Source organism: Triturus cristatus, chromosome 4_1, assembly GCF_964204655.1.
Source record: "Triturus cristatus chromosome 4_1, aTriCri1.1, whole genome shotgun sequence".
Lineage (NCBI taxonomy): Eukaryota > Metazoa > Chordata > Amphibia > Caudata > Salamandridae > Triturus > Triturus cristatus.
The window spans coordinates 180635015-180707103 of NC_140585.1; the positions used below are offsets into that span (position 1 = coordinate 180635015).

At 46.9% G+C, this 72089-nt stretch overlaps 1 protein-coding gene across 1 annotated transcript; it reads left to right on the top strand.

Moving 5' to 3' along the window:
* Positions 1-6540: 6540 nt before the first annotated feature.
* On the top strand, positions 6541-16846 carry LOC146853872 (olfactory receptor 5J3-like). Its single transcript, XM_085650949.1, has 3 exons — positions 6541-6569; positions 14894-15779; positions 16784-16846. The coding sequence occupies exons 1-3, from the start codon at positions 6541-6543 to the stop codon at positions 16844-16846; spliced, it is 978 nt and encodes a 325-aa protein (XP_085507075.1).
* The last annotated feature ends 55243 nt before the right edge of the window (positions 16847-72089 follow it).

The following is a 72089-nucleotide window of genomic DNA, read 5'->3' on the forward strand; positions in this document are numbered from 1 at the left end:
TTCACAATATTGGGTGGAAAATTCATAATTTATATAGTTCAGAGGTAGTTGTTTTAATATTTGTCCAACTTCTTGTTCCTCATTCACAACAACTATCACCTTTGAAAATGTTTCCATGCTAAAGAACGACCCAGTGAGCTTTGCCTGTAGGGAGGCTCAAATGAATAAGTGTGCTTTAATTAGGAATAACAAGTTTGGTGTTAGCAGTTAAAGATAGTACAGAAAGGGCCAAAGATTATGGTTGCCTTTTACATGGTTATGCCAAGAAGAGACTCATGTTCACAACCCATTCAGAATCCTCTTGTTAGTGAAAGGCTTTCAAAAGAATTCCCAAAAGTTTGAAAAGCCCTGTTCTCAGAATAAGAAGAGGGAGTGATTCCTCATTTCTATAGAATGTAATATAGGAGAAAAGAAGGAGCTCTGAACTTTACACCTATCATTTTACGTAGCTTCTTCTTGGATAGTTTGCAGGTAAGTGTAAAAAGTCAAGGTGGTAATTCTCATGTGGGGATTGTCCAAGCATTAGGCTATTCACTGTCACCACTCCACCAGCTCATCAGAACAGTCCTTTCCCTTGGGAGAGCCCAGGAGAGAAGAAGAGGAAGTCTGCATTCTATCTAGTATCTGTCAGTGAAAGGACTGAGGTATGACCAGCTAACCACCCAATTACTGGAAGGATGGTACTGATGCTGCTGTCCTGTATTCTTTAAGAACACCAATTATGAGAAGGTGCTCCATCCCGGGTGGGGCAACCACCTCCCCAACTAATGCAAACTGCACGGTACCTTGATGGAATCATGGCTATAAGAGATCAAGGTCCTAGGAACCGTCTCAGAAGGCCAGGACTTGTGAGAAAGGCCAGGAGTGGAGTAACATTTCCAGCACCTTTGAGAATTTGGAACATTTGGATTTGGCAGACATTTGAGAATGAGAGGCCAGCCCAACCTTGGAGTTGTAATTGGAAGGTTAAAGAGAGTGCCAGGAAGATTTACAGCACTGGAGCTGCCCAATCACCAAAGTAACTACCTCTTACCTCCTGGCCTTGATGAGGCAGAAGAGTTTGTTGAAAACGTTTTTTAAAGTAAGTGCTAACTCTGGTGGCCTTTTGTCAATGCACATAAATTGCACTTTTACAACTCAAGTTTACCTAATAGTATATTTAGACATTGAACCAGTTGTACAGAAATTGGAATAGCGATGATCTAATTGCTATTTCTTTCTGAACCGCAATTAGGGAAATGCTAATCATAATATATGTAGCTCTTTTGAGATTCATTAGCGATTCGTAGTGGGTAGCAAATAGAGCTAACTATTGAAAATTAATGAGGTAGGTCGCAATTTGCGACCCACTGGGATTTGCTGCCATCACAGGCATCATGGCCTACTCTGGTCAGCAGACCACCATGTCTGTGATGGCTTTTGAATATAGCAATTTCTTTTTGTTTAAACGCAGCCCACTTTCTATCAAGATTTGCACTGCCTGCTCTACAAAAAGATGTTTCCAACTATTCTCAAAGGAGAAGGGGTTCCTTGGGGATCCCTTTCCATTTGCGCTAAGTTGATGGTAAATAAAAATGTTTTGCAAACGTATTTCAGTCGCAAAACATTTGTAGATAGCACTGCAATTCAGTATTATAAAGGGGTGCCTTCAGCAAGCCCCTTCCAAATCCTGAATAGCAAAACACAAACTGTGATTAGGTAACAAGTTACCAATTCATATTTTGGGCTTTGTACATCAGAGAAAGCATTTTTGCATATTGGGACATTTGCAAATGCAGAAACACTCCATATAACTTACCCATAGTCATCCAAAACGTATTACTATTGTCTCCTGTTACCCTATTCTGTTTTATTCCATTTTGTGTGTTTTTGCTCACTGAATTATTCCTGAATTTCTAAGTTGATTTCGGAATTTTCATCATTTCCATGATGGTTGTTGCTAGTGCTACTTGAACCTGGTATGCATTTCTGTAGGGAAAAGCCAGGCGATTGTGCCTATTCCTCCTGGAATGAGCAATACTCTAAAAATTAACTGTTTTGTACCTTAGCAAGAGTTTCTTACAGCTGTCAAATCATACGTGTGGGGGTATCCATAGTGGAATCAGGATAGGCTTCAAAAATATTATTTCATTTGTTTAGGAACAACAAAACCAAGGGGCCTATTTGTGAGCCAGTTTGCATTGCTCTCGCACCATGCAACATGGTTCAAGAGAAACGTAAACCTTACATGTGATTTATGAAGCCAGACAAGGTAACATTGCATGGCCCTGAGTGGCTCCATTAATCTGGAGAAGGGCAACGCAGCGCAAATTACTGCATTGCCTTACTCTGCCCTGGGAAGGCGTATGATTATGTGTTTTGCGTTGGTGTTCCTACGCAACTCCCATGTTTTTTTATGCATTACCAGATTTACCAGAACTGGTAGACCGGAGAATGCCACAAAAAGATATGACTTCACAGGTGAGGCATACGGGGAGAACTATTTTTATTTTTCCTCTGTACTTCCTTTTTCTATGTGTGTTGCATTTTGCAGCACACATACAAAGAGGAGTATGCCTCTCAGTATTGTTTGCTTGCAGGAAGGTGTCCCTTCCTGCACAAAAACAATCCTGCATGCAATGCAGGCACCCTTGCCACATGGTGCAAGGGTGCCTGCATTGTCGCTAGGCTGCCAAAAGGGCGCAAGCACTGGTGAAAAAGCAGGAATGCATCATATTGTATAATTTAAATATAAAAATAAATTATATATGTTAAAACTTTAAAATAAATATATATTTTTAAATAGCATTTTACAATATAACAATACTGAAAACGTTGCATAGCGTAGGGGATAAAATTACTATTCCCACTCCAGCGAGTGGCACAGTAGGGAAAATGTTGGATAGCAGGTGGATACAAATTACAATTCCCACTCCAGCTTTGTGGAACAGTAAAGCGAATGTTGAATAGTAGGTGGGTAACAATTACTATTCCCACTCCAGCGAGTGCAACAGTAGGGAACGTGTTGGATAGTGGGTGGGTAAAAATTACTATTCTCACTCCAGTGAGTGCAACAGCAGGGAAAGTGTTGGATAGCGGGAGGGTTAAAATGACTATTCCCACTCCAGCGAATGCAACAGTAGGGAGAGTGTTGGATAGATGGTGGGAATAATTTAATATTTCCACTCCACCAAGTGCAACAGTAGGGAAAGTGTTGGATAGTGTAGAGGAATAAATTAGTATACCCACTTCTGCAATGTAATTAACGTTAAATAACAATTAATTATTTTTTCAAAATTAATTTACCTCCCACCATTTTCCCCTATAAACCTACAATATTGTAAAATATTGATAAATTAACATAATTAATTAACAATTAATTAGAAAACAATAATTAACAATAAAATTAATAACCATCAAATCTTAATTAATTCACACAATTAACACCATAAAATAATTTTTAATAAATATTATATGAAAAATATTAAAAATTACATTACAACTAAATTACTTCCTACCCTACTCCCCTATCAACCCTCAACCCACTCCTAAAAAAAGTACACAATTAACATATTTACAAATTAATTATTAAAAATTATTATCTAATTGATTACTAATTAACACAAAAAGGTACACAATTAACATAGTAATTAATTAATAATTGTTATTAATCAATTTATTAATACATTAATTAACTTAATTAGGAATATACATTATTGAATAATAAATTATTAATTATTAAAATAATTGGTTAATTAATTGTAATTAAATTGCTTCCCACCCTATTCCCTTATAAACCCACAACCCGCTACAGAATTAAATTACGCAAAAATTTGCATATAATTCATCAATTTTAAATAATTCTTGAAAAATATATGATAATGAAATTACTTCCCACCCTATTCCCCTTTAAAGCCACAACCCGCTATGGAATTAATTTACCAAAAAATTAATTAACATAAAATTCATTACTTTAAAAAAATTCAAACATACATTACAAAAAAAATACATACTTTTAACACATATACTAACATTACAAACACTAAAAAAATCGATATTCTTAACAACGATATTTTTCCAAACGATATTACTTACTTTGATATTATTAAAAACAATGTTTTTATACACAATATTACTAACTTCGATATTTTTAAAAACGATATTTCTTACCTGCATGTGGATATTCTTAACCACTATATTTCTGCAGGTCGATATCCTGTTCACTCGATATTCAAAACTCGATATTTTGTCCAATCGATATTTTAACTTCGATATTATGACTAGTTACCCAAATTAAGTTGTGACTGATAAAGAATGTGCCACCTGATTGGAGGTTTGAGTCACTTTCTCCACCACCACTGCAAAGGATAAGGTAGGGCTGGGGCAGGAGCATCTTCTCTACAGTTTGACTGTGGGGGTTGGGGAGTTCCCGCAGGTGATAGACTTTATGCTATCATTAAACAAAAATTCAAGACTATCACTGAGCAATATCCTTCACCCACTGCATTAGATGTATAATCATGAATGATAAACTTCAATGCATACATTGGATTTTGATCATCTACATTGACCTTTGGCCCCTGACACAGTCTTTCTCCCTGATATGTACGTTATATTCAGTCGGATTTAGAAAGCTTTTACTAAGCATATGTGTGTCTTTTTCCCGGGTAGCTGTGATTTACCCCTAAACTCCCTTGTTTATGTTTGATGTATGACCCTAAGTGGCAAAGGCATGCCCAGACATGGGTCCCATGCTAACTATGCCACTGGGACGAAGCTATACCTGACTGAGTAGCCCTAATAACAGGGGAAACTGCTCTTGGGTTGCTTGTGTTCTGGTTCAGGGAGGACCTGTTTTCCAATGACTCAATCAATCAACCAATCAGCACTTGTATTGCGCAGCACTGTCACCCATTGGGGTATCTGGGTGCTGAGGGTGCTGTGTCTCTGTCAAGAAGTCAGGTTTTGAGTTTCTTTCTGAAGTCTGACATGGAGGGTGCTGTTCAGAGGTAGAGGGAAAGGGAGTTCAATGCCCTGGCAGATAAGTACGAGAAGGAGCGGCCACTGATGTGGCTGTGAAGGATGCAGGTGTGTATGCAAGGGCGGGAGAGGTGGAGCCCAGGTGTCTTGCAGGTAAGTGGAAGTTCAGTCGGTGGTTGATGTAGGATGGTCCTAGATTATGTTGAGCCTTGCATGCATACATTAGGATCTTAAACTGGCATCTATTCTGGAAGGGTATCGAGTGGAGGTTTCTGAGGAGAGGAGTGATGCGGGACCATCTGGGGAGGTCCAGGATGAGTCGGTCTGTGGTTTTCTGGTTGGTCTGGAATTTTTTAAGGAGCTGAGTGGATATTCAGCGTAGAGAGCATTGCTATAGTTGAGACAGCTGGTGACGAGGACCTGTGTGACTGTGTTTCTGGTGTTGATTGCGATCCATCCGAACATTCTGCGGGGCATGCAGAGGGTGTGGAAGCAGAAGGAGGTGACTGCCTTTACTTGTCGTGTTATGGTCAATTAGCTATTGAAGATGATTCCGAGGTTACGTGTATGGTATGCCGGTTTGGGTGTTGGTCTAAGTTCAACTGGCCACCATTTATGGTTCCATGAAGAGATGTTCTTCCCAAAGACCACTACTTCTGTATTGTCAGAGTTGAGTTTGAGGCAGCTGTCTCATCCATTTGGCTATGTCCGTCATGACTTTGCAGAAGTTGGGTTTGTCATTGGAGTGGTGGAATGCAACCACTAGCGATTACCAATGGTTAGACAATTTGCAAGCATTTTCTCCTATCACCTTTCTTGTGTTTGAAATTCCAAAGAGTGCTGTGACTGAATGGCCTTGGTGTAAGAAGCATTCCATCAACCAGTAGAAGATTTTCTCAAATAGATGTTAAGTCCCCTACCTCATTTGATTTCATCACCAAAGAGTCAACACATTAAGTGGACATGTCATCTGCATCCATAAATCCATCCTTTTTGTAATTGTAATTGTAACTTGTATTTATATGGTGCTTACAACCGCATTACTGCTCATGCTGAGGCACTATTGTGCCATGCAGGATTAGAGTTTTATAGTTAGTAGATTAGTAATAAGTATTCGTGTTGCCTTGTGCATTAGTTGTGCTTATTTCTTGTGTATTTTGTTGAGATTAGAGTAGGGCTAGGAGGAAGGGAATAGTTTTGGATAGGATTTGAAAAGGGAAGTAGTAGGTGTAAGTTGTAATTAATGGTTGTATGTGCCTTTTTGTTGGATGACATGGCTAAATAAGGAGGTGGAAATTTGAGGGGGTAGTTTGGGAGTTCATGGTAGTAAAAGAGCTGGAGGAGTCAGATAGAGCAGCAATGTGATAGAAGTTGAATGTAGTATTTTTGCTTATATCAAAACCAAAATTGACTTACACATACACATGAAAATTTCAATGGTTGGAGAAAACCCATAAAAAAAACCCATATGTACTTAGAAGCAGCAATATTTACATGGTGTAATTTAAATGTTTTCCCTTATATAAAGGTATATAAATGTAATGATTATAACAGGAAGCAGAGTTCAATGTACAATGATTCATGAATAACGACAACCTCATCTCCATAACATGAGAAGCATAGCTTTGTCATGTCTGAGTATACTGTTGTGGTACACTGCTGTTTTGTGAGTATAGTCATCATGCAGGGAATAGCTAGCTTTTGACTAATCTTCTGAAGCTTCGATGGGTATCAGTGGATCTTGTGTTTGTGGGCACTGAATTCCATAGTTTGGCTACTTGAGTAGAAAACGTTTTTTCTTGTGTGTATACATTTTGCGGTGGGGATCCATCCTCGAGAGTAGGCTCCTTTGTAGTCTGCATATATGTATGTATTGTTGATTTCAGCTTCTTTGGAGAAGTTGTTCATGTTTCACAAAAGTCGCTAAGTCTGAGTATATTTTTTTCTTTTATTGAGGAAGTTGTTCTTCTTTTCTCTATTACGGTTGCAGTAAACTCTCACTTTCACAGCATTGCATTGTATTCTAATTTTCAGGTTACATTACACATACCGCAATCTCAGTACATTGACATTTCTACATGCATGTCTGCAATCTACCTAGCACATAGAAAGAGGAAACAAGTTTTAGTTAGTTAACATAGATGGCATCTCTGGATTACTGCTGCCCAGACACCTGACCCTCATAATGAGGAAAGCTCTGAGGCAGGTTCTGATACTGATACTGCATCTGAGGCAGAGTGTCATGAATCAAATTCTGGAAGTGAATTTTCAGTCAGTGGAGTTTCATCTAATGACAGTGGTCCTCCAGTGATTCTGAAGAACATTGCACTGTCTCTTTGCAAGTATATCTTTACAGCTCAGAGACTGTGGCAGAGTAGTCAAATCCTGAGTGCCGGAAGCTATCGCATGGACCACAGACAGAGTGGTCACTTGAAAGCCCCCTAATAGATTTAAGATGAAAATTTTCCAATGATGTTGGCGGTGAAGTCAATAGTGAAATATTTAGCTTATTGTCTTCTTCCATCTTTTTGTGGATGATGTGTTCCTTGATTAAATTGTGCATCTACGAGCTTTGCATACAAAATAGTTTGAGTGAGGATGGAGCCACTGTGGAATCAGATTCTAGGACAAACCTGTAGACTCCCTCTTCACCTGTAGAGTTGCAAAAGTGTGTGGCTTTTACATTCCTCATGAGAATATTGAACAAACCCACAGTAAAGTCCTACTGACTGATACATACGGTTTGGCAAATGCCCAGCTTTAAAGAGCTTTTGCCTCAGTGAAGCAAGTGACAATCACACATTTGCTGGTCTGGTTCTTTGTGTAGGCAGAGACGCTGCATTTCCTGCAGAGGGGGGAAACCTGTTGCAGAACCAGGTTTCCAACAGGAGTGGCTCATTATGCTAGGACAGGGGTCTCCAACGTTTTCTGTAATAAGAGCAACTTATGTTCAGAACTGAAGGAAGACAGCCCTGATCCTCACTGAACCCAGCAAAGAGAAGCAACATGGTCTGTAGCTGCTGGACCCAAGGGACTCACAAAGAGGACTGTCCCTGTAGAATCCACTTGTGGAAAAAGGAACCACTAGTGCCAAGACAAAAGAAGTGTTCAACAGCAGGAACCCAAAAACTGAATACTGTCTGCACTTGTAAGAGTCCAGCTACCTGGGATTACCTGCCCACAACCAAATGCCAAAATGCCTGCCGGGAGGCCACGTTTTGACATGCCCAACATGTCTCCAAGTCCATGGGACTCGTGTCCATCCTTGAAGTTGACTGTGATCCTCCTGCAAGAAAGAGACAGTCACCTGTGGACCATTCCAGAAGACCACTGTAACTGGAAACCAGTTGACTGGTGGCAACTGGACCTGTTTTGGACTTCAATGGGGCATCATAGAAGATCCAGTACTGAAATCGGAGACTACTCCTGAAGTTTGTGGATCCCAGGGTGGCCCCAGGAACATTCACCAAATTTTGTCCACAGCTCCAGCAGCTTCAACATTCTTAGCATTTTCTAAGCATCCTGTATCCCCAGCATCAGGAACACTTCTTGGCTAGAACTGCAATTCTGGTGGAACCGTCTGTGACGACTATGAATTGGCTGGGCCTTCCAGATACATGTCTCCCTTGAACTAAGTGGTCAATGCCACTGGCTCTCAGCCCATTGTTGCCAGTCCAAGAGAGGACACGTCAAGAAAGCAAGTTGGTTCACCCTTGTGCTTCAAGAGTCCAGATGGCTCGCGAAGACATGGAGGAACAAAGAAACCCCGGAAGCCCACACCACCTTCAAAGCAGCCACCACCACAAACCACCACCTCATCAAAACCACAAGGAAGAAGGCCCTCCAAGACAGAATCACCAACAATGCACACAAAAGCAAACAACTCTTAAGCATCAGCAAGGTGTTTGCCAAACCCAACAGCGAGACCACAGACGTCCAACCCTCCCAAGACTTCTGCAACAGACTTACTGAAACCAACCACATCCTGGGCATCTTTCAATCTAGATTTCAAGCAATCATAGCACCGAGACCACCAACGACATCCACTACCTTCACCACCAGGGCAAAACTGCGGCCCTCATCCTACTTGACCTCTTGGCAGCCTTTGGCCCTGTCTCCAACCACACTCTACCACAAGAATCCATGACGCTGATATGTGAAAGAAGGCCCTCAACTGGACCCAACCCTTCTTCAACAGCAGAACACAATGGGTTAGACTCCCACATACCTCTCGAAACTGGCAGATTAGCTGTATAGTACCCCAGAGCTCCTCTCCAAGCCCCACCCTCTTCAAGTTCTACATGACCCACCTCGAAGTCATCATCAGGCACTGTGGGCTCAACACCGTCTCCTACGCTGACAATACCTAGCTGATCCTCTCCCTCACCAAAGAACCCTCCGTCAATAGGAGCAACTTCCACAAAGGAATGCAAGCCGTTGCCGCCTGGGGGAAAGAGACCTGCCTGAAGTTCAAATCGGACATGACAGAAGACGTTATCCTGGCAGCCTGTCCCTCTGCTTGGAATGACTCCTGGTGGTCCTCTGCTCTCAGAAGTCCCCCTACCCCTAGGAACCACACACAAAACCTCTGCATCGCACAGAATACCTCACTCGCAGCCAGATAAACACCATATCCTCTGCCTGCTTCAACACTCTCCGCTGGTTTTGAAAGACCTTCAGATGGATCCCCACTGAATCCTGGAAGACAGTCACCCATGCCCTCATCAGCAGCAATGCACTCTACGCCGGCATCACCCATAAGCTCCTCCACAGACTCCAGAATGCTGCAGCAAGACTAATCCTTAGCATTCCCCGCAGCAGCCACATACGCAACACCTCCACGACCTCCACTGGCTCCCAGTCGACAGAGGAATAACCTTCAAACTCCTCACCCGCGCTAACAAGGCCATTCACAACGGGAAACAACCATTACAACGCAGTCATTACAAAGCACTACCTTTACAACACAGTCATTACAATGCTACATCCTTTAAATCGCATGCCATTATAGTGCAGCCATTACAACGCATGTCACTACAACGCATGCCACTACAACGCATGTCTTTACAATGCATTATAAGGTAAGTATTGGGAAATAGCATTTTTTACCCATACACTATGCAACACTTACCCTACTGTTGCACTCACTGGAGTGGGAATATTAATTTCTTCCTCGCCTCCTAGACATGGAACACTGCCCATCCACCTCAGGATATACCCCTGGCTGACTAAATTCAGGAAGGACCTCAAGACCTGGCTATTTGTATGAACTCAGCACATAGACTGATCCTCTGTGTGCTCCAGCACCTTAAGACCCTCACGGGTGAGGAGCCATGCTGTACAAACCCTGATTTATTGATTGTTGTTAACCCTTTGCATTGGGAACCATGATGCTGATTACAAAGATTTATTGAAACTTTACTTACCTTTTAAAAATCATGCCTCCGGGTCTCCCTCGATACATTTTTCAATCAATCAATCAATCAATCAATCAATCAATCAATCAATCAATCAATCAATCAATCAATCAATCAATCAATCAATCAATCAGGGGTTTATAGAGCTCAGCTAATCCTCTGTGAGGGTCTAAAGGCACTTATGTTACTTTGGTATTTAATTTAAGATTAAAATAAACTCTATTTTTACATTAGGTGTTGGATTTTAATTTTGTCGTGTTTCTTTGTGTTGGTACTTCTAAATGCCTTCCACTTGTTGGCTAAGTCTGACTACTCTATGCTTCAGCTATCCAGGACAAGGATAACGTTTTTTTTAAAGAAACCCAACTGGATCTTATGTGACATTATTATATGGGGAGGTCTCACAACCATACCACATAATAATTTACTGTCATACAACTAGACACTGCTCTAAGTGCTAACTCTCCATTTGAGGCACCTAAAGCTATTACTTCAAGGTGTCAAACGGATAATTATATTAAACCTGACTCATTACTGAGATTGGATTTAAAGTAACTTTTAATTAAAATGTGACTTTCAAAGTTAGCACTGTTTTGCCCAAACCTCTGATAACCATTTCAGTGTATCTGCAGCAGTTGTCACCCAAGACAACATGTTACCCTTATGCTAGGAAGAGTGTAAATGTGGCTTCCCCCAGCAGGACAATCACTGGGCAGGATCCACAGATGATCAGCCCTGAAAGAGGCCATTGCCGCAGCAAAGCAAACACATACCCCTACCTCGACAGGCTCGTTCCTCTGTGCCGTCAGACATGCCAGCAACAAATCTGTCTCCCCAGGAGAAACTGCCCATCACACTGAGCACACCCCAGGGACATACCTAGGGCACACCACAAGGAAAGAAGGCAAGTGCCATACCAGAATCAGGCAGAGAAGGGCATGCCAGCAGCACCCAGAGGTCACATTCCCAGGAAGTGATGCAAAGCACAAAGGTCCATCCTGTAGGAACCACCCAACAGTAAGTTCATCCCAAAACAAATGTGAACATGCCACAAACATGGCATACCAGTCCCCACACCTGCACTGGACCATAAAGAAGACATAAGGACTTTCTTGCTGCTTTCTGTACCCAGCAAAGAATGGCTGCACCAAATAGAAGACTGCATCCCCCAAACACAGAGGACCCACAAAGAGGAGCTCTCCAGCAGAAAAGAGGTTCAACTGTAATGAGACAAAAAAGCAATCCCAAGAGCCAGCCACCCAGCCCCCTGCAAAGCTCCATGACCACCAAAAGCTAATGAACAACACACTCCTTGAGAACCCGGATGCCCTGGACCTCCCACTCGCCAATGTGTCTACCAGGAGACCGAGCCCTGACCCATCTGAGGTGACTCCAAGCCCAGAGGACCTGTGCTCCATGCCAAAGGCACACCAAAGGCAAACCTGTAAGCAAACGTCTGCGTCTGTACCACACCCAGACACCAGGAACCCTGGCCATCCAGACTCCCAAAGGTCACCGCCACAGATGTCCATGCCCTCGACCACGGACACAACTAAAGCTGCTGCCTTGCATATTCCCACTCCACAGCAGCACCCGTCACCTGTCTCTGCTTCTGTTTCACCTCTGACTGCACTTGCAGGATCCCGCAGTAAGCCATCCCTGCCAGCCAAGACCCCACCGGATCAATTGTGATGCCTCCTGATCCATGTCAGATCGCTGTGCAAACATGCCACCAAACCTGGCACACCATCTCTACCCTTGTCCCCAATGTCAACTTCATCACAGAGACCTTACTCACCCCATCATCCCCAGATATCACCACCGCAACACCCAGTGGCTACAACATGAAATACTGCGACCGCACTAACAGATACGGAGATGTCATCACCATCATACACAAGCATGCAATCCTCTATATGACCACCAATGCTGAAACCACGCCATTTATGGAGCACCTGAATTTCCAGCCCCATACTGGCAGCAAAACCACCATCAGAGGCATTTTCGCATACAGACCCCCATGACCACGAACCCGCCTTAGCGATGCCAGAACTGCATTCATCACCCCACTCGCCATTGACTCCAAACACTTCATCTTCCTAGAAGACCTCAAATTCCATCTAGGTGACCCCAAAGACAGCAAATCCACCCACATCCTGGAAAAAATGGACAACATCAGCCTCACACAGCTGGTCTCAGGCCCTTCACACAGAGCTGGACACACACTGGACCCCATCTTAATTTCCAATAACAGAATTAGATACAGCCACACCATGGGACTCACCTGATTTGATCATTCCATTGTGTATTTACCATCACTGGATCCCCCCACACCACCCCCACAACCACCACAGTGCCATTTTCCCCAGCTGGACCAAGGTCACTCAGCACCAATAGACCAACGCCCTCAGTCGCTCTCAGCCTGATGCCTCCACCAACCTTGAACAGGCAGTAGAGACCCCCAATGTCCGTCAGAACTATCACCTCATCTCACTGCTCCTGTTTCCCACACAAGCCATGGAGAAGGCCATCAAGGATGGAGAGCCAACCACAACACTGAGACAGCCCTAATCACCTAAAAAGATGACATCCACACCCTAGTTGATGGAGGGGAATCCGCCACCCTGATCCTTTTCCACCTCTACGCTGCCTTTGACCCCATTTCCCACCACACACACATCAAACAACTGCACCAGATCGGAATCAAACATGATGCTTTTAGATGGTTTTCATTCTTCCTCTTGGGATGGACACAGGGGATTTCTCTTCCCTCCCTTCACTGCACAGCCCAAGCACACCATCTGCGATGTCCTGCAAGGCTCATCCATCAGTCCCACCCTCTTCAACTTCTACATGATGCCACTAGCAGACATTGTCAGAGCTCACGACATCAACATAATTTCTTACGCTGACAATACCCAGCTTGTCCTCTCACTCTCAGCAGTCCCAAAGAAAATGAAAAACAACTTCCACACCTGCACAAAGAGTGTCTGACTGGGACTCAACATAGACAAAACAGATGTCCTTATTTTCGACAGCCACACCTGCCTTTGGAATTATTCCTGGTGTCCATTGGACCCACTCGCACTCCAAAAGATCACGCCCGCAACCTTGTCATTATCCAAGACAGCAAACTCTCTATTAAAAGCGACAGGTCAATGCCATCTCCTCAGTTGGCCTCCACATGCTCCGCATGCTCCACATGTTCCACAGAATGTTCAAATTGCTACCCATCAATGCCAGGAAAACAGTGACGCAGGCCCTCATCGCCAGCTGTTTGGACTACTATACATGCACCACCAGTGAATTCATGAGAAGACTTCAGACTATCCAGAAGGCAGCAGCCAGATTGATCCTTAACCTGCCCTAAAGGACCCACATCTTCCAGTACCTGACAGACCTCAACTGGTTCCCCTACCAGAACAGATGCCACTCCAAGCTCCTGACCCATGCCTACAAAGCCCTACATAACCAAGGACACACATACATGAACCACTGCCTGAATTTCCAGTATCTACCCTGAAACCCATGCTCTTCTCACTTCGCCCTCACACAGTACCCGCTGCGGCCTCACCGAAGGAAGATCATTCTTCTACCTTGCTGCCAAATCTTGGAACACCCATCCCCTCCACCTTGGAACAGCTCCCTCTTTGGTAAACTTCAGGAACGGACTCAAGACCTATTTCTTTGGCTTAGACCCACAACCCAGCACTTGGATACCCTCACCAGTGATAACTCTCACAATATAAATACAGTTTGGTTGCTTGATTGATTGAAGCGCACACTGGTTGCCCACCATCACTTTTTTACATGCTTCACTGCTTTCTATCCACATGTTTGTTCTGTGAGTTGTATGTTTTCTCATATTTTTTTTTGTCTGTGTGTGTCATCCTCTTTGGGTTCATTTCTGAATGTGGGTACCAGGCTCTCCCTGCCTCGCTCTGGTATAGCTCTAACAGTTTTCCATCAATTGCCTTCTTTCAAGCCTCAATCTTTTATTTAACCAATGTGACTACCCTAGATCCATACCTCGTACCATCTCAAGCTCACTCAATCTCTCTCTTCCTCACAATTTCCCTCTTCAGTTTCTCACATCCCAGACAGAATCCTAGCATTGATTATTACTCCTTTGTGGGAAAGTAATTCTATTTACAAGGCTCCTTGGTCGTTTCACTCTGCCGTTATAAGAATCTCTTTCACAGTACCTTATAGACGTGTACAGTTTTAGACAGGTACTCCAAAAATAATTCAAATGGTCAGCGCTTATGGTTGACTGTCCACAACAGAGAAGCTGCCATTGAATGTGCAGTCTGCATTGTTTCACAGTGTCTGCATTTTAGTGAGTAATGTATGTTATGAATGATATTCACTTTAAATTTCCATTGGGGTAGTGTGTATGCATAAAATAAATACAGCCTGATAATTACACACACAAATATAAGATCTACATCATATGAAAATATATTTCTCTCCTGGCAGGTCCCTTCCTCTGGAAAGATGAAAGGTGGCAACCAGACCTCGGTGACAGAATTCATCCTCCTTGGTCTCACTGAAGACCCAGAGCTGCAGTTCCCATTGTTTGTCTTATTCCTTCTGATCTACATCATCACAGTGATGTGTAATGTCAGTATAATGGCACTGATCAGGATCTCTCCTCGCCTTCACACGCCTATGTACTTTCTGCTCACTAACTTGTCCTTTGTAGACCTCTGTTACTCCACCGTTATCACACCCAAAATGATGGACACTTTTCTGGTCAAGGAAACAATTTCTCTTTCAGAATGTGTAACACAGTTTTTTTTCTTTGCGTGGATGGTAACTGCAGATACTTTTCTCTTGACAGTGATGTCCTATGATCGATATGTGGCTATATGTAAACCACTGCTTTACACTACAATTATGACCAAGCAAGTTTGCATATACAGTGTAGTTATTGTTAGTTTAGGATCCTTTGTGCAATCTCTGATTCAAAGCATGTGTATCATAAGGTTGTCTTTTTGTGGCTCTAATGAAATCACCCATTTCTTCTGTGATGTGATTCCACTGTTAAAACTTGCATGCTCTGACACAACACTTAATGTGGCCCTGCTGCTTTATGAGGGTGGCTGCATTATAGCATTCTCGGTGGTGCTTATTATTATCTCGTATACATGCATCATTTTCACCATCTTGAGGATCAGTTCATCCGAAGGTAGATGGAGGACATTCTCTACCTGTTCATCCCACTTTGCCTCTGTCACTCTATTTTATGGAACTCTCACATTTATGTACATCAGACCCAGCTCAAAATATTTCATAGGGCAAGAACATGTGGCCTCCGTGTTCTATACAGTAGTAATTCCAATGGTAAACCCTCTGATATACAGTCTGAGGAACAAGGATGTCAAAGATTCCCTGAGAAAAGTAATGAACAGAATAACTTTGCATGGAGAAATGCACTAAAAAATAATACTTGTTGACTTAAATGCAAACCCACATGAAAACAGAAAATGCCATATATCTCAGAGAATTTAAGCTTAAAAAATTAACAAGGATGCAATGCTGTGTATGTCAAGCAGATACAAACTTAGAAGAAAAAGTCCAAATCCACACTACCATAAGAACGCATGAGAATATGGGCTTGAATAAACATATGCCTGTGTGAATGTGTTTGTATTTGCCTTTGGTGTGTTGCTGTGCATGTAAACACTGTGGAACTGATTCAACAAGGTAAATTTACGCTTTTTTTGAAGTTTACAATTGCTTGGTGTTGGATATTTTGCCCAATAGGACAGAATGGGGAATATTTTGTAACATTTTACAATCATTTCTTGCCATAGGGATAAGATCGAAAAATAAAGTTTAGGCTCTCTGAACTCAGAATTTAATAACACATCTTTTACTGAAGATGGTTTTTAAATTGTGTGTTTGAAAATGCCACTTTTAGAAAGCAGTCATTTTCTTGTTTTACCATTCTGTGTGCCTCTTCCTGTTTGTGTATTGACTGTCTGGTTTTGGAGTGACAGGGGCTGGGAAGGTGCATTCTCTCACACAGCCACCGGGGGTTGTTGTGTGTCCTGACTTTCCTGAATGAGTCAGGGCTGCAAGAATAGATGCATCGAAGGATTGCGGCTGAAGAAAGCGACGCAGCTCTGCTCAACGCTGCCGCATTGTTCACCAGCCCATCCCGGATTTCCACGCATCGTCCCTGTGCAGCAAGTTTTCCCCGAAGCATCACAAGTGGATGGAGTTGTCTCAGAATCAATGCATCGCTTCCCCCTACTGACCGGACCCGATGCACCACTCCCCTGTGCCCAGCGTAACTGTTGCATTGTATCCACGAAGATCTTAGGAATTGACGCATCTCTTTGTTTTTCAACGCTTCCCATCGGTGCAGCTGTTTAGCTTGAATTTTGTCGCTACGACAGGTACTTTGCAAGAAATCACGCATCCATAGTTTTCTATGGACTCAGTTGCTAAAAACCTTTTAAAAGTGCTTTTTCTTAATACTTGTATGTTGGATTTTTGTTGTTTTGGTCTTTTTAAGGTTTAGATAAAGATACTTATTTTTCTAAACCAGTGTGGTGTTCATTTGTGGTGTTATCACTGTGTTACTGTGAGTGTTGGTACAAATACTTTACACATTGACTTTGGGATAAGCCCGTCTGCTCGTGCCAAGCTACCAAAGGGGTGAGCAGGGGTTATTTTAAGTATTTATCACCTTGCCCTGACTAGAAGCAGGGGTTCCTATTTGGACAAATGTACCTACCTCTGCCAACTAAAGACCACCATTTCTAACACTTGGTATTCACAGAGGGACTTACAAGTGGGGACTCTCCACACATAAGAAGATAAAAGAGTCTGCGTATATATACTACTAGTGAAACCCTTTGTGGATACCAAACAATGTTAAACTTATACAACAGAGTGAGTTTAGCTTTGTAAATCAGTCCCTGTGTATATGAATAATTTACCTTTTGCAATATATGTTAATACAGGCACGGCTGCAAATTATTTAATTCTCCTATGCAATAACATTGCAAGCACTCTGCTTTGTTATTTGGCAAAAACTTGTCAATTAATTGCTTAACCCAGAGAAAGCCATCCCTAATATATATATTACAGAGAAACGCAAGACAGTGAAAGTTGCTGCCTTGCTTTACTCTGCCACAGGGAGGCATTTCATGGGTGGAGAGTGGGTGTTCCCTTGCATCCACACATGGGTTTTGGTGCATTCCCTGATTTGCCATCAGTTGTAGACCTGGGAATCTGTCAAAATACTATGCATTCCCAGGGTAGGTGCAAAAAGGTGAAATATCTATATTCCTCCTTGTTTTTGCATCTTGGACATGTACTGTATTCTGCAGCCCTCATAGAAAGAGGAAAAAAGCCTCAGAGGATTGTTTTTGTTCAGTATGGTCTCCCTTCCTGCACAAAAACAATGCTGCCTGCAACGCAAGTATTCTTGCACTATGACTCACTGGTGCCTCCATTTGGCGCTAGGCAGCCAAAAGTGTGTCAGCACAAGGAGAGGACAGGAATGCACCATATAATATTAAGTATGGCGCATTCCTGCCCTCTCCCTTTCACACATTGCATTCATATTTTGTTCACTGTACTTCAAAATGATTAACTTGAAATATGTTTATCACGTAAGACAGACTACAAAGAGGCATTTAAATATTATTTTAGATGAAGCAGAATTGCATCTTGATTATTCCAAATTTCTCACATTGGCTTTGGAAAAGAAGAAAAACAGTTGCTATCAAGAGATCCATCTACCATCGTATCACTGTCCCTACCACAGTCACTGCAGAAATTGCAACCCTTCAGTGCCATTTACACACCAATTCAGGAAGCCTCCACCACTACTGTGGCCTTCCTTGACACTTAGAAGCACTCAACTGACTTTTCATCATCTGAAGAAACATCCTGTGGACTCTTTAATGCTTGGCCAGTACAGACTGATCCCCAAGCTATCATTCCCGGACAATGTCTCCGGGATCATCAGCAAGCACCTAGCCAAATACCTCAACAACCAACAATGCCTCAAAACCATTTTGTTTGGTTTCAGACCCAACCACAGCACAGAAACTGCTCCTATATGTGTCACAGATGAAATCTGCATGACTCTGGATGTATGAGACATGGCGGCCGTCATTCTCTTAGAACTCTCCGCAGAATTTGACATGGTCTCTCATCTCATCTCAATATCTACACAACATTGTAATCCAAGGACACATACTTCAATGGATCTCCTCCTTTGTGACTGGAAGGACTCAGTCAGCTAGGTAGCCCATACATGACAGATGCCCATGACCTTATTTCTGGAGCTCCGCAAGGATCTTCTATGAGACAAACCCTCTTAAATGCATACCTGATTCCTCTAACCAGCCTTATCTGCTCTCAGATCAACCTCCTCTCCTATGCTGATGACTTGCAACTCAAAATGTTAAGTGTAATTGATGTTTTCCAAGCTGCTTTGCTTATTTATTCACCCTGAGAAGAATTGTGGTTGCGGCTTGCGAAGGACCTCTCCCCCCCAGCCAGTAGCAGAATTTCTTACAATGGTCAAATCAGTGGGATGTGGACTTGTTTTTGTGCAGTGTCATACAGTAATTTTGTGTTACACTACCACTCCACATAAATAAATTAAGACCAAGTTGTGTTTAAAGTCTCCTTGATTGGATACTTCTACCATCATTCCTACTACTGGACTGTCTTAAACCATACCAGCAGCAATGGCGATTGAGCTGGCCAACCTGGAAAGCTGCACTGTGGCTGAGCTTAAACACTTATATAAGGAAATGGCACTACAAATGAAGAAGGGCACCACAAAGGTGCAGCTGCAGAAGGTTCCAAGGGCCTGTCCAGAGGTCTAACAGTTTAAGACAGCCACAGAGGAGCAGGATGATGAGGATCAAATGGATGTGAGCAACAACCCTGAAATGCTGTCTCCAGGGGAAGGGGAGGACCCACCCCCTGTTACGAAACTTCCTGCCAGAGCAGGAAACATTTTATCCCTGCATGGACCGTTCCCAGAGGAGCTGGTGGACAGGAGGGCAGAGAGAGTGTTTCAGTTGCAGATGTTCAAACTTTAGGATGGAAGAGAAACTTGCTTTGGAGGGTTTGGCTCTTAAAAGGGGCCCTAAACAGTTGGAAATGAAGGCAAAACAGGCAGATTCCAGCAGCATTGGTGAAAGCAGAACCTTAGTGTCTAAAGGAAAGAAGAAGGTTCAAGCCCTAAAGACCTGGTACCGAGGTATGTGGTGAGGAACGACATTGATAAATGGTTTTCAGTTGATGAGGTAACCCTGGGGGTACAAAAGATACCAGAGGAGCACTGGCGGTGATTTCTGGAAGTGCATGCCTCCAATTGGGAGGGACACTCTTCTGACCAAAACAGGTACACCCCTTATGAAATCCATCCGTCTAACCAAATTTGTGTTGAGCCTTGAAAAGTATTGCCACAAACTCTCTCTAATTAGCCGTGGGTGGTTTTCCTGGACTATTCTAAAAAGCCACTGAATGGGTGGGTGAGGGACAGCAAAGCAAATGAATATAATGGGCTGTACAACTTGATTTTTAGGGAGGACATGCCCCATCCGAGCTGCACCAGCACCTAGTAGAGAACAAGCTGAATGATTCTGGAAAGTTTGCTGAGGAGACAGACCTCTCAGTTAGCACCAGAGTGCACAAAAAAGCATCTGGAGGGGACTCCCAAAATGGTGGTCAGGGGTTACACCAGAAGAAGTAGAGGGAGAACAACGTAAAATAAATGAGTTCTCCAAAAGCCTACAAAATAATTCCCAGGGGAATAGTGGTACCCAGTCCCAGTCCGAACCCAAGAAGATGGGATTCTTTGAAAAACTGACAGGTAGGTTTGACTCCCAATGCACCTCTGTGCAAAGGTATGGGCACTGCAAGGGCAATGGAGACTCCAAATGTCTCTAGAGGTCACAACTCCCTGCTGGTATGCAGATACTAGGGGTGGTGAGTGTAGCACTCAGGGAGTAGATAGTTCCAGGTAGCTATACGGAACAGATAGAGGTAACCCCAGCATCCCTGAGGGATAAGTAGATGGTGCCAAAATCCCATACTTCCAAGTACAGGCAGGGGATCGCCATCAATAAGCAACGGGTGGGTCTCTATGAGACGTGAGCCAGCATGACTACTGCAAAGTGTAAGCTGGTGCACTCACAGCAGATTCTCTTGAACACATTATGCCAAGTCATAGCCACCAACACTCATGAGAGCCATCTACCAATGGCTCTGGTTCCCTTTGAGTGGTGGGCGTTCTCAGGTTCTTTTGAAGTAGTAGCAAGCCCGGCCATGCCTTTATATTGTCTGTTAGGTAACGGCCTGGATCACACTAACTGGCTGTTGTTGGGATTGCCTGAATGTGTCTGTCTGATCACAAGGCTACCTGGAAGGGAGTCAAGGGTACCTGGAGCCAGGGAAAATGTCCCAGGCAGCTATCAAGAGTGTGAGGGCAAGAGGTGTGGGAAACCAGTCCCTGAAACCCCATCAGTCCAAATTGATGGGTCACCTGAGGAGGATGCTCCTGAGCCAATAGGGAGGGTATTGCCACCCTGGGTGACCTCCCTGTGCTTACTGGTTGACAGGTTTAGGGTGGCCACACCAGGGACCAATTCTGAAAAGCGCAGAGAGAGTACCTCAATCTAGAGCTCTTGAAGTGGCAAGCTGAGGCCCAGGCAGCAGGTGACACTTCTGGAAATCACCTTATCTTTTGGGAGAATGAACTCCTATATAGTGAGTCTAATGTTCCTGGGGCAGCCCATGTGCTGGTGGGCCCCCAGTGTTGCAGAGCCTTCCTACTGGGTCGGCTGATGACATTTCCCTGACAGGACATCTGAGGCAAGACAAGACATTGCCAGGCTTGCTATTGGCCCCAGATGAAGACATTCTAAGATGCCTTCTTTAGGTCTTGTCCCACCTGCCAGGTCAGTCGGCAGTAAGGGAAAAATGGCTCTCCTGAACGCACTCCCTGTCTTTGGCACTCCCTTTGAGAGCATAGGAATCACCATTATTGGACCCTTGGACCCCAAGACAGCTTTAGGAAACAAGTTCATCCTGGTCTTGGTGAACTGGACCACGCCACTCACTACCGTGAGGCCATCTCTCTGAGATTGGTGACTACACCGTTGGAGGTCAGGGCCTGATGGTACGGTCCCCCAGAGAGTTAGTGCCTGATATGGGTACTAACTTCATGTCAGTGTACGGGAAGTCCATATGGGCCTGAGTGTCGAGTATCTTATAAGTTTTCCACACCCTATCACCCCCAAACAAATGGTCTTGTGGAAACATTCAACAAGCCCCTAAAATGCATAATTATGAACTTACCTGAGCACACAAGGTATAAGGGGGATGCCCTCCGGTCATGCCCTCTCTTTGCTATTGGGGGACGCCATAGAAGGGGGTTGGGTTTAGTTCCTTTGAACTTCTGACCACCCTGTTCGGAAACCCCCCCTCCCCAGGATGTGGTCAGCTATGTGGTGGCCCTCTGCAACCAGATGCATCTCTTCTGGAAGAAGGGGAAAAGAAATCTGGAAGCTAGTCTGGAGATTATGAATCTGTGGTACGGCCAGAAGGCTACTCTGGTAAAGTATCAACCTGGCCTGAAGGTGTGGGTTATCAACCCTATAGAGCTCAGAGCTCTCCAGGACAGCTCTACAGGCCCATATGAGGTAAAGGAGTGGAGGAGGGAGTCCACCTACCTGCTGGATCTCAAGACCCCTAGAAACCCCTTAAGGATGTTCTATGTGAACTACCTCAAATTACACTTTGAAAGGTCCAAAGTAAGCATACTCCTGGTAACAGATGAAGGAGTGGAAGAGGAGAGTGAGCCTCTCCCAGACCTCCTGTCTGTCCAAGAGCACAATGGGCCAGTAGAGGATGTCAACCTCTCTCCTACTCTGACTCCAGAACAGCAGAGTAAATGTAGCCAGCTCCTGGGGCAGTTTTCCTCTCTGTTCTCCATCATGCCTTGACTTACAGACCTGTACAACCAGGACTTTTACACTGGAGAATTTGCACCTGTTAAAAACAACATTTCCTGGCTGTCAGACACAGTGAGGGTCAGTATCAAGGGGGAGTTCTCCAAGTTGGTGACATTAGCAGTGATTGAGCCCTCCATTGGACCCTAGTTTAGCAACGTGGTTCTGCTCCCAAGACAGCCTCACACGGTACCACTACAGAACAGGGCACCTAATTCTGTCACAAAGACTGATGCCCAACCCAATCCCTGTGCTGATGAGCTCATTGACAAGCTGGGTGATACCAGTTTCTTGAGTACCTTTGTTCTTACTGCAGGATACTGGCAGATCATTCTGACTAAGGTAACAAAAGAAAGGTGTGTATTCTCGACCCCGGAGGGTGACTTCCAAATTAGGGTGATACTTTTTGGTTTAAAGAATGCACTTGCCACCTGATTCCTAGCCAACAGATTCCTAGCTGGGAAGGCAGCCTTCTGTGATATCTATCTGGACAAAATAGCTGCCCACAACTCCAGCTGTGAGGAACACCTGTACTACCTCCAGGAGGTGCTTCAGGCCTTGCAGCAGGCAGGCCTTACTATCAAAGCCAGTAAGTACCATATAGGGCTGTGATCCATGGTAGATCTGGGCAATATGGTGGGCAGGGTTAAGGCACAACTCCTTTATTCCAAGATTGAGACTATCCTGGCCTGGTTGCGCCCTAAAACACAGACGGAGGACTTTCCTGGGCCAGACCGTAAACCATTGGAGGTTTGTTAAGGAATGTGGCACTAATGTTGCCTCCTTATCATAGCTGACTTTAAAAATGCAGCCCAGTAAGTTGATCTGCATAGAGGCCTGCCAGAAAGCCTTTGACAACCGCAAGGAGGTGATATGTCTAGCACCCAAACTCAAGGCTCCTGAATTCTCTAAGATCTTTATAGTACAGAGCCTGGCATGTGGGCTGTCTTAGTGAGTCTTAAGTGAAGGAGGGCTTAGACCAACCAGAAGACTTCATTAGTAGTAGCTTAAGTGTGATTGAAGGGGAAGCCTTTGCTGTAGTCTAGGCACTGAGTAAGCTGAGACCATACCTGGTAGTGACTCACTTCTGGGTTTCGACAGACCACAGGCTCCTCAGGTGGCTCATGAGTATGAGAGGAGAAATCCCAAACCGTTTAAGTGGTCCATCTCCCTGAAGGAAAATAACTTTTTGATGGAAAACCATCCAGGGTAACACCATGCCGATTCTGATGGTCTATCTGGGTTCTTCAGCCTTAGTGATGAGAACTCCCAAGAGTTTGGGTAGTTCTCTGCACTTTTAGCTGTGGGGGCAGATGTTAGACCTGTTAGCCATAGGGTGATACCCCCTCAAATGTTTTCCATATCTTGTTTCTGCTGGCATTAGGACTCTGCAGACTTTACCACTGCTAACCAGTGCTAAAGTGCACATGCATATTCCTTAAAACATAGCAACACTGACTGATCCCCAATCGGCATATTTACTTACCTAGTAAAGAGGCACTACATATGCCCAGAGACAGTAAATTAAATACTACTAGTGGCCCTGCAGCACTGATTGTGCCAACCCAAAAAATGTCTCAGGCCTACCAATTCAGCCTGTTCAGTTTTTAACTGTCATGTCGACCGGGCATAATACACTTTTTGCCATGCCCAAACCTTCCTTTTTGATGTAAAAATAACACCCCGAGTGTAGGCCCTGCACAGCCAGAGGACAAGGTGTAACATATTTAGAAGGTAGGTCATGTAATTTTACTTTTTATATGTCCTGGTAGTTAAAACTCTTACATTCTTTATCAATACTGCAAGCCCTACCTCTCCCATAGGTTAACATTGGGATTAACATATTACAATTAATATGCGGTCTACTCTAAATGGGACCAGGTTAACAGCTTCGCTGAGGCGGGAATTATCCCGCTGTGCAGGAGAATTCCATGCGTGCTGAAAACGGACAGCCCCCAGCCGTCTTCCGCACACGCCCACCGTGACGTCAGATGGCCGGGGGCTGTCCGACGCACCGAAGAGGTTAACAGTTTATAAGGTGTTTAGTATTGGAATGAAAAACCCTAACTTAGGGTGAATTTGGATTTAAAATTACTATTTTGAAAATGCCACTCTTAGAAATTACAAAGGTTTGAGGGGCCGGGCCCTTGAAAATAACCACCATGGGCCTCTAGCAAGCTGCAAACAAACTATAAAGAAGGTGGTTGACACCAGAACCATTATTGGGAGTAACCCACCCCCCTCCTTTTCTGGTAACATTCACCCTAGTGCTGCCCGTATGCAGCTTTATTGAGAGAGGTTAGAGATGACAGCTAACAGAGTGTTTTTCACACTTTTTACGATACACACAAGCAATTATCAGCCCATAGTCCTGAAGAGAAACCCCAACCATCTGGGACTCCACTAACTCTAGCATCAGTATGGAGAGTAAAAAACAGATCATATGAACAATAATCTATCCATATTTGATAACACTGGAACCAGGATGTCAGTACCAAAAGGGTTAGACTTCCCAAGTGCAGCCACAATGTTATCCTTTTAGTTCAGACATTTTTGGACTGGTTAAAAAAATAACGAATTTCTCTTAGTGTATTCGCAGTTAGGGCATAGCATAGTTTTCCATGTATTAATGTCACCATTTGTGTTTGAAAATAATGTCATTGTTTCTTGTTCTTCTGTTTTATTAATGTGGTACAATTGTTCTATGTAAAAGAAGAGTATCCATTCTTTTTGATGTTTTTTAAAAGCATGTAATGAGCATAATCAATGAATTACGAAATTAAGATTGTCCTACAGTGAAAAGCATTCAAATAAATCAACCACCTTGCAGTTGAGAAAGGTGGCATTTTCCTGACTTGGCCTTTTTTGCGCCTATAGCCTGTGCCTGAGTCACGTGACTGGAGATAGCTGACAACTGAATTTTGTGTTTTCCCCTTAGACAGCCACACACAATATGAAGCTTAGGTGTGCCTGAATAGGCCCTCAGTGGCAGGAGAGGAGGGCGAAGCTGAATAGGCTGTGTTCTGTCTCCACACAAAGGAATGCATACCCCCTCTAGTTAGTCTGGACTGGGAAAGTAGGATGCCTGGGGACTTAAAAGGAAAATCTCTACAAGTTGAGTATTATTATGGTACCTGAGACATCAACTGTTCAGTACACTTCTAGACATGTGGATACCCTTCCAGGAAGAAGGACTATTGTGCTGCACCACTCTGCTGGACTGCTGCTTTGACCTGCTGCTTGCTGCTCTCTCACCTAGGAGAGAATGGATGGACCTGCATCACCTGACCCAGAACCCAGAGTGACTCCCAGGACTAGTTGTCTGGCCTCCTGATCTGAACACTCAATGACACAACAGGATTCCAACAACCTCTCTGTACCTGGGCTCTTCCATCTGTCACCCCAGTCCTAGACCCTTAGAAGTGGGCCTAAAGTGATCCGTTTAGTGATATTTTCACTGTATTCTTTAACATCTGGGGGCATATTATCAAGACAGGCGATAAAATGATCGCCGCTTTAGCGGCAGAAAACTGCTGCTAAAATGGAGATAATGGGCTTGATAATATGCTCTATGGAATTCCAATTGAAGCCCATGTTAGATGTGAAGGACATCTAACCTGAGCTTCAATTGGAATTTCATAGGGCATATTATCAAGCCCATTATCACCGTTTTAGCTGCAGTTTTCTGCCGCTAAAGCGGCGATAATTTTATCGCCTGTCTTGATAATATGCCCCTTAATATCTCCAGTTCTACTTATTGGATTTTTGTCATTTCAGTCTTGTTTAATGTATTCAAAATTACTCTATGTTTCTGAACGTTTGTGTCATCCTTTTGTTGGGTGTTCACTGTGCTACAGTTTGAAGTGTTGCACAAATACTTTACACATGACCTCTGAGTTAAGCCTGACTGCTCGTGCAAAGCTATCCGAGTGTTGAGCACAGGTTACTATAAGGTTTGCTTGTGATTTCACCCTAAGAAGAATAGTGGTTGCTTCTTGAAAAGGGTTTCACAACCCCTCAACCAGTAACCCAATTCCTTACACCCTCTATGCAGGCTTAAACAAAAAGCTCCCCAGAATGATAGAGAACTTTCAGAGCTTAGCAACCAGGATCACTCTCAACCTGCCATGCAGCACTCATATCACACCACACCTAAAATGTCCCTTGGTGCCCCATACTCAAAAGAACACAACTTTTCCCCCACAGGTTTTATGTACTACATAACACTGGCCCAGCATACCTACACTATTGCATCTGCTTTCATAATCTTGTCTTGACACATCCCACACATACAGAAACCAGAAATGGCAGGCAAGACTTCTCCTTCATCGCACCAAAAGAATTGAATTACCTGCCACTATACGTATGAGCTTCCTCCTCAATTCTTAAATTCCTCAAGAATCTGAAATCCTGTTTTTTTGAGTAGTGCCACTAGATCATAGATTTTCCTAGACTCACACCTGCACAGTGCCAAGATACCTTCCTGTGTGAGAGTGTGCGCTACCAATCTGCATAAAATGAATGATATTAAGGAAGGAGATTTGGAGGAACTAAACTGTGTGAAGTGTGTATTGTACACACAAAGCCAACAAGTCAAGTGTATCTCTTTATCTCTTTATTCAGTCTCTAGCTATTTCTATCTTTATGAAAGTGTTTATGTCTATGCGTCACGCTGGGACACTGAATAATTTGTGTTTTTTTCTTACGCTGACATTGTAGCAGAAGTACTATTAATAGATTCTGACAACATGCAATAGTTGTGATGCTTCGAGCTTAACCTATGCATGTTATATGCAAGACATTGTAACACATTTTGTGCACAATTGAGCCTGTTCCAAGAGTTGAATGTGACCATTGTACCACCAGTTTCAAGAGACATCTAATTGATTCATCAGATCACATCCATTTTCGATTGCTCCCTCTTCAAATACCCTTCCACTTATTCTACCTGAGAGTTTGAGCTATGGGTCTCAGCTACAAATGGCAACCACTATGGCTATTTCAGTGTTTGGCCCTGGGTGGGCTGTGGTCTATATTCCCATTCCCACTACTTCACAAAGTAGGTACTCCAACATGTATTTTAAAGTAGGTAACATCATCTTTCCTAATCCCGCATTCTACCCATTACATAAACTGCCCATATAAATATTGTAATAAATTGGGTAATTGGTTGAGTTTCACTCAGTTAACAACCACAATTCTTGTCAGGATGACTCACAGAAGTCCTTACATTCTCCTGTGGTTAACCATCTGGTAGTTTGGCACAATAGTAGTCAGGCCTAGCTTGGAGGCAATGTGTAAAGTATTTATGCAGCACACAAAGGTGCCAATTACGATCCGGTAAAAAAATTCCCCGTGCGACTCGTATCCGGTCTTTTTACCGTACGAATCGTACAAGTGCCGTACGAACTGGCAATCACGATTTGCATGGTAAAAAGTCCATACGAACCGCATCGGGAATGATTTCCCACACGTCCTCGGGTCGGAAAATGTGTCCGACACGTCCTCGGACGATGTACCGTACAAATGTGAAAGGTGAAGTCCGACCGAGGAATCACGATCCATCCTGTGCGTCCGATGTTACAACCGTATGGAAAAAACACCGTCCGCACCGAACTCCCATAGCAACCATGGAGACATGTGCCCGCATACGCGCCCAACACTCCCCCCCGCCCCCGTACGTCCGAGACGTACCCCCCGTGTATGTACACCCCCACCCGTGTATGTACACCCCTGTACGTCCGAGTCGTACCCCCAGCCCTGTACGTGTCGTACCACCGTCAATGTACACCCCAGTACGTTCGAGTCCTACCCCCACACCTGTACATGTCGTACCACCGTCTATGTACACTCCAGTACGTTCGAGTCGTACCCCCACCCCTGTATGTGTCCGACCCCCATGTATGTACACCCCAGTACGTTCGAGTCGTACCCCCACCCCTGTACGTGTCGTACCACCGTCAATGTACACCCCAGTACGTTCGAGTCCTACCCCCACCCCTGTACGTGTCCGACCCCCATGTATGTACACCCCAGTACGTTTGAGTCGTACCCCCACCCCTGTACGTGTCGTACCACTGTCAATGTACACCCCAGTACGTTCGAGTCCTACCCCCACCCCTGTACGTTTCGTACCATCGTCAATGTACACCCCAGTACGTTCAAGTCATACCCCCACCCCTGTACATGTCCGACCCCCATGTATGTACACCCCAGTACGTTCGAGTCGTACCCCCACCCCTGTACGTGTCCGACCCCCATGTATGTACACCCCAGTACGTTTGAGTCGTAACCCCACCCCTGTACGTGTCCGACCCCCATGTATGTACACCCCAGTACGTTTGAGTCGTACACCCACCCCTGTACGTGTCGTACCACCGTCAATGTACACCCCAGTACGTTCGAGTCGTACCCCCACCCCTGTACGTGTCGTACCACCGTCTATGTACACCCCAGTACATTCGAGTCGTACCCCCAACCCTGTACGTGTCGTACCACCGTCAATGTACACCCCAGTACGTTCCAGTCGCACCCCCGACACAACCTCCTAAGTACGGAGCGCACCCCAGGCCCCAACATCACAACCGCATGTACGAGTCGTACCAAGCCACACACAAGGACAGCACCGTACAACCAAATGGCCCATGTACACACCGTACACACGCTCAAAACGCACGTACACAACCAGGACAAAACAAAACACCACAAGAATACACTATTCGAATGGCACAAAGCCACTAAACATGGCCAACAAACACTAAAAAAACACATTCACTGACCTGCAACTGCCAAAAACAAACAGAGGCCCAAAACACCACCACTCCTTATAACACACCCACCCAAACTTCAAACACAGCCACACCCACCAATGGACCAATGAAAAGGGCCCACACACACAAACCATGAGCCTTTGCAACAGACTCACTGCTGCCAGACACCACAGAACCATACTACAAGCTTCACCACACCTTACACTTGCACACCTTCACACAACCACCTTCACAAACACCCCCTCATCACATTCACACACACACACCTGCACAACCACACCCACACACCCACAACCATCCACACAACCCCCCCACCATCCACACCCACACCCCTCACCATGCCCACTAACAAGAATCCAAAGTTCAGTAACCGAGAGTTGGAGGTCCTTGTTGATGAAATCCTCAGAGTCGAGCCACAGCTCTTTGGAACATTGGTCAGACAGACCAGCATGGCAGCAAAAACAGCCATGTGGCAGACCATCGTCGATGCTGTGAATGCTGTTGCGGACACCAGAAGGACTAGGCAGGAATGCCAAGCCAGGTGGTACGATCTGCGGAGGAGGGTCCGAGCCAAGATGCTGGAGGAACACAACCAGGCCAACGCCACTGGAGGAGGGCCCTCCCACAGACCCGTACACTACCAGCCCTGGGAGGAGAGGGTGATGGCCATACAGCCGGTGGAGGCAGTCGAAGGATTAGGAGGACTCCGAGACCCGGGTGAGTACACGAACAACGCACCTCACATGGGGGGGACCTCATCCACAACCAAAATCACTAACAGGCACGCAACCACCCCAACCTATCGCATGACTCAACCACACTCCATGAACACGCACATGCCACTGCCGCCACCATGCCCCATGCACCCAGCTGGACAATGTCAAGTCACAGGCCACAGAAGACACCAACACATGACACGGTAACCCGGATGGCGTGAGGGTGGGCCCCAAAAATCACATAGTGCAACTCAGAAGCAGACAACAACACCCTCTGCCCATATGGCCCAGGTCACATCCAGACAAACAGTGTGTCCCCACACAGGGAAGACTCGCCAGCAAATGGCGGACGCCTTGCATCAACACATGGGGGTGAAGGCACTGTTTTGCACATGACAGCAGCTAATGAACAGCCAACACTGTGAAAGAGTGGCAGCACACACAACCACAGCAGCAGCGCACACACAGACACTACACCCAATGGGTGCCTGGAGATCAGAAACAAACTCACATCAACAAGCCAAGGGCCATTCAAAGGACTGGAAAAAGTGTGTGTCTAGGAAGCTGGTCTGAGGTGACAGAGGGTGACACACAGAGGGAGGGAGAGGGGGACAGAGAGGGAGGGAGAGGGGGACAGAGAGGGAGGGAGACACAGGGACACGGACAGAGGGAGGAGGCTGACACACGGAGGGAGGGAGAGGGGGCCAGAGAGGGAGGGAGACACAGGAAGACGGACAGAGGGAGGAGGCTGACACACAGAGGGAGGGAGAGGGGGACAGAGAGGGAGGGAGAGGGGGACAGAGAGGGAGGGAGACACAGGGACACGGACAGAGAGAGGAGGCTGACACACGGAGGGAGGGAGAGGGGGACAGAGAGGGAGGGAGACACAGGGACACGGACAGAGGCAGGAGGCTGACACACAGAGGGAGGGAGAGGGGGACAGAGAGGGAGGGAGACACAGGAAGACGGACAGAGGGAGGAGGCTGACACACAGAGGGAGGGAGAGGGGGACAGAGAGGGAGGGAGAGGGGGACAGAGAGGGAGGGAGACACAGGGACACGGACAGAGGGAGGAGGCTGACACACGGAGGGAGGGAGAGGGGGACAGAGAGGGAGGGAGACACAGGGACACAGACAGAGGGAGGAGGCTGACACACAGAGGGAGGGAGAGGGGGACAGAGAGGGAGGGAGACACAGGAAGATGGACAGGGGGATGGAGGCTGACACACAGAGGGAGGGAGAGGGGGACAGAGAGGGAGGGAGAGGGGGACAGAGAGGGAGGGAGAGGGGGACAGAGAGGGAGGGAGACACAGGGAGAGCAAATCAGCCGTGTGGTGTGTGGGAATGTCTGCTCGTCAGCAGGTAGACTGCGTGCATGTAGCCAAGGGTGGCCAGTGCCAGAACCCCCCCTCTTCACCATGGCAAAACACAGGGCCATGTCACAACCTGTTCACGAGCACAACGTCAGCTACCTGCATTATATAAGTGTGTGGATCCACTCCATGTGCACATGTACAGTGCTACACAGAAGGCGCCAATGCATGGCTCGCCACACCTGCCCACTCCACTGCTGACTGCAGTCACACTTGACGCAGCAAGTAAGACTGTGCCACACATAGTTAAAGGGGCCAAAGTGCTGCACAAGGGACACACCCATGCACAAGTGCACTGTGAGTGGAATGCAAGACAGATCCTAATTCCAAGAGGAAAATTGCCAACTTTGAAACTGATGAAACATGGATGTTGCATGGACCGAAATTAACATTGTCTCTCTCACACACAGGTCAACGTCGTGGTTCACCCCCCAACACTGGGGGGGAAGACTCACAGGACCCGGATCTGCGGGAGCCCGATCCCACCGGCAGCGACGACTCTCACCCCTCTGTGGACGACCCCGACCGACCTGGCCCCTCTGGTGTCCAACCACCTGCAGCACCTGCGTCAGGTACAACTGTGCCAACCACCACCCCCACTCCTGCCACATCCCAGGAGACACCCAGGATCCCTGCCCCACCACCACAATGCAGCCAGGCTGGCCAGGAGGGACACGGTGTCCCGGGCACATAGGAGGAGGCAGGCGACAACGCCAATGCCACCCCTCAGGGGTCCCGGAGACCCGATGTACCCACAAGGGCAGGCCAGGTGCAAGTGGGCAGGGGTGGTGGGAGTGGAGGACGGCGGAGGCGCGAGCCTGACCAGTTGGCTGGGGAACCGGTATTTTCCCATGTCCGTAACATCATGGACACATACCGGCAGGACACCACGGGCATGGCCCAGGTTGTGTCCACCCTCAATGAGATCAAGGGGACCCTCGATGAGATGAAGACCCAGCAGGCCCAGCAACATGCGGAGCAACATGCCTGTCTACTGCAACACCAACGGAGGATGGAGGACAGACAGGCTGAGCAAGTGACGGTGTTCCAGGGGATTCACAATACACTCCGTCGGATGGCCGACAACATGGGCAACCCTCCCTGTGCCAGACGGCGTAGAACATCACCACCCACAGGGAGGGATCAGGAGGAGGAGGAGACATCCGACGGAGCATCCCAAACATCGTCACGGCCTGCTTCTGAGGGTCCCCGCAGGAGGCCGGGTCGTCCACGGAAAGGACCGTGAGGGTCGGCGCTACATCACCATCTCCCAGGACACCTGGCCTGGCACCTGGCCCACTGGAGCAACAGCATCACAGCATCAAGAGACATTCTCTGCCACATGGCCCTGCTGGTCACTGTCTGACCAATGTTGACAAAGACTGTGGCATGGACTATGAGGATTTCCAATGGCAAGGACACCAACTCCCCTACTGAACTTTGGATTCCAAACTCCCGGAAAGCCCCTCACTTTATCCCCCCCCCCAAAAATAAAAAAATCACACCATGAAGAGAAGATGCCTGCTGGTTGCATTATTACCTTACATGTGTGTTGTAAAGTCTAAACATGCCTGAGTTCTCTTTTGACTTCAACCATCCACACCCTGGGGCCTGAGTCTGGCACAGGACACACAGGACACAGTGTATTAGGCAAGACAGACATGGAGCACCATACACACCCGTGATGGGCCCAACCAGCTGAGGGGGTGGCCGCACAACCGTGCTGACAGACACATTGAGTACAGCAACAGTCATGCGCAGAGGTCAGGGATCATGTGGAGTGTCCTGGGGGGCACCCAGGTATGTGTAGACAGGTGGCAGAACCATGTCCTGCAAGCCTGAGTCCGGTGGATGCAGAGAATGGGGGCCTGGCCAACGTTGGATGCATGGGGATGGCACATGTCACAATACCCACACAGTCATGGACATCATGCCCAATACACAGTCTCAGCCCACACAGACAGCTTGCATCTTGCTACTCGACACATCGACACATAGCCACTATCCGGGAAAACCATGCCAGACATGCTGGATGCACCGTGGCAACACACCAGCATTGACTGAGAAGAGGCACCTTGGAGGCATAGGGACACCTTTATTAGTCATGTTTTCGGGATTGCAGAGGCAACTTGAAGTACACATGAACACTTCTTGCGGAGTAACATGCGGGTCCAACACTGGCACCCCCCTTCTGCAGCACAAATGCGTGTTAACCATGGAACTGGCACACACTTGTCGGCTAACAGCTAAACACCCACAGCTGCTCACGGAGAGACTGCCATACACCATTGATCCGCTGATGTGGAAGTCCCACACCATGTCAAGCCAATGCTAACCGTATGTGTCCGAGGGCAGTGTCACACACATTGATGCCATCATCACAATCCACTATCCCATCACTGATGACTGTCAACCAGTCAGACCATCTATTCAGGTGTACACAGCTGCATGTCGTGTCCCATGGTGATGCTACATGGCTGCAGAGGAACCAAACATCGACAGGGGCAGTGTGCATACATCGTGAACAACTGCCACACCCAATACACCCCTGATGCATCCCTTACCCTATGGAGACTTCCAAACGTGTCCATGCCTGTAATGCTGAGTCAGCCCACGATGACGTGTCCATGAGGAATAGCAGTGCCACAACAATGCAACCAGCAGACGGCATGCGCAAGTACCTGGGGAAGAGAGACACACAAGAAGTCAGCCACAAAAAGCACAGCCACTTGCATGTGCATTTACTCGACACATGTATGGATGACAACATGCTAGGTCACAATTATGACTGGGGAAATACAACCATCACTGCCACCATCACTCCAGTGACACACCCACACACACCTCTGACTCACGTGCCATACATGCAGGTGGAGACACACATCACAACACATGCCACACGGGGACCAATGCGTGCACACTCAGACACTGGTACTCACCACTAAGCAAAGAAGTCACGTATGAGCCGAGTCCGGATGTCCTCTTGCGGCTCCACATCCTCCACATCACTAGCCCCATTGCCAAGCCCTTCGTCCTCCACGGGTGGATGGTCCTCGTCATGTTGATCCAGGATGAGTGGCACAGCTTTCTCAACTGCCATGTTGTGCAGCATGCAGCAGACCATGAAGATTTTGCAGACCTTCGCAGGGGCATATGGGAGCGCGCAGCCGGTCTTGTGGAGGCACCGAAATCGGCTCTTCAGCAGGCCAAACGTCCTCTCTATCACTCGCCTTGTCCGGCCATGGGCGGTGTTGTAGCGGAGCTGGGCCGGCGTGATGGGGTTGCGGAGAGGTGTGAGCAGCCATGGCATGTTGGGATAGCCAGCGTCCCCTACATGGGAAGCACATGGACATCGTTAGAAGTGGTGAAGCGGTCGTGCTGGTAGGCTATGCAAAATACAGGACAGACAGACTGTACCCACAAACACATGCTCTTTCGTTGCGCAGCTGCATCATCATTTCAGGCATCCTGCTACGCCTCATGCCACTTAACCTTGACTTTACACTTAATATGTCAGACCATGCACCTCTATACTCAGATGAATATATAAAGAAGATCTGCGAAGGTCCCTCCCTCTGGAACGCTCTCCCTTTGAAACTCCGGACCTTTGGTGACCTGCTCTCCTTTCGCAAGGCCGCTAAAACTCATTTATTTTCTGAGCTTGGTTAAATCCTTCACTCCCCAATTTCTTAATAATTATTTCTGTCCCCCAGCTGTGTTGTGTTCGCCACCTTGTCGGTGCGCCGGGACGCTCCTTCGCTGGAGCAGCCGTGCGCAATACAAATAGCACTAACATAACATAACATAACATATTTACTGATGCCATTGACAACACTGCTAGCCCAAATATTTCCCTGTCAGAACAACTAGAAAAATGTAAGAAAAAGCAGATCCGTCTCCAACTTATGGTTCGTATGTTAACTGAATACCTTAAAGCCGATATCATTCCTGTGGGGCTCCAAGTGAGAAATATTCCCGGTATATTCACGGATAACCCTAAATACATTAACAACTTCAGTTATATTGGCACAACGTGTTCTAGACATTGGTTAGTCTTGGGTATCGATATTGCAACTGAAACATTAACGACACTCAATGAGGAATTGACTGAGATTGAGAAACAGATAAAAGACTCTAGTTCAGTTACTGAGGCCAAGAAATTGATTGAATCTGTCCAAAAATCCTTTGATGAATTCCAGAGAATTGAACAAAACAAGAAGTCTCTCAAAGTCAAGAAGGATATCAAAGCATACTCAGTTGAACGTACATACCCCTACCTTCAAAAAGACTTTTACACCAACAGGTCCTACTCAAATCCGCAGAACAACAGACCTTGGGGACGTTTTAACAAACGGAATACCCTTGTTGGCTTCTCAGACACCTCAGCAGAATCCTCCGATAACTCTGACCCAGGTGAGGGCCCCAGCACTTCCTCCCGGAACCAGAATTTTTTAGGCAGAGGCCAGACAGAACCATCGAGACGGGGGCGAGTCAAACGGGCACAGAGATGGTACAACCAACCCGGCGAACGTCAGACCAGACAGAAGTTTTACCAATGGTAAACTCCGCTACGACCGCCACCCCACAATTGGCAACTATTCCCATTTTTAATCTGTCATCACACAACCTACTCGACACTGAATTATCTCTGCTTAGTAAAGGGCTCTCTTTTGTCCCCACCACGCATCCCAACTATCTTGACCTTCATGCTGAGCTACTTAGATTTTTCAGACGCCTTCGTCTGTATGCCTATTTTTTGAATAATGCCACACCTCAACCGACTGCATTTACACCATTCCGCCCCCCTTCAACCTTTTTTCCAACGTCAAACATGGTACCGGTGGAAATCGTCACCTTTGAAAAAATGGTACTCAAAGACCTCAACGTTTTGAAAGACACAAAAAAGTTTATTCCATTCAACATAACCCTTCAGGAAAAGAAAGCTATTGAATCCTTAAAAAGTAACAACTCCCTTATCATTAAATCCGCAGATAAGGGTGGTGGCATTGTTTTACAAGAACTGACTGATTACAAAGCAGAGGTATTCCGCCAACTACACAACACTGAACACTACTGTAGACTGCCTAGAGACCCCACAATTGAATTACAGGCTCTTATACTTCAAATTACCACTGAAGGAAGAGATGAAGGTTTTCTTAGCTCTAAAGAATTCCAATTTCTCAATGCCAAATCACCCAGAACACCGGTAATTTACACTCTTCCAAAAATACACAAACACCTTACCTCTCCCCCTGGCCGCCCTATAGTCTCGGGTTGCGGCTCTATTTTAGAACCGCTAGGCCAGTATGTCAACTATTTTATAAAAGACTTCGTACCCCAGACTCAATGCTACATTCGAGATAGCATGGACATGATCAATTTGATCGAACACCTTCCATTTGATCCTTCTGAGCACCTCCTCTGTACCCTTGACGTGGAATCACTTTATACCAATATTCCACAGCCTTTTGCCCCCAGAGTTATCCAGCAAACTCTTGACTCTAGACCGAGACCACATGTAGTCCCCACGTTATTTATTCTGAAATTACTTGAAATTTGCCTCACTAGGAATTTCTACTGCTTTGATGACGTATTTTTCCAGCAGGTTAAAGGCACGTCGATGGGCGCTATTTTTGCCCCGAACTTGGCCATTCTGTGCATGGATTTTCTTGAAACTACCACCATTTTGTCACCCACTAACCCCTTTATATCTGGCGTCAAAATATGGCGTCGATATATTGACGATGTTTTTCTAATCTGGCACAATAGTACTGACTCACTGACCAATTTCCAGCACTGGCTCAACAACAACTGCTTAGGTCTCCAGTTCACACTCTCCAGCAACTCCTCATCCATTCCCTTCCTTGATTTGACCATATACCACTCTGACGGTGAGCTCCTCACCAAACTCTACAGGAAGCCCACCGAACGGAACACACTGCTTAGATATGAGAGTAATCACCCTAGGGCCTTGAGGGACTCTTTACCATACTCTCAATTTTTGCGCATTCGGCGCAACTGTTTTTCAAAAGAAAACTACTTTACCGAGGCCTCAGTCCTGTCTGAAAAGCTTAAAGCTCGAGGTTACCCCAAGCGACTTGTTCGCAACGCCCAGAAACGGGCCTGGTATTGCCCTAGGGAAACACTGCTCACACCCAACCCCAAAAAAGAAACCAAAAGAATTGTATGTGTCACCACCTTCTCTGTCATCTCCAACCAGGTGCGTAAATCTGTTCTGAAACACTGGCCCATATTGAATGCGGGCAGCCTCAATCTGGAAAGACCATTATTTGCCTTCCGCAAAAACCGCAATTTAAAAGACCACCTAGTGCGCGCTGCAATCCCCAAAAAAACATCTCCCACAACTCTTAATTCATATTGGGGTCTCACGCCACTGGTGGGGCACGCGAAATGTGGCAACTGTAATTTATGTGATCTGACGTTAGAAGGCAAAACTTTTTCGTTTGGTGACATTGTCATTAATTCTAATGGTTTTTCAAATTGCAACACATGTAATGTGATTTATTTGATTCAGTGCCCATGCAAGAAAAACTATATTGGGCAGACTACCCAGAAGATTAAAACAAGGATCGGTCAACACCGCAGCAGGATTCGCTGTAATGTCCCCAACGCACCACTGGTCGAACATTTCAAACAGGCTAATCACCAGGACAATGAGATTAAATAGACTGTTCTACGAATCATCAAGCTGCCACCAAGAGGTGGCGATCTGGCACAAATCCTGAATAAAGAAGAGTTGAAACTTATTATTCAACTTGACACAATTCGCAATAGTCTAAACAGGAATGAGGATTGGCTTTCTCTCATTTAGACCCTTCTGTAATTTTTCAGAAAATTCTTTGACTTGTTCCTTGCCTGTAACAATTGTAGAAATTTCAGTATTGTTTTAACTCAACCTCGTATTGTTTTAACTCAACCTCGTTCTGTTTTTCCATTCACCTTAATCACTTAACACTGACCCAACATGTCCGCCGTCCATTCACTCGCGTAATCACATCCCAGCACAGCCGGTACTTCCTGTCACATGACTAAGGTCCGGGTGTCACGTGTCTCCTGGGGCTTTCTTATACCAACCAGCCGAGCCAGTCACTACCAACTAGCGATCGTGCAGTTCCCCTTGATGCTGGTAAGTGCTTTAGCGGCGCGTATGTGTTCTCTCTCCACGACCCTGCTCCCTTCACCCCTAACTCCCGTGCTATGGTTTTCCACAGGCGGACTTTGGATTCTCAGGCCGCCTTGCTGGGTAGTTGGTCGTTCCCTTAATTCCCTCAACAAGCTGCAGCGAACAATTGGTGAGTCCCCCTTCCCTCATTCCGCCCTTCCCTTCCTGGGTTGTTCCGTTTGTAATTTTTCCCGTCCTTAGTTTTCAGCTGAACCTCCATGGTATTGTCCTGGTCGGTTGATCCGCGCACCCATTCCCTACCTGGAACTGTGTGCAATTACTCAGGGAGTGATTCGTCTCCGAAATGGGTTAGTTTCCCTCCTTCCTTGCGTTCCTAGTCACGACGTTACCGGCTCACCTTTAGTCCTCACGTCTTCTTGACTGTTCGCTAGCTCGATCATGCACTAGTTCACCGAACAACGATACTACCTGGCGGTTCACCACACGCTCCACTACGGACCATTGTTAGTCCCTTGCACATGTTCACGCGTACTTTGTCAACTCACAGTCTGAGCGTGCGTGTTTGCCTCGATCATTCGGGTTAATTCACCGGTCACTCTCACAAATACAATTTCCTTCGCTTCAACAACCAGCCGTCTGGTGTGTTTCTCACGTATGGCATGCCGTGCATGGTAACTGGCACCATTGTTTCTTCTCAGTATTGTTAGGTTTTAATGTACCTCTCCCTTCTCTCTTATTTTCTCCCATTTCCATTCTTACAGGAATTGTAAATTCAGGCTTTTATTCTCTCTAGTCCTGATGATGATCTATGTATTGGTTGAATAGATCGAAACGTCGTCGACCCCATGTACAAACATGCATTTTAAACGCATTTGTTAAAAATTGTGCATGACATTGTACCTTTAAGAAAGCTTGCCCTTGTATCTCGTACTGGCTATAAGCTTCATTCTTCAGCCTGATGTATGTTTCTTGTGTTTGACTGTCTGTACTTTTTGTTCAGTTGGTAAGGACACAGGACTGTGTCCCACTCTACATTCTATTGTATGTCAGAAATTAATTCTATTGATCATTAAAACTTCAATGTCCGGCTGGGCATTGTACAAGTGATATAGAGCCGATTCTGGTCTATATTTATCGCATGCTGCATTGTTTTTGAAGGACCTCTTGTTTTTCAAATTAGTAAGTACCCTGGGTCCTTCCTACCTTACGGGTTTCCCCTTGTCAAGCATTAATATACGCCTCATGATGTAGGCATCGTGTGCTGATCCTGGAAAACGAGCACAGACATGTGAAATCACCATGTTGGACTGACACACCACAAGGGCATTGATGGAGTGGTAGTGCTTCCGATTGCGGTACGCTACCTCCCGTGCGTGTGGTGGTACCAAAGCTACATGTGTCCCATCTATGGACCCAATGACATGGGTCATCCCTCCCAGGGCATAGAATCCACGCTTGACCGCAGTCAACTGTTCAGGGGTTGGGAACTTGATGAAGTCATCCAGGTGAATCAACATGGCCTCTAAGAAATCATGCAGCACACGGCAGAACATGCTCTGGGACATGCCACCAACATGAGCTATGGTATATTGAAAGGTACCCGTGGCAAGAAAATGTAGGGCAGCCATTACCTTCAGCTGGGGTGTCAGTGCCGTAGGATACCTGTGCTGCGGTTGCAGGTGTGGTGCCAGTCTCGCCGTCAACTCCAGAATCAACGGTTGGGGGAAGCGGTAGCACCGGATACTGTCATTCTCCCGCATGGCAGCCAAGTCCGGAATTGGTCGGGCAAGAGGCGGCGCTCTGCAGTAATTTGGAAGTGACAAGGAAGAGTGAGTGCACTACGACAACAATTCATATGTACTGAGCACATGTTAATCTGTCAATACACATATGCTACATAGGGAGTCATGTATGTGCTACATGCCCTGGACACGTATGGCTGCCAGGTGACACTCCTACCAAGACCCAGCTACACACAGAGATTGAGAACCTCCCCATGCCATGCAATGGGAATAGCTGTGTCCCAGTGCAAGTGAACAGCCAGACGCAAGACAGGAGTGACATACGCCCACACATCAGCAGAAGTAGGATGCCGATTGCAGAGACTGGTAGCGGAACACTAGAGCCACAGGTCACATGACATTACACTAGGACAGCCAACACACCTTGCCATGAAGGTGCACATGTCATGACTCACCACACATTCATTGTGAGGATGCAGACATGTCCTTGTCACGCTACTCCGTGTCCCATGCATACATGTGCACCTCACATCCGATACCACATGTGACATGGTGTGCGGAACAGTGTGCAATGTCATCTACACACAGACACATGTTGGTTGCTGCAACAGCTGCAGCTTTTGAGGGTGCTCCAACATCAACCTGATGGGAAGCCCCCACACATACATGACATAGTCATATTGTGCACCGTGGGTAGTGACAAGTCAGGTGTGGTAACCCCTGTACCGGGCATCAGGGGACACTTCCGTGTGTTGGTGTCCATGCCATGCCAGTGACGCTCACCCCAAGTGTGCAGTACGACATGCACACATGGCAAAGGAGTCAAGGGCATGCCTGGCACACATTGCACCGTCACACAGTACATCTGTACACATCTCATCATACATCTGGTGCCTTCTCGACTCAGGAGTAATGTTCCACATCACAGCCTGTCACACCTGTGCCCCACACATGTAGTAATGCACAGACGATGCCTTGATGTCCATTCATGGACAAGTATGTCCATCCATGGACAAGTATGTCCGCCCTATTCCTACCTGTGTGCCGCCTGTCACCACTGTGATGTGTGAAAACCGCCGTACTGCTGCTAAGAGGGCCTGTGTACGTTCCCATATCACTATGGGAGTGCTGCCGTATGTGTAACCATCGTGATGGTGAGCGTACAGGCATGTGTACGGCCCGTACCACTACGAGTACGCATACGCAACAACACCCATAGTGGTAGGGCCGTACGCACGCCTGTACGCTCCCTATCACTATGGGTGTCCTCGCGTATGCGTACTCGTAGTGGTACGGGCCGTACACACGCCTGTACGCTCCCTATCACTATGGGTGTCCTCGCGTATGCGTACTCATAGTGGTACGGGCCGTACACACGCCTGTACGCTCCCTATCACTATGGGTGTCCTCGCGTATGCGTACTCGTAGTGGTACGGGCCGTACACACGCCTGTACGCTCCCTATCACTATGGGTGTCCTCGCGTATGCGTACTCGTAGTGGTACGGGCTGTACACACGCCTGTACGCTCACTATCACTACGTGTACGCATACGCGAGGACACCCATAGTGATAGGGAGCGTACAGGCGTGTGTACGGCCCGTACCACTACGAGTACGCATACGTGAGGACACCCATAGTGATAGGGAGCGTACAGGCGTGTGTACGGCCCGTACCACTACGAGTACGCATACGCGAGGACACCCATAGTGATAGTGAAAGTAGGCACGCGTGTACGGGCCGTTGCAATGTATTTGGGGTGCCCTAGGGCCCCGGAACGCACTGTATCTGTGTGTGAAGCTCCAAATTACATAGGGGACACATGAGGGACAAGTATTAAGGCCTACATGCATGCTGGTTGTCATGGAGACCAAGTTCAAATTTTGAATTTGTTCTGGAAGGTGCACAGCAGAAGTCAGTTGGAATGAATCTACTTTGTTGCAATGTGTTTGTGGGGCTGACATCATGCAGGAGAAAAAAACCGATAGAGAACCCACAGACTGCTAGGTTTGAAGGGATTGGAGGAAACATAGGATGCAAATGTGAGTGACCAATCACTCTGTACTCCTGTGCATGAGATGGGCCAGCAAGGCAGATATAAGGCAGCCATGTCCCATGAGGGAGCACTTGCCTGCACATCTCTGTATTCCACGACCCAGCTGCTGCTACTGATTCCCTGGAACCATGTCAAGGGCTGTGGAGAGGTCACAGCCATTCACCCTGGAGGAGAACATGGCTTTGGTGGAAGTGATCCTCCCACGGTACCCCATGCTGTATGGGCGACCAGGTTATCAGGTGAGTGCAGTGTCCACTGCCACAGACTGTGTCCCTTTTTTGTGACTGTGACTTCTGCCATTGTGTCCAGGTGTGACACACACGCTATGTACTGTAGGGGGGGTTCCAGGGGGGGGAATGCCTGATGTCTCCCAGCAGTGGCCTGAGACAGGAGGGGTGGGTGCCTATCACTCCCAGCAGTGCCCTGAGACAGGAGGGATGGGTGCAGAGTCCTCCCAGCAGTGCCCTGAGACAGGAGGGGTGGGTGCAGAGTCCTCCCAGCAGTGCCCTGAGACAGGAGGGGTGGGTGCAGAGTCCTCCCAGCAGTGCCCTGAGACAGGCGGGGTGGGGGCCTATCACTCCCAGCAGTGCCCTGAGACAGGAGGGGTGGGTGCCCATCACTCCCAGCAGTGCCCTGAGACAGGAGGGGTGGGTGCAGAGTCCTCCCAGCAGTGCCCTGAGACAGGAGGGGTGGGGGCCTATCACTCCCAGCAGTGCCCTGAGACAGGAGGGGTGGGTGCAGAGTCCTCCCAGCAGTGCCCTGAGACAGGAGGGTTGGGTGCAGAGTCCTCCCAGCAGTGCCCTGAGACAGGAGGGGTGGGTGCAGAGTCCTCCCAGCAGTGCCCTGAGACAGAAGGGGTGGGGGCCTATCACTCCCAGCAGTGCCCTGAGACAGGAGGGGTGGGTGCCCATCACTCCCAGCAGTGCCCTGAGACAGGAGGGGTGGGTGCAGAGTCCTCCCAGCAGTGCCCTGAGACAGGAGGGGTGGGGGCCTATCACTCCCAGCAGTGCCCTGAGACAGGAGGGGTGGGTGCAGAGTCCTCCCAGCAGTGCCCTGAGACAGGAGGGGTGGGTGCAGAGTCCTCCCAGCAGTGCCCTGAGACAGGAGGGGTGGGTGCAGAGTCCTCCCAGCAGTGCCCTGAGACAGGAGGGGTGGGGGCCTATCACTCCCAGCAGTGCCCTGAGACAGGAGGGGTGGGTGCCCATCACTCCCAGCAGTGCAGATATAAGGCAGCCATGTCCCATGAGGGAGCACTTGCCTGCACATCTCTGTATTCCACGACCCAGCTGCTGCTACTGATTCCCTGGAACCATGTCAAGGGCTGTGGAGAGGTCACAGCCATTCACCCTGGAGGAGAACATGGCTTTGGTGGAAGTGATCCTCCCACGGTACCCCATGCTGTATGGGCGACCAGGTTATCAGGTGAGTGCAGTGTCCACTGCCACAGACTGTGTCCCTTTTTTGTGACTGTGACTTCTGCCATTGTGTCCGGGTGTGACACACACGCTATGTACTGTAGGGGGGGTCCCAGGGGGGGGAATGCCTGATGTCTCCCAGCAGTGCCCTGAGACAGGATGGGTGGGTGCCTATCACTCCCAGCAGTTCCCTGAGACAGGAGGGATGGGTGCAGAGTCCTCCCAGCAGTGCCCTGAGAAAGGAGGGGTGGGTGCAGAGTCCTCCCAGCAGTGCCCTGAGACAGGAGGGGTGGGTGCAGAGTCCTCCCAGCAGTGCCCTGAGACAGGAGGGGTGGGTGTGATGCACAGTGTGAGCCTGGCTCATTGATTGTGTAGTTGCCCTCATTCCACCTGTGTCCTTTCAATGGCACGTACTGCTTTTGGCCTTCCCCCAGAGGATCATGTCCCTATGACAAAGTTGCAATGCGTTGGATGCACACTATGCCTTGTTGTAAACAGCAAATGTGTTCTAATCTGTGTCCCTGTGACATGTGCAAGGTGTATTGATGTAGTGTCACTTGTTCATCCTCACAGGTAGACGCCTCTGCCAAGGAGCAGATATGGCTGGACGCCGTCAGCGCCGTGAGGAGTGCGGATGGTCGGAGGCGGCACCTGTCCCAGGTGAGGAAACGCTGGCAGGATATCCGGTGCTGGACGCGGAGGATCCCACGGGTCCTGCTGGGGGACTCACCTGAGAGCCACAAGAACCGCGGGCGCTGCCGTCTCACATCCAGAAACGTGTGCTGGCGGTGGTCTTTCCTGACTTGGACAGGCGTCTACAGGACATGCAGCAGCCGGAAGGGGGTAGGTACATGTGTGTGTTTGTTGTGTTTCACCAGCATTTGTAAGTGCACTGTTCCATGGATACACTTCCAGGGTTTATGGTGCTGTGCAGATCCTGTTCCCCACAGTATTGCAGTGCTCTCCTGCCTCCCTTCCCCTCCTTGCAATGTGTTCCCTGGTCTGTGTGTAGTCACTCCATCACAAGGTTATGTAGCCTGACACCTTCTCCAAGTGTACAATGGCTGCAGCATCATGTGTGGGGGTGGTGTGTAACAGGTTTTGTGACCTTGCCTGTGCCCTGTCCAGTTCTGGACTTGTGGGTTCCATGTCAGTTGGCACTAATGCTGAGTCCAGACATGGGAGTTAATCTCTCGAGTGCCAGGCCTTCCAGCAGGCATGTCCCATGTGGTGGCCTGTGACATGATGTACATGAGTGTGTGTTACGCATAGTGCAGGGATGTTAGCGTGTGTTGCAGTCATTCCCATTCAGGAGCATGGAGTTGTGTGGCCACTACTGTCCCCAGGGGCATATTTTCCTAGGTATCATGTGTGGAATCCGAGAATGGCTACAATCTCTGTGTCTACAGCATAGGTTGTGCTCTGTGCCATTGTCCCCTGGCACCATGTTTCTTGACGTGAGATGTATTACAAGTGTCCACTGTCCAGCCTGACCTGATTTTCCTTGTTCATACTCACGGTGGCCATTGCCTGTGTGTCTTGTTGCAATCATCTGATGATGCCCATTTGTACATGATTATTTGGACAGGCGCACCTTGGGTATTTGGTGTGCAATCTTGAATTGTTGCATCCCATGTGTATTTCACCCAGACTAAGAGATGTAAGTGCTTCCTGTGTCTCCACAGATTTGTCTCATGTAGGGGGTGGGTGGGGCGGCCATGGCCTACATGTCAAGACCTGTCATCTCCTTGCTCGGACTGGCCAGTGTGTGATGTTTGTCTGGACATACACTCAAGGTGCAGCGTGCCAGTCAGGGTGGGCATGTTCTCAGTATTACCTATGCTGCATGTGCCTCTAGTTCCTGGATTTGGTCCCTGCTCATCCCAATTTCCTGCCACGCTGTGTGGTGCAGATGCAGTGCTGTATTGTCCCCAGGGCCTTGCTCCTCAGTCAGAATACCATGTCATCTCATTTGCTATTGTGTCATGCTCTCCATAGTTTTTCCATGGCATGGTGGGTCACACAACTGTGTCTTGCAGGGCCTACGTATGTACCTTGTTTTGTAGTTGTAACTCATCCTTTGTTTCAGGCTATGCACTGTAACCTACGTAGATTTGTCTCATGTGACATATGTATACAGGTGTATGATTAATTTCTGTCTCTTCACCCTGCCCACAGCATCGTCGGGGGACACGGAGGGAGACATGGACACAGACTGCATGGAGGGAACCGAGCACCAGTACCAGCGGTGACATCGGGGCTGGCACTTCGAGTGGGACTGAGGCGGAGGAGAGTGAACCCGGGGACCTGTCGACTGGCACAACAGAGTATGAAGCTGACGGGTCCGAGGATGATCTCTCCGAGTGGGCGGTGGCTGCACCACCATCTGACAGCAGCCCTACATCTGGCACCGCCCCCTCCATTGGCATCAGCCGCCTCCCACGTGCTCGTGTCCCTTCCCAGCGTGCCCGGTCACCACATGTCTCCTTCCTGCCAGGCACCGCACCCCCTGCCCCTGTCTCCACTGCTGCCGCCAATGCTGAGTCTGTGGACATCCAGCGGCAGTTGCAGATTGGTCAGACTGCGATCCTTAATGTCCTCCATGGCCACAGCCAGGTCCTCAACAACATGGAGGCATACTTGGAGGGCATTCATTCATCGCAGGCTGACCAACGCAACTTGCTGAGGTCCATAGACTCCACACTCACTGCAGCAGTGGGTCTCCTGCAGTGCTACGTCCCACCCCCTACCCCTGCTCCTTCCACAATTCCCACTCCCATGCCTGTCCCACATACCATCAGACGTAAGCATGCACCCACCACAACAGACACAGGCACCACACCAGCAGGGAAGGTCCGCCGCACACCTCCTGACACGCACACACAGGGTGCAGTAGGCACACCCACTGGGTCGGGGGGCAAACGTGTGACACGCAGCCAGAGTGGGAGTCCGCATTCCACCCAATCCACTCCCTCCAAATCCCCTCCCCTCAGCTCTCCTGGCCACATCTCCCCCAAAGACTCCTTCATGGCCGCTCTTTCCCTGAGCCCCACAGTGACACCACCCCACAAGCGGTCAAGGAGGTCCCCGGTCAGGATGCTTGAGTCCCCCCCCTGTCCACACCCTCCCCCAGTGGCGCTGCGACCCATCCCTCTGACCCCCCCTCCTTGGGGCCTGTGGTTCCTTCGGGTGCAGGGGAGTCCCTGGAGGACCTTGCTAAGGTGTGCAGCGAGATCCTGGCCTCCGCCTTTGGCCCTGCCCCACCCCCTGTGGTGGAGTCCTCCATCCCTGCACCCACGACGCCTACCCTTCACCCTCCTGTCCCTGCGGTGCCTGTTTCTTCCCCCCCACATGATGCCCTCACCCCTGTGGAAGACAACGGATTGTAACTGTGCAGGCAAGCTAGGGGACACGCATCCCACTGTGTCCCCCATCCAGCTGGGACTCCTGGACTGCCCTATGGCCTTTGTTAATATTGGACTTACGTCATACTAGTTTTTTGCTCATGCTGAATAAAGCTATTTATTTTTTGCCCTTGGAACACTCCTGCATTGCTGGCATTGCTGTTGGTGGGGCTGCTACATGGTTGTGGGTGTTGGTCATGTGTTGGGTGTGTGGGTAATGTAGTAGTGTGCTGCTCATAGGGGGGACCCTGGGATCTGTGTGCCATCACACGGTGTTAGCTACCTTTCTCCATTCATGTAAGCAGTTGCTGCATGTTGCAATTGTCCCAAGGTGTATTCCTTCCTCTGTGTACCCTGACTTCTTCCCTGCAGGGTGTCCCCTGACTTTAGCACAGAGCTGTGTGTCCATTAGCTGGGTGTGTGACATGGTCCTTCACCATTGCACATGCATGCTGAGCGATGTCTCCACCTGCATCATTCGTGGCATCCTTGGTAGTCATTGTACTTGTGCATGTGGCCTATTGACATGACTTCATGTGTACATGTTTTCTTTTCTGCGCTATGCATGTGTATACTCCCAGCCTCGCACACATGTGGTACATGTACTGCAGGGTCTTTGTGCACCTGACTGACATTTGTGGGCATGGTATCTGTGACTACTCCACCCTTTGCGTTCCATGGGCACTGCTGGGAGTGATGGGCACCCACCCCTCCTGTCTCTGGGCACTGCTGGGAGGACTCTGCACACACCCCTCCTGCCTCTGGGCACTGCTGGGAGGACTCTGCACACACCCCTCCTGTCTCTGGGCACTGCTGGGAGGACTCTGCACACACCACTCTTGTGACTGGGCACTGCTGGGAGGACTCTGCACCCACCCCTCCTGTGTCTGGGCACTGCTGGGAGTGATAGGCCCCCACCCCTCCTGTCTCTGGGCACTGCTGGGAGTGTTGGGCACCCACCCCTCCTGTCTCTGGGCACTGCTGAGAGTGTTAGGCACCCACCCCTCCTGTCTCTGGGCACTGCTGGGAGGACTCTGCACACACTCCTCCTGCCTCTGGGCACTGCTGGGAGGACTCTGCACACACCCCTCCTGTCTCTGGGCACTGCTGGGAGGACTCTGCACACACCCCTCCTGTCTCTGGGCAGTGCTGGGAGGACTGTGCACACACCCCTCCTGTCTCTGGGCACTGCTGGGAGGACTCTGCACACACCACCCTTGTGACTGGGCACTGCTGGGAGGACTCTGCACCCACCCCTCCTGTGTCTTGGCACTGCTGGGAGTGATAGGCCCCCACCCCTCCTGTCTCTGGGCACTGCTGGGAGTGTTGGGCACCCACCCCTCCTGTCTCTGGGCACTGCTGGGAGTGTTAGGCACCCACCCCTCCTGTCTCTGGGCACTGCTGGGAGGACTCTGCACACACCCCTCCTGCCTCTGGGCACTGCTGGGAGGACTCTGCACACACCCCTCCTGTCTCTGGGCACTGCTGGGAGGACTCTTCACACACCCCTCCTGTCTCTGGGCACTGCTGGGAGGACTCTGCACACACCACTCTTGTGACTGGGCACTGCTGGGAGGACTCTGCACACACCACTCTTGTGACTGGGCACTGCTGGGAGGACTCTGCACCCACCCCTCCTGTGTCTGGGCACTGCTGGGAGTGATAGTCAACCACCCCTCCTGTCTCTGGGCACTGCTGGGAGTGTTAGGCCCCCACCCCTCCTGTCTCTGGGCACTGCTGGGAGTGATAGTCAACCACCCCTCCTGTCTCTGGGCACTGCTGGGAGGACTCTGCACCCACCCCTCCTGTGTCTGGGCACTGCTGGGAGTGATAGGCCCCCACCCCTCCTGTCTCAGGGCACTGCTGGGAGGACTCTGCACACACCCCTCCTGTCTCTGGGCACTGCTGGGAGTGATAGGCACCCACCCCTCCTGTGTCTGGGCACTGCTGGGAGGACTCTGCACACACCCCTCCTATTTCACAATATGTACGCTCATGGCATACACGGATGTGGGTACGCTCCATGCATTCGAGGTGAGGGTACGGGTCGTACTTACACTGTTGGGGTGGGGGTACGCTCCATACGTACGCGGGTGGGGGTACGTGTCGTACTTACACTGTTGGGGTGGGGGTATGCTCCATACGTATGCGGGTGGGGGTACGGGTCGTACTTACACTGTTGGGGTGGGGGTACGCTCCATACATACGCGGGTGGGGGTACGTGTCGTACTTACACTGTTGGGGTGGGGGTATGCTCCATACATACGCGGGTGAGGGTACGGGTCGTACTTACACTGTTGGGGTGGGGGTACGCTCCATACGTACGCGGGTGGGGGTACGTGTCGTACTTACACTGTTGGGGTGGGGGTACGCTCCATACGTACGCGGGTGGGGGTACGGGTCGTACTTACACTGTTGGGGTGGGGGTACGCTCCATACGTACGCGGGTGGGGGTATGGGTCGTACTTACACTGTTGGGGTGGGGGTATGCTCCATGCATTCGAGGTGGGGGTACGTGTCGTACTTACACTCTTGGGGTGGGGGTACGCTCCATACCTACGCGGGTGGGGGTACGTGTCATACTTACACTTTTGGGGTGGGGGTACGCTCCATACGTACGCGGGTGGGGGTACGGGTCGTACTTACACTGTTGGGGTGGGGGTACGCTCCATACGTACGCGGGTGGGGGTACGGGTCGTACTTACACTGTTGGGGTGGGGGTACGCTCCATACGTACGTGGGTGGGGGTACGGGTTGTACTTCCACTGTTGGGGTGGGGGTACCTGTCTGGTTGTGTTGCCGGTTCACGTCGTGATGGACTTCCGTTGTGGTGGTCGCTGGCTTAGCTGGACACGCCCCCACCCCCTCGTAGTGACCAGGGCATGGGAGTCAGGTATGTCCAGGGCATGTGTGCTGTGTGACTTTGGTGGGGGGTTTGTGGCCTGCCCTGGTCCTGCCACCCCCACCCACCCCACTTTCCCCCCTCCCTTAGTTGTTCTGACCTTCTGCGGCGTTTGCGTCCGAACCTGTAGAGGAGGTCGACTGCTATGAGGGCCGGGATGACACGTAGGTTCGGGTCCATGTCTGTCCGTCGCGTACGGGTCCTCCTTGTTCGCGTCGTCCTGTCCGTCCGTCGCGTACTGGTACTCCTTGTTCGCGTCGTCCTGTCTGTCCGTCGCGTACTGGTCCTCCTTGTTTGCGTCGTCCTGTCTGTCCGTCGCGTACTGGTAGTCCTTGTTCGCGTCGTCCTGATTTTCCGGCAGTTTTTGGCAGCCGGAAAATATTCACCGTGCGGTATGACGTTGGTGCGAATCGTAATTTCTGGTTCGTGAATGGCAGGCTGCGAGCGTCCCGACGTCAGGTCGGCGCTTTCCCGGATCGCATTTGTAGGTTTATTTTGTTCGGTCGGGGTTTTTTACGATTCGTACGGAAATGGTGTTCCCGTGCGAATCGTAATTCCATGTTTGTATATTTTGACGACCGGGTACGCGTCGGACGGAGAATATGCTCCGTCCGACGGTTCGTACCCGGTTTTTACCGGATCGTGATCGGCACCAAAGAGTAATAAAGTTAAAACGTAACATAATAAAAATCCCAAACCAATTTTGAAAAATATAGTACATTTTCATAAATAAAACGAGACCAAAACAAACAAACTCAAAGCAGTAGAAATTGATTTTTATCTCTTTAGGAGAAAATTGCACCATGAAGCAGAAAGTACCACTTGTGATTCATTTTTTGCACTAGACGGTAGACAGTCACAGGGGTAGGCCATCAGATACGGGTCCATAACCTAGGGCACCACTAGGAGATCAGGACTCACTCCAGCAGAGGCTAGCAGCAGGTCTCAGCCAGGTTATGGCTTGTCCAGGCAGGTCTAGTTGCAGCTGAACAGTTGCAGGTGCAAGAGGCTTCTAGAAGCTTGTTGTAACCCTGTAGCTCACATAGGAGGTCAGATAATTAAGCCTTGGAGTCACTCTAGGTAGCCTGGAACCAAGAAAAGCAGGGCAAAACTTTCAGGAAAGTCCTTCTGGCAGCTAGACAGTCCTCCTTCTGACTATTCCACAGCTCAAGGTGTGTGCTGATGAGTAATTCTGTAGGTCCTCTTTTTATCCTTGGTGTCAGTTTTTGTGTGGGGGAATTCCTTGAATTACCCCAAAACTGGGTCTGGTTAGTTGTTCCACTTCCCTTGGTCCAGACTACAAAGGGTGACAAAAGGCAGGTGTCAGGTTCCTCCGTGTGTGGTGTAGGCAAACCCCTTTAAAGTGCAAGTAGGGCTGTGGTACAGCCTCTCTCCAGCCATTCTGTCAGATTGGCCCATCCTGTCCACGCCTAGTTCACTTTGTTTTACTGTCTGGAATCAATACACAAATCTCAACAGCATGGCCATTCAATGTCATGTGAACCAGGTCACTGGCAGAAAGACACAGATGGTTAGGACAAGAAAATGCCAACTTTTTAAATAGGAATTTTTAGAACTTGAATTCCAACTTCTCCATTAAAGAGGATTTTAAATTACAGTTCATGTGAGTGTAAACATCATATCTCACTCTGAAGTTAGCATTTATTACAATGCAATGAGGTAACCCAGTGTTAGCCGATGGAAGAGGTACGTCTCACAACAGTGAAAAACCTTTAGTTTTTTTTTGCTGTCAGGAAATGTAAAATGTAGGACCTGATTTAGATCTTGCCTGATGGGTTACTCCATCACAACAGTAATAAATATCCCAACCACTGAAAAATAAAATCACATAGGATAATGGGATTTTTATTTCGGCGGACGGGATATCTGTCATCATTGTGACTGAGTAATGCATCAGCCGAGATCTAAATCAGGCCCCTAAACACACTCCCTACTTTGTAAATACCATGCACCCTGCCCTACGAACCTTTGGGGCCTACCTTAGGGGTGAGTTATAATTGCTTAAAAAAGAAGGTTAAAGCCTGGTAAATTGTAGGAAAGTGCCCTCACTTTTTGCCTGATGTGATTTCAAACTATAAGTGCAATAGGACCATGCTAAAGATGTTCCTAGTTCCAGTTCTCTTTCCCAAAACCCTGAACCATGATTCACACAACTTCAGGTACCCCTGTAAGTCCTTAGGAAGTGGTACCACTTGTACTGAGTGCTTGGGTACTGAAGAGGGTCATCTGTGGCAGCAGCACTGGTTAGGCCACCTCAAGGACCCCTCACCAAGGTTTTGCACTCTGCCAGTGTAGGTTGCGCATCTTGGTACAAAATAAATCTAAAAAGGTTGTGTTGAGGAATCACACAGGGGAGAGGAACATGGCGGCGGCAGGCTGACGCCCGTCGCAGGGGCTCCGAGGCAGGCATGAGATGCAGATGATCGGGACATGACATGAATAGGAGTTTTCCTACCTTTTGGTGAGCAGATGTAGGTTTGTTTTCTCCCTCCTAGATCCACGGATAATCAGCTTTCCTTTTCTTTGTTTAATCGCTCAGACGCCGTGAGATGAACCAGCCCCCATCGTGCTCGAAGGCGCTAGGACCCTGAAGGCATGTTTCGAACTCGGAACTCGAACACGGATGTACCGCTTCGCAGTAGAGGCAGCAGAGGCAGCTGGGAGAGACGAATTCCCTCGGGAAGCTTTCCAGGAAGTGGGGAATATACTGGCACTGCATCCTGGACAACTCCGGAGGGATCCCTGGAGTAGGGGACGAGCTGCTGCCCTATCTATTCAGTTTCGTGGTCCGGTCTGTTGTATTCCTCTTTATTATTCTCCTCAGTCAGCAACTTCGGTAAGGGGTTTCAAAGGAGGGGAGGATTATCTGCATGATTTTATGGATCAAATTCTCACTGAGTCTTATCCAGGTACTCCTCGTTGTGTAGAGGGTGCGGAGGGCGGAGCTGCCAAGCGAGGAAGATATTTTGAGGTGCATGCGCCTAATCTCTCTGGGGGTAAGAGTTCTAGAGACCCTCCATATGTACACAGAGTGCTATCAGTCTCGCCCTCAAGAAGCAGAAACAGATACCAATTGAGGTCACAACAAGAGCTTAGGTCAAATGGGGTGTTAGATCCTTGTGCTTACTCCTCTTAAGAAGAAGAGAAAGCCAGGAAATATTAAGAGAGTAAAAGGCCCTAAGGCCCGCAACCCAAGAAGAATACACCGTCACTTAAGACTTTTTTCAAAATTATGCAGCAGGCTGCTGGCTCCGAGGGGGGGGGCCGATTCTGTGCAGGGGTGCTGTAATCCCCCCATAGAGTTGCTGAATCGCTATGCACCTCTTGAGAATACGGTGGACCTGGGAGGCGACTGTGAGACCGAGAACCAGGCTCTCCCAGTTGGTAGTTCATCCTTATCTCAAACTCCACAGCCCGTGGCGGGGGTTTTGGTTACTTTGCCCACCCCGTCTTCAGCGGGTCCAGATGGGCGATGTCAAGCTCAAACTCGGATTCAAAAGGACTCCCGGCCGTTGGATAACCTTGATGGCGAGGGGAGCATGTTGGGCTCTCTGTTACAGTCATTAAAGGGGGACCTTTTGGCCAAATTCGAAATTTCTGAAAGCAATCAAAAGAGTTTTCATGATAGATTTGACTCCCTCGAGTCCAGACTTGACGATATCTGTGCACGAACTGGATCTCTGGAGCTTTGAGTTTCTGCACTGCCAGAGTCTGTCCAAGAAAACTCTGAGGTCATCAATACATTAAAAACTCAGAATCGGTCTCTCACAATGGATATGGAAAGGTTAGAGATGCAAGCCCGCAGGAATAACCTTAGAATCCTGAAGATTCCGGAAGGTGAAGAGCGGGAGGATATTAAGGGTTTCGTCTGTAAACTCTTGAGGGACGGGGTTCTGAAGGATCGGCCTGATATCGATTTGGAGATTGAGATCCAAAGGGTGCACAGGGATCCTTTTAGATTACACCCAGACAGGAAAGCACCAAGAAAGATCTTGGTGAACTTTCAAACTTACGATGTTAAAGAATTAATTCTAGGCAGATGCCTATCCCACGCTAGTCTCCACCAAAATGCACATCCATATCAAATTAGATCTGATATTGGGGGTAAAACAGCGCAGAGAGTGTTGGGTTCTAGAGTGCCTGAATTAAGATCCTTAGGCGCACAAGTTCAGATGAAATTTCCTGCTCTTTTGAAAGTAATGTGGAGGAACAAAATGCATAATTTTAGCCAGCCAGAAGACGTTGATATCTTCTTATCCCAGATGAAGGAAGGTAGGGGATGAGAGGAAGAGAAAGAGAGAGACGAGATGAGGAAAAAGTCTTAAGGAGGGTGGAAAGTGGAGAAGTGGAGAAGTGGAAAAGAGGTGAGGGGGAAAAATAAATAAATAAAATAAAAATAAAAATAAGCACATAAGCACATATAGATAAAAAATTCAGTCTGGGATTTAGATGGAATCTATAATCAACTTTTCTTTGTTCATAGTGTGTATTTGGGGTGTATTTGTATTTGGGGTGGTCACTCCAATCATGTCGTCCTTTAGAACTTTGATTCGGTGTAATAATCACATGTCATTGCCGCTGGGTCGGAGCCCCTGAATAGGCAATATCAACGCCAGGAATGAAGGGTGGGTTCCTCACGGGAGGGTTTGGGAAAGGATATAGGGGGGGTTAGAAAATTTGTAAAGTTGTCCTCATATTATGCAAGATTGTTTTTTCATGTTAATTGCTCTAGACGTATGTTAAAATTGGAAATTTATGAGCGGATCAGCTAAGATTAAATCCCTCTCCTGGAATGTCAATGGTTTAGGGTGTAGTAGGAAACAACGGAGGGTTTGTGAGCATTTAAGGAATACAGAAGCTCACCTTTACCTACTACAAGAAACACATTTAGAGTTTAAACTATGTGAACAAGTCTTTAGTACACTAGGGTGGGTGCAGGATATATTATGTTCACGTCAGCCAGGGTGCACTAGAGGTGTAACTATAATCGTCAAAGCAAATAGAGGGATTAAGGTCCAGAAATGGGAAACGGACCAAACGGGCAGATGGCTTGTGGCAGCTCTTTCTATAGGTGGATTAGCTTTTACGTGTGCAGTGTACTATGGCCCGATAAAGACGATCCGGGCCCATCTTAAAACTTAGTGCATGCCTCTTACAGAATCCAGCTCCGGTTATTTTAGGGGGGGACTTCAATTTGGTTTTTGATGGGCAGGCAGACCGGACCTCGAAGGCCAAATATTGTGTCCCAACTAGAACCTTAGCATCACTGAAGAATATCATGATGGATTTCAATTTATTGGATCTATGGAGAGCGAAAAATCCAGCTCAAAGAGAGTACTCTTTCTACAATAAGAAATATAAGCAATTCTCCAGAATAGACTTTTTTTTGGAAGATCAAGCCCTCTTTACGAACACTATTTCGGTCGCTTATACTACAGTGGGCATTTCCGACCATTAATTGGTCGAACTTGCTCTTAGTTTAGGACTTAGGAACACAGTAAATAGATGGACACTCGACAGAACACTCCTCCTGGATGATAAAGTGAAGGCGTTGGTAAGAGCAGGAATAACAGACTTTTTTTTTTTAATCTTGGCACCTCGACAGTGCAAGTGGTGTGGGAATCTTTTAAGGCCCATTCACGGGGACTGTTAGGTTCGCAAATGGCATATAGGAGGAAAACTCGTAGGAAAGAAGAACTGGATGATATTAAAGTTATAAAAGAGAAAGAATTAGATTTACAAAGGGCTGCCTTGGTAGATAGGGAGAGTGTCCCTAAACTCGAGAGAGAGCTGCAGGAATTACAAGCTGCGTTTAGTGCCAAGTGCGACAAGATTATTAAAGAAAAGTGGGAGGCCAGTAGACTTAAAAACTTCGAGTATGGAGATAAATGTGGTGCTCTCCTAGCATTGAAAACAAAGGCAGATAGGGTCAGGAATAATATTAAGGCTGTAGTACTAAGGGAGTCGGGTCTATTAACTTCTGAGGATGAGCTGATTAGAGAAGAGGCCATGAGGTTTATGTCAGCTCTGTATCAAGAGGACACCAGTGTTGGATCGGAGGAGGTGGGTGATTGGCTTAATGCGGGTAACTTGCCTCAATTGTCTGAGTCAGATAAGAATTATTTAGCCAGTGAAATTAAAGATTGTGAAATACACGAACAACTAAAGAAAATGAGCAGAGGTAAAGCCGCTGGCCCAGATGGGATACCGGTAGAATTCTATCTCGATAATTCTGAAACAGTTGTTCCAGTTCTTAGGACACTGTTTAATAAAATCCTTTTACAAGGGGAATATATCCCCCCATCTTGGGCTGAGGCCACTATAACCCTGCTAGCTAAACCAAATAAAGATCCACAAAAAATGTAATCGTATAGACCGATCTCACTATTAAATTCGGATCTAAAAATCTTTTCAGGGATATTGGCCACTAGATCAGCCAGATCCATTAAAACAATTATACATCCAGATCAGAGAGGGTTTATACCAGGGAGGCAGCTTAATGAACTTACGTTCCAGGCACTAGGGGCAATAGATTATGCAGAAGAGAAGGGGCTGACGCTTGCTATAATAGCAATCGATGCTGCCAAGGCCTTTGATCAGGTTAATTGGGGGTACCTTTGGGCCACTATGATGAAGTTCGGCTTCCCCTTAAATTTTATTGAAGCCGTTAAATCTCTATATCAGGGCCCCCAAGCAAAAGTCTTGGTGAATGGAGGGCTATCAGAGTGGTTTAAAATCACTAGAGGTACAAAGCAGGGGTGCCCCCTATCCCCTCTATTGTTTGATGTTTATATAGAGCCTTTTGTTTGTACACTCAGAAGGGATACTATAATCTTACCCTTTAAAATCGGTGTGCTGGAGCTGAAAACTGCTTTGTATGCTGATGATCTCCTCTTGTATACTTCCAATCATGTTGAGGCAATCCCGCGGCTCTTTGAATTAGCGGAGGAATTTGGAAGGGTCTCAGGATATAAAATCAATAGGAAAAAACGGATATAATGGGTTGGAATAATTCAATCCCGATCGAAGGAGCCAAACAAAAAATCAGATATTTAGGAATACACTTAACTCAAAAATTGGCTGATATTTCAAAGACTAGCTGGATGAAAGCTGCGAAGGAAGCCTGTAAGCTAATGTCGAGATGGGGTAGTATTCCGCTTAACATAAATGGGAGAGTAAATCTTGTTAAAATGATTATTCTCCCTAAGATCATGTTTCTTTTTAACTCTATCCCATTACCATTTCATCACAAAGATATTGCTACTCTTCAAGGGAATATCGGTTCGTTCATATGGGCCACAAAATCGCCCAGGACAGCCTGGAAGAAATTGAGGAGAGGTTTGAATGTAGGCGGTTTGGCTTTGCCCGACTTGCTTATATATTGTCATGCCTTTCATTTTAAAAACTTTAGAATTTTAGCTAATAAATTGTACTTCTCCTCTCAAGGTCGCCTTTTTCAGGCACTGTTACATGATCAGCCACAAGGCCTCGAGTTTTTTCTTCTCAAATTTGCCGATCACAAATTTTTTAAAAAGGTCCGCCTTAAGATTCTACAAGCGGCGCTTAAAAACTGGGGTTTTATTCGGAAAACTCTAGGGATACCTTATTTTAACCTATATGCCCCAATCTGGGATTCCCCGGGTACCCCCGAATGCCTTTTGGACCAATTGTCTCAGCCTCTTAAATTAGCAGGGTTTAAAACATGGGGTGACTTGTGTCTTGATTCCAGGCTTATGGATTGGGAGAGTCTTGCAAACTTAACCAATAGATCCTTAACCAGGTTTAAGTTCTACCAACTGTCCGCATGGTGGGCCAGACAATCTTGGGGGTCGGCAGTGGACTTCCCAATCCTAGATTCTATCTGCAGGGTGGGAGGTTGGAAACGGGAAGTTTCCTATTGGTATCAGTCACTTTTAGGGTCCGAGGACAGTTTAACATAGGAAGTAGGGAAACTTTGGGGCAATGGTTTAATAGGGAATACGGAAGAGGTACAAAAAACCTGGAGAGACTCTTTTTCTATGTCCCAGAGAATAATTAAACCTGCAAATTTGAGGAAAAATCATTTGTTCACAGCTTACAGGGTCTATTGGACCCCGGCCAAACTGTCTACGGTAACGTCAGATAGTTTCTTCTGTTCAAGATGCAAATTTCCGGCAGCAGACGATCTACATATGTTTCTTGATTGTCCTAAGATCTCTAATTATTGGGGGTCCGTTTGTAGTTTTATTGAGGAGGTCTTATACGTATGGTATGTTACCGGGATATAACACGAACATTGCTGCGCAATTTGTCTTTTATGTGATTGTCATAGCCAGGAGAGAAATCTGTAGACAATGGAAGTCCAAGACCCCTCCCAGTGTTGCCGACTGTCTGAAAAATATTATGTGGATCAGCCAGTTTGACATTGCTTGTGATCAAGGGTGTACCAATAAGATCTGGTCCCCTCTTTTGGCCTGGCTGAAGAAAGAATAAGCTGTCCAATGATTATGCCAGGGGTCTGTGGTCCGTTCTCTCCTAGTACCCACGTTTTTCTTGATGGCGAACGGGAATTGGACAAGGAGACAACCCTTCTCTGGGGGAATCCGGTTGCTGCACATAGTCCTCAAGGGTGAGAAACGAGCTGGCCTGTGTGGAGGGCACGGAGAGTTCCCATCTAGACCAAATATTATCTGGCGTATATATGAGGACAAAAAAAAAAAAAAAAAGTTCTTGGCTGATGGGTTACTCCATCACAACAGTAATGGATATCCCATCCGCCGAAAAATAAAATCACATAGGATAATGGGATTTTTTATTTCGGCGGAGGGGATATCTGTCATCATTGTGACTGAGTAATGCATCAGCCGAGATCTAAACACACTCCCTACTTTTTAAATACCATGCACCCTGCCCTATGAGCCTTTGGGGCCTACCTTAGGGGTGAGTTATAATTGCTTAAAAAAGAAGGTTGAAGCCTGGTAAATTGTAGGAAAGTGCCCTCACTTTTTGCCTGATGTGATTTCAAACTATAAGTGCACTGGGACCATGCTAAAGATGTTCCTAGTGCCAGTTCTCTTTCCCAAAACCCTGAACCATGATTCACACAACTTCAGGTACCCCTGTAAGTCTTTAGGAAGTGGTACCACTTGTACTGAGTGCTTGGGTACTGAAGAGGGTCATCTGTGGCAGCAGCACTGGTTAGGCCACCTCAAGGACCCCTCACCAAGGTTTTGCACTCTGCCAGTGTAGGTTACGCGTCTTGGTACAAAATAAATCTAAGATTCGACATGACAAATGTGCGATGCCTCTCATGCACTGCATAAGATATAGATAAGTCACCCCTACTGCAGGCCTTTAGTCATAAGGCAGGGTGCACCTTATTCTATATGTGGGCATATCAGCATGATCACCAGATATTCCCCTACAGTGTCAAGTCCATTCTGTGATGTTGTAATTGAACAGGGAAGTCATAAAGAGTACATACTTGTCAGCATGAGTTTCCTATCACCATGGTGGCTTCACTGATTTCTAAGATGTTTGGTAACAAACATCTTGCTGTAATAAATCCTCTCTATTTTCTGAGCTTAGATGCAAGATATTCCTGGTGTCATTTTTTTTAGGGCAGCAGGCGCACTTGCAGAGCATCGTCGTGTTCGGTGCACTATACTGTAGAGATATCCTTTTTAGGCTAAATCTGATATTACTGGTAGGGTTAAGTTTGGGACTAAGTACGGTTCGTTCTCCAAGCTATGCACAGACCTAAATGGGGTGATAAGACAGAGTCCGGTCTCTTCTTATGACATCTCTGTTTTTTCGAGGGAGCAGCTAAAACAGGGCACAAAATTGAGATATGTATTTTACCCTTGCCCCATGGAGGTAGTTATCCAACAATCTGGTCGACAACCTGGTTCCCCTGAAGCCGCAGAGGCCACCAGTGAGGGACAGTCAAATTTGCTGTTCTCCGATATCCCAGGCTGCTTAAGTCCAATTACCACCTCCACTATTACCCTTACTACTATTACCACCACCTCTATCCCTTCTTCCATTTCAACTACTGAGTTGACTCGGGGAGGGGGTGGTATAAGATAAGATCGCGTAACTTTTTAGGGGGAGATCTCCCGGCAGCACAGTCTCATCAAGTCACTGAGATCGGTAAAGGCGAAAGCAGACAAAACCCTAAACAGAGGCAGTCATCTAGCAAACCTAATAAATCTGTGAAGCACACCCCAGCAAAGAGCCGTAAGAAAAATAAGAACTTAGTGCCCATAAAGGTAGCCCCCTGACTTAGGTCCTACTTCATGGCCAACTCACAGGGCAACATAGACTCCGTAAATCAGTCTGAGTCTACAGCCACAGTAGAGGAAAATAGGGAGGTGGCCCCCTCTATTGCACTTTCTAATCATTTTGCCCCTTTGAGCGTTATGTTCGCATCGTCTGGGGAGGACAGACAAGAAGAGCTTGAAGAGTCGGGTTCTACGCCAGTGGAGGAGGTTGCTCAAACTGCTGAAAAAGTACAGGGGCTGTTAAAACAGCTGACTCTGGAAATTGGGGCTCGCTTCTCTACTTCGGAAACGAACCAGAAAAAAATACAAGATACCTGCACTGGTTTAGAAGAAAATCTTTTGGCACTCACCCACAGGATGGAAGAGCTAGAACAAAAAGTAGGGGAGCTGAGCCAGGAGGTAAAAGACAATGCTCAAGAGGTATTAAGTCTGAAAGTAAGAGAGCGGGATATGGCAGAGAGATTGGAGAGACTGTAAAATATGTCAAGAAGGACCAACATTTGGATTTTAGATTTAAAAGAAGGGCTGGAAGGAGATAACCTAAAATCCTACGTTACTGATATTCTGACCAAAACTTTCCCCCAGATTGCATCGGCTCCAGTTTGGGAAGCCGAAATTCAACGAATTCATAGAGACCCCTTTAGGTTAAATCAGGCTCGGAAAAAACCTAGAAAGATCTTGGTCTATATACAGTCCTATTCTCTAAAGGAGCATTTATTGGGGGCGGCACAAAAACTTAAAACTATTCAGGTTCAAGATGCTTCCTTTAGAATCTGTTCTGATATTACCCGGGTCACGTAATATAGGAAATGGGAACTGGGAAAGCAAATGGACGCTTTAAGGGATTTAGGAGCCCAGGTGCAGTTGTGTTTTCCTGCCTTTTTGAAAGTGGTCCTTGCGAACAAAATGCATAAATTTAGATTTCCGGAGGAGGTTGACAGTTTTCTTGCACAATGTAACGCCCCAGTGTAATGTTTTGGGGTAAGTGAATCAGCATCTAAGTTATTGCTAATATCTTACATACAAGAAGCTAGGATAGGGGCCCTCGGCTCAAAAGGCAATATTTATTGCCAATAGGTAGTTTAGGTGGGTTACCGCGGGGAGGGTGGTGTAATTGGGTGGTGATGGGGGGTAATGGGGGTTTTCACGGAGTTTGGTGGGGAGCATTGGGAAAAAATAAAAAAATATATACGTTAAATTCATGTGACATTACAACTTCCAGTAGCTACTGCGGAGGGTGGAGCATGTTTTATGATGGGGGATAGGTTTGCCCGTGATGGGAATCAATATCTTGAGTGTCTTAGTTGGAATATTAATGGCTTGAGAGTTAAAAGAAGACAGCATCTGATTCTTCAATACTTAAGAAATAGTTCAGATATATTGCTCTTGATCCAGGAGACCCATCTTTTGCAAGCAGAGTGCAAGGCACTGTTTGGTAAACAAAAATGGGTGGATACAATGATTGCTTCAGATCAGCAATGCTGTTCTGAAGGGGTTGCGATAATATTAAAAATGAACTCGGGAGCCGAGTTTTCTAAGTCTCAGGTAGACAATGGAGGACGTTGGGCTAACGTCATAATCAAATTTAAAGGGGTTAAATATACTCTAGTATGTTACTACGAGCACAACGAAGCTGTTATTTTCCCTTTGAGTAATCTTGCTTGGCCCTTGCAGACTTTGATGCCCCTTTGATCCTGGCTGGCGATTTCAACGTACTCTTAGACAATAAGCATGATAGGTCTTCTCCCTGATCCCAGATAGCAGCCCCTCGTGTTAAATCTCATCTGTTTAATATTTTGAAATTTTTTAATTTATGTGATGTGTGGAGGAAAAAACATGGTGAGATTAGGGAGTACTCCTTTTATAGTAAATAGAACTCCCACTATTCCAGGATAGACTATGTATTTATGGATTACGCAGAATCCCATAAAGTGAGCTTAATCAAATATCTGCCCATTCATTTATCGAATCACGGAGCTATGGTTTTTAAACTCGATTTTCCTCCGGACTATTCTTTAAGGAGATGAAAATTAAATAGGAGGTTTCTCCTACTATCTTCTACTCCGGGCCTTTTGAAGTTTGAAACTGATACCTTTTTCCATAATAACTTAGGGTCTGCCTCCCTACATATCATCTGGGATGCCTTCAAGGCTTGGCTAAGGGGGATATTAAAAGGGGCGGTTACTGGGTGGGCCAGGTCAGAGGGAAGAATTGGTTAATTTAGAACAACAGATAGCGGGGGATGAAGCTGACCTGAAAGCGAGACCTCATGATGATCCAGAGAAAGAACGTCGGGTAAAGAGTGTGGAGGAGTGTCAGCTAAAATGTAAACTTAAGACAGAAGAAATTTTACACCAAAAGTGGGAGATAAGTAAAATGCGGCAGTTTGACCAAGGGGAGAACTGTGGTAAGCTCCTCACCATCAAGTCAAGGATTGATAGAGCTAATATGTATATTAGCAAGGTTAAAGTGGGCACACAATTTAATGAGGAGAAAGATAAAATAGAACAGGCCTTTACAGGGTTCTTTCATGATCTATATCATGAAGATCTCCAGGGGGCGGAGGAGTTTATTGATAGTTGGCTGGAACAAAAACAGCTTCCGAGGTTAACCAAGGCTAGTCAACAATTTCTGTCTTTAGAAATATCAGGGACTGAGATATTGGAAGTGTTAGACTCGGCAAAAAAGGGGAAAGCTGCAGGCCCAGATGCAATACCGATTGAGGTGTACTCTATGCTGAAGGATGAAATCATCCCGGTCTGGTTAAAACTGTTTAACGAAATACTAAAGGGTATATCTCCTCTGCCGGATTCATGGTCTGATGCAGTTATTACCCTGATTTTGAAGCCCGGTAAGGATCCCTTTCAGTGTCAATCATACTGTCCAATCTCCTTATTAAATGTTGACTATAAGGTCTTTGCAGGTATATTGAATAAACAGCTTTGTAAAATCGCAGCACAAATAATCTATGAAGACCAAAAGGGTTTCCTTCCGGGTAGACAAATGTCAGACTTGGTATATACTTTAGTTGGTACAGTGGAAATTGCATCATTTTTGGGTCTTCCTCTGTCAATTATCACAGTGGACGCGGCTAAAGCCTTCGATTGTGTGAACTGACATTTTTTAGATAGGACCTTGAATGTTATGGGTTTTATTCCCGGTTTTAGAGATGTTATTAAAAACTTTATAGTTCTCCTCGGGCCCGGATTTTTGTTAATGGAAATCTTTCTCCCATTGTTAACATAGAACGTGGTACTAGGCAAGGTTGCTGTTTGTCCCCTATATTATTCGATATTTACATGGAGCCATTGGCTCAGAGCTTAAGATCAAATAAAAAAATTGTTCCTTTCGAATTCGGGGGGTATGTTAGGAAAACAGCTTTCTATGCGGACGATTTAGTTGTGTTTTCATCCAATGTGGACATCACATTACAGAAACTTATACTTGAAACTCAAACGTTTGGGAAGTTCTAGGGTTAGGAAAAAAATAAAGATAAAACTGAGGTTATGGCTTGGAATATTGTCAATCAGGTTGAACCATATGCGACAGAACTTAGATACCTCGGAATTACAATAACTCAAGATCCCAGGAAAATCCCAAAGGTTAATTTAGACAGAGTTTCAATGAAAATTGAGCTCCCTTTAAAAAGATGGCAGAATATTCCTTTATCTCACTACAGATGGGTCAACCTGATTAAAATGTGTGTCCTCCCGAAATACACTTATCTTTTTAATAACATGCCATTAGAATTCCCAAGAGCTGAGATTCTTAAAATTCAGGGCAGGATTTCTTCTTTTATTTGGGCAGGAAAAGGGATTAGGTTGTCCTGGAAAAAACGTAGGGGCAAACTAACACAGGGTGGTATGGGTTTGCCAGACTTTCAGCTCTACTGTTGGGCCTATCAGCTGAAAAATGCCAGGATGCTATTGCATACCCCTGATAACTCATTAACTGGTTCTAAGCCATGCTGGAGGGGGTAGGGGAGCACGGTTTTATGTATAAATTTGTTCTCCGAAATTTTATAAAAAGGTTCGTCTGAAGATGCTGGGTATGGCGGCCAAGCTTTGGGCAGACTGTCGAAACTGCTTGGGGCTCTCCTATTATAGTGAATGGGCGTCGGTGTGGGATTCGCCAGGAACCTCAGAGTGCCTTTTGGACGCCCTAGCTCAGCCACTGATAGCGGCAGGAGTTCTACATTGGTGGGACTTGGTAGTAGACAGTATATGTCATCCTTGGGATTTCTGGATTCATATTACAAATGGAACCTTGTCCAGATTTAAACAATATCGGCTCTCCTCATGGTGTAAATCTCAAAGTTGGTCGTGTTGTGAAGATAATTTCATGGAAAGTGACTTGCAAAATCAGGCCCCAAGGAAGAAAGAAGTTGCTTATGGTACAAATATCTTCTGGCTGCAGTAGAACGAGGGATGAAAAAGCCTTATCAGGTCTGGGAGAACTACTTGCCCAGCGCGGAACGGTAAGAGTTATGGCAAGTATCTAATGACCTGCTTGATTCTGTGGTTAAATCTGCTGCACTCAGAAGAAACCATTTTTTCACACTCCATAGGATATATTGGACCCCTCTTAAAGTTTCTAAATTGAAGGGTGGAGGAGAAGCCAAATGCTGGAGGTGTGGATTACAGAATGCGGATGATGTCCACATATTTGCATCTTGCCCCAAGATACATGAATTTTGGTCGGATGTTGGTCAGACTATCTCCAGGGTTATGGGTGCGGAGGTGGAGATAAACCCAACTCTTATCTTATTTGGTTTTGTGCCCAGGCCGGGTGGGATACGAGATCACTTTGGACCCCAATACAATTGGTATTCTATCTGATTTTGTTGGCCAGGAGAGAGATTTGTATGTTGTGGCATCAGGAAATCTCTCCTAGTTGGAATGTCTGGTGGAATTCTGTCAAGTACTATCGGATCACACAGCTTCCTCAGACGGTGATACCGCTCTGAGCAGAGACTGGACGGATGACGATAGTGACCTAGGAGATTGGCGCAGCAATGAGGTTTTAAATGCTGATGCAGTCTCTAAGGGTTTGGATACAGTCCGCAGAGCTTATAACAATCAGGGGCTCTTGCCTCGGGGGGCGGATACAGGTTCCTTGGCCTGGTATTACTCATTCTCCACTCAACCGGATTCAGAGGGAAAAACGATTATTCAAAATAACACTAATAATGGTACAGGGATTATTCCACCGTCAGGCGAGATAACACTGGCTAATATTTATCAGACATTAATGGCACATCGCGAGGAAGCTCGCCATGAGAGTGCTCGACTTCAGGGTGTATGTCGTCGTGTCCAAAACTCCATTCGGAGGGTAGTCAAGACGTGCTCTGAGATCACTACAAGAGTTGGTGAAGCAGAAGTGAGAATATCTACTTTGGAAGATGATATGGTAGTCCAGAGGAGTGTAACTGATGCAATTCAGTCACAAAGAGACGACATTCATTGAAAGCTTGCCGATCTTGAAAATAGAGCCCGGAGAAATAATCTAAGAGTTCTGGGGGTGCCTGAAGGGATCGAAGACTTGGATGCTAGAAGCTTTATTATAGCGTTGTTTACTGAGGCATTCCCTGAAGTTCAACAATGGGATTGGCAAAAGGAAATACAGAGAGCCCATCGTTTTCCATTTAAGATCAGACAACGAACTGGACAAGAGGACACTAGGCCTCGAGTAATTTTAATATGCTTTTCGAGTTTTTTAGCAAGAGAGAAGGTTTACGATCTGGCAAGACCTGATAGAAAAAGGGTTGGAAGGGGGTGTGAGTTCTTTGTTAGGCCTGATCTATGTCCAGCGACTGTGGAACGGAGGTGGCAGCTCTGGCAGTTAATCGGACCTTTGCAGACTAAGGGAGCTCAGGTGTTTTTGTTGTTTCCCGCAAAGCTAAAAATTATTTTTCAGGGTCAGACCAAGTTTTTGACTCAGAAATTCAGGCTAAGGCATATTTGGACTCATTGTAAGGTCATAGTTTTCTCTTATTGCTCTCGACTTTGATGTCTTTTTTCTTCTCAATGCAGGGTCCATGGGTCCAGGGGTCCAGGGATCTTAGGAGAATGTGTTTGGTTTCTTTAAGGAAACACCGAATCACACAGAAAGTATGGTGGCGGTGCTCATACATTCTTACATGTGCAATTAAGGGTCTTCTTTTTGATTTTTTTGGTTTCGGCAGTTGCGCAGGAGGGGACGGGCGGTTAACCAGCCCTTCCATCGAAAGAACGATGTCCTTATGCCTCATTTGGGGAGGTGTGGGGGGGAGGGAGGTGGGACGCATGGAACAGGAGGGAGGGGTCAGGGAGAGATCAAGGGGGGCTAGGGAAGGTCGGGGTTAAAAAAATGAAAAAAGAAGCTAGAACTAACAAAGTACTCATGGTTTTTACACAGTGTGTCTTTTTCTTGTTAAATGCAAATGTCTGTGGAGTAAGAGCTGGTATTTTTATTATTTTTTTTTTCTTTTCAACATAGATGGCACAGGGCAAAATTCGTATAGGGACTTGGAGCATTTGTGGCCTCAATGATGGCAAAAAGAGGGCATTATTCTCAAAGGTTATTCGGGCCTTCCACCTTGAGGTGGTGTGTTTGCAGGAAACGCATGTATCTTGGAATGATCGGGCATATTTAAAAATTCCTGGGTTTGACTTAGTTGTGTGTTCTCGACAATCTGTTAGGATTAGAGGGGTTGCAATTCTTTTGAAATGTGGATCTGGGGTATGCAGTAGAACTGCACAAGATAGTAATGGCAGATGGGCAATAGCGGAGTCGGTGGTTAATGGTAGTCCCATGACTGTCTGCACAGTCTATTGCTCAAATTTTGATGACCCATCAGTTCTACACTACTTAAACGTAGAATTGGCACTTTGGCCTCATCCTGTATGTTTCGGTGGGGATATGAATGTTAACCTCTTAGCTGATCTTAACGTAGGAGGGTCTCAAATTTATACTGGAAAAAAACCTAGAGTTTTCAGGGCTCTTCAAGCTCTGGTTCAAGAACATCGTCTGACTGATTCTTGGTTTTATAATAATAAACACTTAGATGGTTATACTTTTTTTTCAGTTCCCCACAATAAGTTGGTTCGCTTAGATTATGTTTTTGTATCTGAACAGGTGGTAGAAGCCACATCTATTGCAGTTTTACCTAGGATACTTTCGGATCATAATCCTTTAATAATTGAATGTACAACAAGGAGTTCCCAAAAGGCTCCAAGGATTTGGACTTTTGAGAGGAAATTATTATTGGAACAGTCCTATATAGATCATATGAAAAAGTGGATGAGGGAATTTTTAAAAATCAACAAAGATACAGCAACACATACAATAGTCTGGGAAACATTTAAAGCAGCTGTAAGGGGGGAAACGAAAAGTTTCTCATTCTTTAGGAGAAATTTAGTCCAGGATCAGACTAAACGGCGTATCGAGGAATTGGGGATCGCAGAGACTCAGTTGGTATGTGCTATAAGAGAGGGTCGTGAGACTCTGGAAATTCAGTCACAGATAGCCAGAGCAAGGACCTCTCTGCTGGAATTGTTTTGGGCAGGAGCTTGCGACAAAGTACGTACAATTTAGATCACAGATGTTTGAATTTGGGGAAAAAGCCGGCAGGGTTCTAGCCAAGCGGCTGCATAAAAAAAGGTTGGCGAATCATATTTTAAAGATCCAGGACTCTCAAGGCTGTATACAGGACACGCCGGAGGGGGTCATTGAGGTCTTTAGGCAGTTTTATTGCTGTTTGTACTCACAGGGAGATGTCCTATCCAATATGGAGGTAGAAATAGAAGATTGTTTACACAATCTCACTACTACTGCGGTCTCCACTCAGCAAAACGAAATTCTTTCAGCTCCTATAGAATGGGGGAGGTCGAGCTGGCAATTAAGTCTCTAGCCAGTGGGAAAGCTTCAGGCCCGGACTCCATTCCTCTTGAATTTTATAAGTTGTTTTGTTCGGAAATTCAAGCAGATATGTTGACTATTTTTAGAGGAGCACAGGGAGGCCATATACCAGATTCTTGGCGACAGACAACCATAATTCTTATTAAAAAAAAGGCAAACCTGAATTGGATTCTGCTTCATTTCGTCCAATATCGTTAATAAATGTGGATAGTAAGATATATTCGAAAATATTAGCCACTAGACTAGCAGCTGTGATCTCTCCTTTAGTGTCCCTACGACAACATGGTTTCATCCCGGGTAGAGACACAGCCGATCACGTTCGGCGTGTAATAGCTCTTTTAGACTGGGCTCAAACCACATATTCTCCCCTCGGAGCGATCCTGTTGGACGCCGAGAAGGCGTTTGACAGGGTCGCCTGGGGGTTTCTGCACTAGCTGTGGCTGGTCACTGAGGGGTAGGTCGACGGATACAGAGGGTGCAAAGTCTAGCCAATCTAGAATCGCATCAACAGAGCTGGCCTCTGCAGCCCGTTCTTTCAGCTGTGCCCTTTTGAACACACGGTCTATGAGCAAACATGCTCTGGACCTGTTTAACTTCCTTGCCGATGCTAAGCCCGCCTGCTTGTTCCTCACAGAAACATGGCTCGGCGAAGCGTCAAGCCCAGATATAGCCAACGCCCTGCCCGCAAACTATTTCATATTAAGGAAGGACCGGCGCACAGGCAAAGGGGGAGGAGTGGCTTTGGTAATAGACAGACGCTTTGAGTGTTCTATTATACCTACTGACGACATTCGAGGGGCGGAAGCACTCGGCTTCTGTCTTACACTCTCCCCCGGCCAATCTTGCGCTGGTCTCTTGGTCTATAGACCCCCTGGCCCGGTTGGATCTTTTAATGAGGAGCTGGACGCTGTAATCTCAGGCATGACCGTTCAATTTAAGCATTTTATTCTCCTGGGTGATTTTAATATCCACTTTGATAAGACGGAGGCGTCTGATACTATCAAAATTCTAGATATTACTAGCCCACTGGGCCTTTTTCCCTATGTCATGCTGCCCACCCACAACAAAGGACACACGCTGGATCAGATTTTTTCCACCACTTTTGTGACAGTTGTGCCCCCTCTCCCAGTGTTATGGTCCGACCATCTTCTGGTGGCTTTTAATATCCAGGCACAAGCCAGTAAGACTAGCAGAGGTGCGGGGTGTCTAGCCCTGCGGTCGCGTCCTTTCCACTTAGTAACCGTGGAAATGATCGATCAGTATCGACTAACCCACCCCTGCTCTCTCACGGGTGATCTAGAATCGGACCTTGCGTGCTTTCAAGAGTGGCTTGTACGGTGCCTAGAGGCTTTAGCCCCGCCTAGGCAGCTGTCAAAAAAATCCCAACGTGCATCAGCCCCATGGTTTACACCTGCGCTTAACTCTAGTAGAAGGCTCTATAAAAAGCAGAAAGAGCTTGGCGAGCAAAGTATTTGGACCCGCTGAAGGAGGCATACAGAAGTTGCGCCAGGGCCTATCATAAGGATATTTTCCTAGCCAAAAAAACCTATTTCGCTCATCGGATTGAGGAGGCTGCTAACACCAGCAAAGAAATCTTCACAATTGTGAAAGAATTTACCTCTCCAGTGGCTATTACACCTAGGCGCTCTTTTTCGGAACCTTGGGTTCGGCAATTAGCAAGTTTTTTTGCGGATAATATTAAAAGCATTCAGGCTACCTTCTCTGCTCTCGCACGGGGAGGAGCACTTGGTCCTGAAACTAAGGCCGCTACCTCGGACCTGGTAAATCCTAGTCTGGTGAGCTTGCAACCGATTGCACCCCAATCTTCACTGGAACTCCTTGCCAAAATAAGATCTGGTTCTCCTCTGGACCCATGTCCCGTAAAGTTTTTAGCTAAAATAGCCTGTGCTATTAACCCCCTGGTGAACCCTATTCTAAATTGTTCATTGCTTACAGGGACTGTGCCGTCTGCCTGGAAACAGGCAATGGTCATTCCGCTCCTGAAAAAAACGTCATTGGATCGGGATGTCCATGCTAACTATCGACCTATTTCTTTACTCCCCGCTTTGGCTAAAGTGACTGAAAAGCACGTCCAGTCTGTCCTTTCTCACTTTGTGGAGGCCCACGGCCTCTTACACCACACCCAATCCGGCTTCCGTACGAACATGAGCACAGAGACCGCTCTGTTAGAGGTGGTGGAGGCCATCAAGCAAGTTCAGGACTCTGGGGGAAAAGCACTGTTGGTGTTACTCGATCTCTCGGCGGCGTTTGACACCGTTCCTCATGACCACCTTTTGACCCGTCTTAGGGAGATCGGGGTTGGAGGTACGGTGTTTAAATGGTTTAAGTCTTTTCTGACCAACCGCCAACAGAAAGTCTGGGCACCTCCGTACTCGATGACAGTGCCGCCTCTGGAAGTAGGAGTTCCTCAAGGATCTATACTAAGTCCGATCCTTTTCAATATTTATATGTCCCCTCTGGCTGCACTGGTCGAATCTTTTGGAGCCCACATTGTTTCTTACGCCGATGACACTCAGCTTCTTTTCACGTGCTGCAAAAATATGGATTTCAATGGAGACCGTATTAACAGCTGCTTGGCCGCGGTCTTTACATGGTTCCATTGCAATCAGCTAAAATGTAACTCTGATAAATCGGAGGTTCTTTTCTTTGGTTGCCCTCCTGATCAGTGCTGGAGGTCTTGGTGGCCTGCTGACATGTTTCCCCTGCGGATGTGGCCTTGGTGGCCAAAAATCTCGGCATTAAGTTGGACAACTGTCTCACCTTGAAACCGCAGATCCAGAGCCTAGTTGGCCAATGCTTTGGCATTTTAAAAATGCTAAGAAAATTTCTTCCTGTTCTGTCCATCGCCCACAGGAAGATTACGGTGCAGGCCTTGATAGGCTCCAGGCTGGACTACGCCAATGTCCTGTACCTGGGTCTCCCTAAGTGCCTTCTCTCGCGCTTACAAGTCGTGCAGAATTCGGCCGCGCGAGCTATTTTCGGCCTTAGCCATCGCTCCCATGCCACGGGACTACTGCAATCCCTGCACTGGCTCCCCATTAAGAAGCGTATTGAATTCAAGGCACTTACCATGACATTTAAAACGCTTCATGGCATTGGCCCTCGCTATATGAGAAAGAGTATCAGTTTCTATCAACCCACCAGATCCTTGCGCTCTGCGTCATTGTCCCTCACTGTGGTCCCGGCAATTAGGCATGCCCGGATCGGAGGGCGCTCCTTTAAACACCTAGCGCCACTCGCCTGGAATGCCCTCCCTCTGGTGTTAAGAAAGTGTGATAACTTGACGACCTTTAGAAAGAAGCTCAAAACTCGGCTTTTCGGCATGTAAGTCCTCCTCTCTGTAGATGCTTTGTGGTCTAGGGTCTGTCAGCGCCGGGACACTCTGTCTGAGTAGCTGAGCGCTTAACAAAACTCTGGATAACATAACATAACATTTAGTCTGGAATTTCTCCAAGCACTTCAGTCGCTATATATATCTCCGGAAGCGACTCTCTCAGTCTCAGGATTGCGATCAAGATCTTTTTGTATTGGAAGAGGCACTCGACAAGGTTGCCCTTGTTCGCCCCTTTTGTTTGCTTTGTATATATATCCGCTTTTAAGCAAAATAGAGAATTGTGCAGAAATATCTCCAGTTAGGGTTCCCACAGCGGAGTATAAGGCATTAGCATATGCCGATGACATTGTAATATTGACTAGCAATGTGGCACTGGCATTTTCTGCTATCAATAGTCTCACCGAACAGTATGGATATCTGTCTGGTTATAAACTCAATGTCACTAAAACTCAAGTGATTCAGTCAGCATCTATGGGTCCGTCTGATGCCCCGGTCCCAGATCTGAATATTTTGCCTGTAATCAAACTAATTAACTCGACATTGACAAGGATAGATAATCTTCATCTGTCTCTATATGGTAGGGGAAATGTATTGAAAATGTTGGTCCTACCCAAGTTTTTATATCTCTTTAGGACCATTCCATTGGAGTTCTCTCAGGCAA

Excerpts from the sequence above, each read along its gene's own strand:
- LOC146853872 (XM_085650949.1), top strand. The coding sequence starts at position 6,541 with ATGAATAACGACAACCTCATCTCCATAAC. Across the intron at positions 6,570-14,893 it reads GACAACCTCATCTCCATAAC|CTCGGTGACAGAATTCATCC; the intron begins ATGAGAAGCATA and ends TGGCAACCAGAC. Across the intron at positions 15,780-16,783 it reads TCAAAGATTCCCTGAGAAAA|GTACTTTGCAAGAAATCACG; the intron begins GTAATGAACAGA and ends TCGCTACGACAG.